Raw genomic sequence first — 60,948 nt, 5'->3', positions numbered from 1 at the left:
GTTGGACTAGATTATCACAAAAATCCTTTCCCAAACAGAGAGTCATGATTTTACCATAGTACATGCTCCATAGTAAAAGGGTAGGCATGAAGATTCCCCCCTCATAAGTCTGGTTCATGGTTTTCTCCTTGGAGATGACAGTGTTTGGGAACAGAGATTTTTTATGCTATGTGTCATGTTCTAGGTTTTTTAGTACCTCTATGTTTTGGCAGAAGAAAATTATGTTCTCCTTTATGCCAAGCACAATGCTTTGCACACTTACGTTCATCATTTTATTAATCCTCACAACCGTATGACATAGGATTCTTTTTTTTTTAAGATTTTTTATTTATCCTTTCATAGAGACAGAGAGAGAGAGGCAGAGACACAGGCAGAGGGAGAAGCAGGCTCTATATAGGGAGCCGGATGTGGGACTCGATCCTGGGTCTCCAGGATCACACCCCGGGCTGCAGGGGCTGCTAAACCACGGCACCACCAGGGCTGCCCATGACGTAGGATTCTTAACTCTATTTTGCAGATGATACAACTGGGGCTAATAGAAAATATGTAACTTGTTTTAAGTCACTTAGCTATTAAATGGAGAAGACAGTGTTAACACTCAAATCTGCTTCTTCCTAGCAATAGCCAGGGAATAGGGGACTATTCATATCTTAGAAAAGGCAGGGTTTGGGGGCAGTTCTTGAGGAATAGAGTGTTTGACCTAAAAAAAAAAAAAAGCCAGCAAAAAACAACAACCAACAAGCAAAACTGTGGGTATAAACAGTGAAGTTCTCTTCCCACCCCAGGGTACTCACTTTCGCCCTTGTCCAGAAGCCAGTGTTCTTATAGCACCATCTGCTGGGTCTTAGGAAAATTCTACAGAAAGTGTTTTCCTCCTTGCCCTTTCTTTCCTTCCTTCACACCCCCCATGCAGTTCCTGGCAATTCTTCATAGCTTAGTCCTTATGAATGAGGAACTTACATAAAAACCAGGGACATAACAAACAGAGAATGTTGATGCTCATGACTTTGGGTTACGAGGAGTCAAAAGAAGTTAGCTAAAACCAGTCAACAGGCATTTCCCCTCCATATTCTTCTTTCTAGGTACAAGGGTCATTTTTCTCTTATCTCAAAAAATCAAAAATAAATGTGATATAATTTTATAGCTTAGTAGCTACTCCCTAGGGAGTGGGGGAGAAATGGTGATATATCTTTTAGCTTCAGCTCCAGGCCCTGGTACACACTCTGTTTGAGTATTGGTTTTCCTCTTCAGCTATTTCTCTCTCTCCTGTTGGTATTTTTCCTTTGCTCCTCAAAGTTCTAAAAAATGATCTAGATGCTGGGAATCCAGAGCTCGTTCTTACTTGTATTGTCTTATTTATTATTTCAATATCTTTCTCTAGTGTGTGTTCATCTTAACTTACTGTCTGATGCTCATACTGGTAGGACTATTTATAGTCTGTATCTTTTGTTGCTACCAACCTGAGGCTTTCTGCATGCAGGCCTAGTCCATCGTAGCAGGCAGTTGGAGGAGAGTGATGGAAGTGCTCCTCAGGGGACCCTCCAAATCTTATATGGGTGATGAAGAACACCTGTTAGCATGGGCGATCTTGGAGTGACAGCTGAGCCTCAGATATGGGAAAGGAAGAGCTAAGACTTAGAGCCCTTGGTTGTTGGAAGTCAGATCTAGAGCCTTTGCCTGTGTGTGTGCGCATACACACGAGACAGACAGAGACAGAGAGAGACAGAGACAGATACAGAGAAACAGAGAGAGAGACAGAGGGAGGATACTTTTTAAAAAAAGTTTTTGTTTAGATTTTAGTCAATATACAGTGTAACATTAGTTTCAGGTGTACAATGTAGTGACTCAGCACTTCCATACATAATAACCCAGTGCTCATCATGAAAAATGCACTCCTTAACCCTCACTACCGATTTCAACCATACCCCCCACCCACTTCCCTTCTGGTGACCATCAGTGTGTTCTCTATAGTTAAGTCTGTTTCTTGGTTTCTCTCTCTCTCTTTTTCCAAGAGGGATGGATACTTTAGTGTGAATATGATGAGTATGAAACAGATCAGGCCCCATTTCCTCTCTGACTTTCCTCCAGCTCTCTCTCTCCTCATGGAATCTTCTGAAGCCATACTGCTTTCTTGCTATTCTCCAAAACCTCCAGGCATACTCTTTACTTAGGACTGTTTCCAGGAAAGCTTTCCTCCCAAATATTCACTTGGTTTTATCTTTCATGCCCTACAAGTGCTTGCTCAAGTATCACTTTCTCAATAAGGCCTACCCTTCATTTGGCACATACTTCTAACATATTGCATAATTGGCTTGTTTATTATGCAGGGTTTTGAGCAGGGGAGAGACACGACATGATTCACTACCATGGTGATGCTTGACCTTAGGTAGATGAGGTGAACAAGAAAGATCAGTCAGGTGAGAGGCAAGGAAATGGGCATAATCAAGGCTCTGGCTTGGGTGTCCATGTATATGGTGGTGTACACACTAGGAAAACCAATAAAGGAGAAAGAGAGGGCTTGAGATGAGGGCACCGATGATGAGTTGTCATCTAATTTATTCCCATCGTCTAACTCTTTCTATCCCTTCATACTCTTAACTCCTTAAAGAGCAGTGAGCACTCCCCGTCTCTCATCTTGCATTTACTCTTGAACACTTTGCAATCTGATTTTCATACCCTCTTTCAGACTTTTTTGAGGGCTCCTCTTCCTTGGGTAGTGCTTAAATGTTTTTGTTCTCCAGAACCATGTAAGTTTTCTGCATGTTTAAGATCAATTTCCAGTCTTACCATTTATAAATTTTGGTAATGGAGCAGAAAAGAGGCAAGACATATTGTTCATGATTTTTTACTGGCAATTTTTATGCATCTGCCTAGTCGGAAACCAGAGACTTGGAAGCTTTTGGTCTATAAACTCAAATGATTGCTGTCACAGTGATGTGATTATTCTGTAATACCTAATACATCTCCTTAAATAGTCATGTGTAATATTAAAATTTGCAGAAACATTAGAACTTGAACTTTTATCTTTAACATTCTAACGAATCCCACATAACAAGATTTTTATAATATTATTAAAAATTAACATATGCTAACTTAGGAGGACAAATATATCTTCTTTAAAAGAAGATTGGCACTAAGTAGAAGGATTAAAGTAGATTTACATTTTTTCTTTTTTTAAAATTTAAATTCAATTAGCCAACACATAATACATCATTAGTTTTAGAAGTAGCTTTCAATAATTCATCAGTTGCACATAATACTCAGTTCTCATCCCATCATATACCCATTTACATTTTTAAGAAAAGGGGAGAGACGTAACTGTCCTCAAAAAGAAGTTTTTAGGGGCAGTCTAGCTCAGCGGTTTATTTACTTATTTATTTTTTAAAGATTTTTTATTTATTTATTCATGAGAGAGACACAGAGAGAGAGAGAGAGACAGAGACACAGGCAGAGGGAGAAACAGGCTCCACGCAGAGAGCCTGATGTGGGACTCGACCCAGGGTCTCCAGGATCACGCCTTGGGCTGCAGGCGGCGCTAAACCGCTGAGCCACCGGGGCTGCCCGGCTGGCTGGATCCTGGAGGCCCGGGATCGAGTCCCATGTCAGGCCCCCTGCATGGAGCCTGCTTCTCCCTCTGCCTGTGTCTCTGCCTCTCTCCCTCTGTGTCTTTCATGAATAAATAAATAAGATCTTTAAAAAAAAAAAAAAGAAGTTTTTATGGGCCGCCCTGGTGGCTCAGCGGTTTAGTGCCTCCTTCAGCCCAGGGCGTGATCCTGGAGACCAGGAATCGAGTCCCAAGTCAGGCTCCCTGCATGAGGCCTGCTTCTTCCTCTGCCTGTGTCTCTCCCTCTATCTCTCTCTCTGTGTCTCTCGTGAATAAATAAATAAAATCTTAAAAAAAAAAGTTTTTACAATAAATCTTGTGCTTTATATTTTTCTTCTCATGTCTTCATTTAGGTCCAATTCGGGGTCTTAAGATAATGATCCCTTTGTTCATAGATGTATTTATAGAGTTGAATGCTGGTATAAAAAATAAAAAAAACTATTGTTTTTTGCTTGCTTCCATTGCTACCAATTGTCTCAGAGCTGCCATCTTGATAAATATCCTCATTCTGTCTGTACCTTCCACTGTCCCTCAGCTGACTATGGCCAGATTCTTGTCTACACACCTTCCACTAAGTCCCTTGGTTTTGATACTAAATGAATAGTAATAGTTGTCTTCTCCTATTCTTTTTGGGGCTTTTGCTGTCACCAGATTGGTAAGAACTGGACATGTGATCTCCACTTTTGTGAACTTTATTGCCTTTTGTTCATACCAAGATCACCTGGAGATTAGGTATTATCATTTTGCTTTCTTTTTTTTAATTTTTAAAAAGATTTTATTTATATATTCATGAAAGACAGAGAAAGAGAGAGGCAGAGATGCAGGCAGAGGGAGAAGCAGACTCCATGCAGGGAGCCCAATGTGGGACTTAATCCTGGGACTCAGGGATCATGCCATGAGCTGAGGGCAGACGATCAACTGCTGAGCCACCCAGCATCCCTATTATCTTGCATTCTATTTTTTAAAAATATTTTTATTGGAGTTCAATTTGCCAACATATAGCATAACATTCAGTGCTCTTCCCGTCAAGTGCCCACCTCAGTGTCCATCACTCAGTCACCCCCACCCCCCATCCACCTCCGCTTCCACCACCCCTAGTTCATTTCCCAGAGTTAGGAGTCTTTCATGTTCTGTCTCCCTTTCTGATATTTCCCACTCATTTTCTCTCCTTTCCCCTTTATTCCCTTTCACTATTTCTTATATCCCCAAATGAATAGGACCATATAATGTCTGTCCTCCTCCGATGACTTACTTCACTCAGCATAATATCCTCCAGTTCCATCCACGTCGAAGCAAATGGTGGGTATTTGTCATTTCTTTTTTTTAATTTATTTTTTATTGGTGTTCAATTTACTAACATACAGAATAACACCCAGTGCCCGTCACCCATTCACTCCCACCCCCCGCCCTCCTCCCCTTCTACCACCCGTAGTTCGTTTCCCAGAGTTAGCAGTCTTTACGTTCTGTCTCCCTTTCTGATATTTCCCACACATTTCTTCTCCCTTCCCTTATATTCCCTTTCACTATTATTTATATTCCCAAATGAATGAGAACATATAATGTTTGTCCTTCTCCGACTGACTTACTTCACTCAGCATAATACCCTCCAGTTCCATCCACGTTGAAGCAAATGGTGGGTATTTGTCATTTCTAATAGCTGAGTAATATTCCATTGTATACATAAACCACATCTTCTTTATCCATTCATCTTTCGTTGGACACCGAGGCTCCTTCCACAGTTTGGCTATCGTGGCCATTGCTGCTATGAACATCGGGGTGCAGGTGTCCCGGCGTTTCATTGCATTTGTATCTTTGGGGTAAATCCCCAACAGTGCAATTGCTGGGTCGTAGGGCAGGTATATTTTTAACTGTTTGAGGAACCTCCACACAGTTTTCCAGAGTGGCTGCACCAGTTCACATTCCCACCAACAGTGTAAGAGGGTTCCCTTTTCTCCGCATCCTCTCCAACATTTGTTGTTTCCTGCCTTGTTAATTTTCCCCATTCTCACTGGTGTGAGGTGGTATCTCATTGTAGTTTTGATTTGTATTTCCCTGATGGCAAGTGATGCAGAGCATTTTCTCATATGCATGTTGGCCATGTCTATGTCTTCCTCTGTGAGATTTCTGTTCATGTCTTTTGCCCATTTCATGATTGGATTGTTTGTTTCTTTGGTGTTGAGTTTAATAAGTTCTTTATAGATCTTGGAAACTAGCCCTTTATCTGATATGTCATTTGCAAATATCTTCTCCCATTCTGTAGGTTGTCTTTGAGTTTTGTTGACTGTATCCTTTGCTGTGCAAAAGCTTCTTATCTTGATGAAGTCCCAATAGTTCATTTTTGCTTTTGTTTCTTTTGCCTTCGTGGATGTATCTTGCAAGAAGTTACTATGGCCGAGTTCAAAAAGGTGTTGCCTGTGTTCTTCTCTAGGATTTTGATGGAATCTTGTCTCACATTTAGATCTTTCATCCATTTTGAGTTTATCTTTGTGTATGGTGAAAGAGAGTGGTCTAGTTTCATTCTTTTGCATGTGGATGTCCAATTTTCCCAGCACCATTTATTGAAGAGACTGTCTTTCTTCCAATGGATAGTCTTTCCTCCTTTATCGAATATTAGTTGCCCATAAAGTTCAGGGTCCACTTCTGGATTCTCTATTCTGTTCCACTGATCTGTGTGTCTGTTTTTGTGCCAGTACCACACTGTCTTGATGACCACAGCTTTGTAGTACAACCTGAAATCTGGCATTGTGATGCCCCCAGCTATGGTTTTCTTTTTTAAAATTCCCCTGGCTATTCGGGGTCTTTTCTGATTCCACACAAATCTTAAAATAATTTGTTCTAACTCTCTGAAGAAAGTCCATGGTATTTTGATAGGGATTGCATTAAACGTGTGTATTGCCCTGGGTAACATTGACATTTTCACAATATTAATTCTGCCAATCCATGAGCATGGAATATTTTTCCATCTCTTTGTGTCTTCCTCCATTTCTTTCAGAAGTGTTCTATAGTTTTGAGGGTATAGATCCTTTACATCTTTGGTTAGGTTTATTCCTAGGTATCTTATGCTTTTGAGTGCAATTGTAAATGGGATTGACTCCTTAATTTCTCTTTCTTCAGTCTCATTGTTAGTGTATAGAAATGCCACTGACTTCTGGGCATTGATTTTGTATCCTGCCACACTACCGAATTGCTGTATGAGTTCTAGCAATCTTGCCCAAGACACAAGAGTCCAGGGCCAGATGGCTTCCCAGGGGAATTTTATCAAACGTTTAAAGAAGAAATCATACCTATTCTCCTAAAGCTGTTTGGAAAGATAGAAAGAGATGGAGTACTTCCAAATTCGTTCTATGAAGCCAGCATCACCTTAATTCCAAAGCCAGACAAAGACCCCACCAAAAAGGAGAATTACAGACCAATATCCCTGATGAACATGGATGCAAAAATTCTCAACAAGATACTGGCCAATAGGATCCAACAATACATTAAGAAAATTATTCACCATGACCAAGTAGGATTTATCCTTGGGACACAAGGCTGGTTCAACACCCGTAAAACAATCAATGTGATTCATCATATCAGCAAGAGAAAAACCAAGAACCATATGATCCTCTCATTGGATGCAGAGAAAGCATTTGACAAAATACAGCATCCATTCCTGATCAAAACTCTTCAGAGTGTAGGGATAGAGGGAACATTCCTCGACATCTTAAAAGCCATCTATGAAAAGCCCACAGCAAATATCATTCTCAATGGGGAAGCACTAGGAGCCTTTCCCCTAAGATCAGGAACAAGACAGGGATGTCCACTCTCACCACTGCTGTTCAACATAGTACTGGAAGTCCTAGCCTCAGCAATCAGACAACAAAAAGACATTAAAGGCATTCAAATTGGCAAAGAAGAAGTCAAACTCTCCCTCTTTGCCGATGACATGATACTCTACATAGAAAACCCAAAAGTCTCCACCCCAAGTATTTGTCATTTCTAATGGCTGAGTAATATTCCATCGTATACATAGACCACATCTTCTTTTCCATTCATCTTTCAATGGACACCAAGGATCCTTCCACAGTTTGGCTATTGTGGACATTGCTGCTAGAAACATTGGGGTGCAGGTGTCCCGGCATTTCACTGCATCTGTATCCTTGGGGTAAATCCCCAGCAATGCAATTGCTGGGTCATAGGGCAGGTCTATTTTTAACTCTTTGAGGAACCTCCACTCAGTTTTCCAGAGTGGCTGCACCAGTTCACATTCCTACCAACAGTGCAAGAGGGTTCCCTTTCTCCACATCCTCTCCCACATTTGTAGTTTCCTGCCTTGTTAATTTTCCCCATTCTCACTGGTGTGAGGTGGTATCTCATTGTGGTTTTGATTTGTATTTCCCTGATGGCAAGTGATGCGGAGCATTTTCTCATGTGCATGTTGGCCATGTCTATGTCTTCCTCTGTGAGATTTCTGTTCATGTCTTTTGCCCATTTCATGATTGGATTGTTTGTTTCTTTGGTGTTGAGTTTAATAAGTTCTTTATAGATCTTGGAAACTAGCCCTTTATCTGATATGTCATTTGCAAATATCTTCTCCCATTCTGTAGGTTGTCTTTTAGTTTTGTTGACTGTATCCTTTGCTATGCAAAAGCTTCTTATCTTGATGAAGTCCCAATAGTTCATTTTTGCTTTTGTTTCTTTTGCCTTCATGGATGTATCTTGCAAGAAGTTACTGTGGCTGAGTTCAAAAGGGTGTTGCCTGTGTTCTCCTCTAGGATTTTGATGGAATCTTGTCTCACATTTAGATCTTTCATCCATTTTGAGTTATCTTTGTGTATGGTGAAAGAGAGTGGTCTAGTTTCATTCTTCTGCATGCGGATGTCCAATTTTCCCAGCACCATTTATTGAAGAGACTGTCTTTCTTCCAGTGGATAGTCTTTCCTCCTTTATCGAATATTAGTTGCCCATAAAGTTCAGGGTCCACTTCTGGGTTCTCTATTCTGTTCCATTGATCTATGTGTCTGTTTTTGTGCCAGTACCACACTGTCTTGATGACCACAGCTATGTAGTACAACCTGAAATCTGGCATTGTGATGCCCCCAGCTATGGGCATCTGGTCCAGTGTATCATTTAACACTCTCGTTTCTTTGGAGATGTTGTGCTTAGAAGACCTATTGAGTGTAGAAAGTGCTAGATTGAAGTCACCAAGTATAAGTGTATTATTATCTAAGTATTTCTTTACTTTGGTTATTAATTGATTTAAATATTTGGCAGCTCCCACATTCGGGGCATATATATTGAGGATTGTTAAGTCCTCTTGTTGGATAGATTCTTTAAGTATGATATAGTGTCCCTCTTCATCTCTCACTAGAGTCTTCAGTGTAAATTTTAGTTTATGTGATATAAGGATGGCTACCCCTGCTTTCTTTTGAGGACCGTTTGAATGGTAAATGGTTCTCCAGCCTTTAATTTTCAGGTTGTAGGTGTCCTTCTGTCTAAAATGAGTCTTTGGAGATGTTGTGTTTAGAAGACCTATCGAGTGTAGAAAGCACTAGATTGAAGTCACCAAGTATAAATGTATTATTATCTAAGTATGTCTTAACTTTGGTTATTAATTGAATGATATATTTGGTAGCTCCCACATTCAGGGCATTTATATTGAGGATTGTTAAGTCCTCTTGTTGGATAGATCCTTTAAGTATGATATAGTGTCCCCCTCTTCATCTCTCAGTACAGTCTTCGGGGGTAAATTTTAGTTTATCTGATATAAGTATGGCTACCCCTGCTTTCTTTTTTCTTTCTTTTTTTTTTAATTTTTATTTATTTATGATAGTCACAGAGAGAGAGAGAGAGGCGCAGAGACACAGGCAGAGGGAGAAGCAGGCTCCATGCACTGGGAGCCCGATGTGGGATTCGATCCTGGGTCTCCAGGATCGTGCCCTGGGCCAAAGGCAGGCGCCAAACCGCTGCGCCACCCAGGGATTCCCCCTGCTTTCTTTTGAGGACCATTTGAATGGTAAATGGTTCCCCAACCTTTTATTTTCAAGCTATAGGTGTCCTTCTGTCTAAAATGAGTCTTATAGACCATATAATGTTTGTCCTTCTCCGATTGAATTATTTCACTCAGCATAATACCCTCCAGTTCCGAGAGTGCATTTTCTTTATTGTTTTTCCTTTGTCAGGATATTTCAGCACAAATTCTCTGCTTTCATTAATCTTCATTGTAAAATAACTCCTAGTGCCTTTGGAAGAAGAGCCAGTGGTTAGTAGTTTCTGTTTACTAATCTTGGTTTGACTTGGCTAATAGACACTTGGGTTTAATGTTTGTCCTATTCATGTGAGCAAAGCCTTTTTTCATCCTAAAGGTGACTATGTGGGACAATGATTATGTTATTTAAATTCTTTCTTCTTTGGACTCCTCATTACTTTTGCATGGTGTACAATTAACATTTGGTCATATAGTTTTCCAGTGACAAAAAGATGTAATTTTGGCTATTGGGGGTAAGTCTTCCGGAGTCTATGAGAAATAAACACAAAAGGACAAACTATGGTATGTGCTTAATTGTTTATTTTGAAGCTTTATGCAATTCAGTTTTTTGATTTAATGAATCCACAATAATATAGAGTCCCATTAAAGAATAGTAGAGGAATATGGATCGACCCCTGATATTAACATCGCAGCTTTGGCCTCTAGAATGACAATGTTATATTTTTGACAAAGATTAATATACTAATCTACAAAGATTCTAAAATGTAACCTCTCAAAAGACAAATCCAAGCTTGAAAACTAACAACACCAAACACTGTGTTTTCTAAAACTACTGACACTGATTTTGCACATTCACCATCCTAACTGAAGATTTAAATATGAGAAATATGAAACTATCACCAAGGAAAGAAAGAGTGTAACTTACTTAAAATAAATGAGATAAATTCTTTGGAAGTATATTTGGAAATTACTTGATTTAAAGTTATGTGTGGGTTCATATTCCTACAATTTGGATTATTTTCTTATCAGATTATCATCATCATAATTAAAAATTTGTGACTGAAAAAATCCCAAACATTGAGAATTGTCATGTGAAAGGCAATATATTCCTGGGTGCATCTTACTCTGTTATATTGGATACCACAGAATCTTCTCAATATTCACAGAAGTCCTTGAATTCCACATGGCTGGAATCATGACTTCTACTACCATTCTGAGACTGAACAAACACTGAATCAGACGGCCCAGGATTTTCTCTCTGATCCTGAAGATACCCTGGATGTCTAGAGGTATCTAGAGAGTGCCCATGACCAGATCCCTGTCTTCTCCCAATACCAGTGTCTGACTGTCCGTGACCAGACTGAGACTGTCCATGATTGGTTCTGTGCCTCTGTTGAGACTCAGAGTGTCTAGCGCTGTCTCCTGCATGGCCACGGGCAGATCCCTGTTGGTTTCCTGAGCCAGATCCATACTGTCTCTCGGAGTCTTCTGTGAGTCCTTCACTGTCACTGTCCTGACTAATGCTGGACCCCCGGTTGCTGACTGGCCTGAATTCAGATGACGATTGTCCCTGCCTGGCCTGCGATGGCCTGGAGCCCTGTGCCCGAGTGGACGATTGCTGGTGGCGAGATCCTGACTCAGAATGTCCCAAATCGGCTGCCTGACCCTCATGGGAGCCTGAGTGCCTAGAGCTGTCATGGGCCTGGTCATGGCGGGGTCCTTGTCTCCCCCTGGTACTGGATTGGGACTGTCCGTGGGCAGAATCAAAGTGTTCTTGGGAGGCTACCTGGTAGAAATAAGATGCTGAGTGCTCAGAACTGCCGTGTGCACTACTGCCACGTTGTCTCCTCTGACTGGACCTGGACCGTTCCTGGACTGACCCTGACTGAGTCTCTGAGTCTAGTGATTGTCCTTCACTGTCGCTGGCCTGACTGACACTGGATTCCCGGTGTTTGCTGTTACCAGATCCATGTCCAGTTCGTGAGTGTCTGGAACTGTCCTGTGACTGCTGATGGTGGCGCCCTTGTCTGTCTATGGTGCTGAGATCTGAGTCTCCATGGGCAGAGTCAGGCTGCCCACGGGTGGCCTGCTGTCCTTGATATGACCCTGTGTGTCTGGCTCTGTCTCCTGACTGCTCGTGGCGGCTTCCTTGTCTTTCCCTAGTGCTGGATCCCGAGTCTCGGTGGGCAGAGTCAGGCTGCCCACGGGTGGCCTGCTGTGCTTGATGTGACCCTGCGTGTCTGGCTCTGTCTCCTGACTGCTCGTGGCGGCTTCCTTGTCTTTCCCTAGTGCTGGATCCCGAGTCTCGGTGGGCAGAGTCAGGATTCCCATGGGTGGCCTGCTGTCCTTGATGTGACCCTGCGTGTTTGGCTCTGTCTCCTGACTGCTCGTGGCGGCTTCCTTGTCTTTCCCTAGTGCTGGATCCCGAGTCTCGGTGGGCAGAGTCAGGATGCCCACGGGTGGCCTGCTGTCCTTGATGTGACCCTGCGTGTCTGGCTCTGTCTCCTGACTGCTCGTGGCGGCTTCCTTGTCTTTCCCTAGTGCTGGATCCCGAGTCTCGGTGGGCAGAGTCAGGATGCCCACGGGTGGCCTGCTGTCCTTGATGTGACCCTGCGTGTCTGGCTCTGTCTCCTGACTGCTCGTGGCGGCTTCCTTGTCTTTCCCTAGTGCTGGATCCCGAGTCTTGGTGGGCAGAGTCAGGATGCCCACGGGTGGCCTGCTGTCCTTGGCGTGACCCTGTGTGTCTGGCTCTGTCTCCTGACTGCTCGTGGCGGCTTCCTTGTCTTTCCCTAGTGCTGGATCCCGAGTCTCGGTGGGCAGAGTCAGGATGCCCACGGGTGGCCTGCTGTCCTTGATGTGACCCTGCGTGTCTGGCTCTGTCTCCTGACTGCTCGTGGCGGCTTCCTTGTCTTTCCCTAGTGCTGGATCCCGAGTCTCGGTGGGCAGAGTCAGGATTCCCACGGGTGGCCTGCTGTCCTTGATGTGACCCTGCGTGTCTGGCTCTGTCTCCTGACTGCTCGTGGCGGCTTCCTTGTCTTTCCCTAGTGCTGGATCCCGAGTCTCGGTGGGCAGAGTCAGGATGCCCACGGGTGGCCTGCTGTCCTTGATGTGACCCTGCGTGTCTGGCTCTGTCTCCTGACTGCTCGTGGTGGCTTCCTTGTCTTTCCCTAGTGCTGGATCCCGAGTCTCGGTGGGCAGGGTCAGAGTGCCTGTGAGTGCCTGTCTGCCCTTGACGTGACCCCAACTGTGTGGATCTGTCAGTTGACTGACCATGGGTAGACCCACGTTGGTTTCTTGCCCCGGACCCAGAATCTCCACGGGTCGTTAAGAATTCTCTACCTGAATCTTCTGAATGTCCTTCACTCAGGCTGGATTCCTGATGTCTGCTTGTCCTGGGTCCAGAGGACAATGGTCCGTGTTCAGAGCCTGAGCGTCCGGATCTGTCTGTTGACTGCTCATGCTGGGTTTCTCGTCTTCCTCCTGTGCTCGATCTTGACCGGCCATGGACGGAGTCAGCGTGTCCCCGGGAGGGTGACCCTGCACGATGGGACCCTGGAAGTCTAGAGGTATCTAGAGAGTGCCCATGACTAGATCCTTGTCTTCTCCCAGTACCAGTGTCTGACTGTCCGTGACCAGACTGAGACTGTCCATGATTGGTTCTGTGCCTCTGTTGAGACTCAGAGTGTCTAGCACTGTCTCCTGCATGGCCACGGGCAGATCCCTGTTGGTTTCCTGAGCCAGATCCATACTGTCTCTCGGAGTCTTCTGTGAGTCCTTCACTGTCACTGTCCTGACTAATGCTGGACCCCCGGTTGCTGACTGGCCTGAATTCAGATGACGATTGTCCCTGCCTGGCCTGCGATGGCCTGGAGCCCTGTGCCCGAGTGGACGATTGCTGGTGGCGAGATCCTGACTCAGAATGTCCCAAATCGGCTGCCTGACCCTCATGGGAGCCTGAGTGCCTAGAGCTGTCATGGGCCTGGTCATGGCGGGGTCCTTGTCTCCCCCTGGTACTGGATTGGGACTGTCCGTGGGCAGAATCAAAGTGTTCTTGGGGGGCTACCTGGTAGAAATAAGATGCTGAGTGCTCAGAACTGCCGTGTGCACTACTGCCACGTTGTCTCCTCTGACTGGACCTGGACCGTTCCTGGACTGACCCTGACTGAGTCTCTGAGTCTAGTGATTGTCCTTCACTGTCGCTGGCCTGACTGACACTGGATTCCCGGTGTTTGCTGTTACCAGATCCATGTCCAGTTCGCGAGTGTCTGGAGGTGTCCTGTGACTGCTGATGGTGGCGCCCTTGTCTGTCTACGGTGCTGAGATCTGAGTCTCCATGGGCAGAGTCAGGCTGCCCACGGGTGGCCTGCTGTCCTTGATGTGACCCTGTGTGTCTGGCTCTGTCTCCTGACTGCTCGTGGCGGCTTCCTTGTCTTTCCCTAGTGCTGGATCCCGAGTCTCGGTGGGCAGAGTCAGGATGCCCACGGGTGGCCTGCTGTCCTTGATGTGACCCTGCGTGTCTGGCTCTGTCTCCTGACTGCTCGTGGCGGCTTCCTTGTCTTTCCCTAGTGCTGGATCCCGAGTCTTGGTGGGCAGAGTCAGGATGCCCACGGGTGGCCTGCTGTCCTTGATGTGACCCTGCGTGTCTGGCTCTGTCTCCTGACTGCTCGTGGCGGCTTCCTTGTCTTTCCCTAGTGCTGGATCCCGAGTCTCGGTGGGCAGAGTCAGGATGCCCACGGGTGGCCTGCTGTCCTTGATGTGACCCTGCGTGTCTGGCTCTGTCTCCTGACTGCTCGTGGCGGCTTCCTTGTCTTTCCCTAGTGCTGGATCCCGAGTCTCGGTGGGCAGGGTCAGAGTGCCTGTGAGTGCCTGTCTGCCCTTGACGTGACCCCAACTGTGTGGATCTGTCAGTTGACTGACCATGGGTAGACCCACGTTGGTTTCTTGCCCCGGACCCAGAATCTCCACGGGTCGTTGAGAATTCTCTACCTGAATCTTCTGAATGTCCTTCACTCAGGCTGGATTCCTGATGTCTGCTTGTCCTGGGTCCAGAGGACAATGGTCCGTGTTCAGAGCCTGAGCGTCCGGATCTGTCTGTTGACTGCTCATGCTGGGTTTCTCGTCTTCCTCCTGTGCTCGATCTTGACCGGCCATGGACGGAGTCAGCGTGTCCCCGGGAGGGTGACCCTGCACGATGGGACCCTGGAAGTCTAGAGGTATCTAGAGAGTGCCCATGACTAGATCCTTGTCTTCTCCCAGTACCAGTGTCTGACTGTCCGTGACCAGACTGAGACTGTCCATGATTGGTTCTGTGCCTCTGTTGAGACTCAGCGTGTCTAGCGCTGTCTCCTGCATGGCCACGGGCAGATCCCTGTTGGTTTCCTGAGCCAGATCCATACTGTCTCTCGGAGTCTTCTGTGAGTCCTTCACTGTCACTGTCCTGACTAATGCTGGACCCCCGGTTGCTGACTGGCCTGAATTCAGATGACGATTGTCCCTGCCTGGCCTGCGATGGCCTGGAGCCCTGTGCCCGAGTGGACGATTGCTGGTGGCGAGATCCTGACTCAGAATGTCCCAAATCGGCTGCCTGACCCTCATGGGAGCCTGAGTGCCTAGAGCTGTCATGGGCCTGGTCATGGCGGGGTCCTTGTCTCCCCCTGGTACTGGATTGGGACTGTCCGTGGGCAGAATCAAAGTGTTCTTGGGGGGCTACCTGGTAGAAATAAGATGCTGAGTGCTCAGAACTGCCGTGTGCACTACTGCCACGTTGTCTCCTCTGACTGGACCTGGACCGTTCCTGGACTGACCCTGACTGAGTCTCTGAGTCTAGTGATTGTCCTTCACTGTCACTGGCCTGACTGACACTGGATTCCCGGTGTTTGCTGTTACCGGATCCATGTCCAGTTCGCGAGTGTCTGGAGCTGTCCTGTGACTGCTGATGGTGGCGCCCTTGTCTGTCTACGGTGCTGAGATCTGAGTCTCCATGGGCAGAGTCAGGCTGCCCACGGGTGGCCTGCTGTCCTTGGCGTGACCCTGCGTGTCTGGCCCTGTCTCCTGACTGCTCGTGGCGGCTTCCTTGTCTTTCCCTAGTGCTGGATCCCGAGTCTCGGTGGGCAGAGTCAGGATGCCCACGGGTGGCCTGCTGTCCTTGGCGTGACCCTGCGTGTCTGGCTCTGTCTCCTGACTGCTCGTGGCGGCTTCCTTGTCTTTCCCTAGTGCTGGATCCCGAGTCCTGGTGGGCAGAGTCAGGATGCCCACGGGTGGCCTGCTGTCCTTGGCGTGACCCTGTGTGTCTGGCTCTGTCTCCTGACTGCTCGTGGCGGCTTCCTTGTCTTTCCCTAGTGCTGGATCCCGAGTCTCGGTGGGCAGGGTCAGAGTGCCTGTGAGTGCCTGTCTGCCCTTGACGTGACCCCAACTGTGTGGATCTGTCAGTTGACTGACCATGGGTAGACCCACGTTGGTTTCTTGCCCCGGACCCAGAATCTCCACGGGTCGTTAAGAATTCTCTACCTGAATCTTCTGAATGTCCTTCACTCAGGCTGGATTCCTGATGTCTGCTTGTCCTGGGTCCAGAGGACAATGGTCCGTGTTCAGAGCCTGAGCGTCCGGATCTGTCTGTTGACTGCTCATGCTGGGTTTCTCGTCTTCCTCCTGTGCTCGATCTTGACCGGCCATGGACGGAGTCAGCGTGTCCCCGGGAGGGTGACCCTGCACGATGGGACCCTGGAAGTCTAGAGGTATCTAGAGAGTGCCCATGACTAGATCCCTGTCTTCTCCCAGTACCAGTGTCTGACTGTCCGTGACCAGACTGAGACTGTCCATGATTGGTTCTGTGCCTCTGTTGAGACTCAGAGTGTCTAGCGCTGTCTCCTGCATGGCCACGGGCAGATCCCTGTTGGTTTCCTGAGCCAGATCCATACTGTCTCTCGGAGTCTTCTGTGAGTCCTTCACTGTCACTGTCCTGACTAATGCTGGACCCCCGGTTGCTGACTGGCCTGAATTCAGATGACGATTGTCCCTGCCTGGCCTGCGATGGCCTGGAGCCCTGTGCCCGAGTGGACGATTGCTGGTGGCGAGATCCTGACTCAGAATGTCCCAAATCGGCTGCCTGACCCTCATGGGAGCCTGAGTGCCTAGAGCTGTCATGGGCCTGGTCATGGCGGGGTCCTTGTCTCCCCCTGGTACTGGATTGGGACTGTCCGTGGGCAGAATCAAAGTGTTCTTGGGGGGCTACCTGGTAGAAATAAGATGCTGAGTGCTCAGAACTGCCGTGTGCACTACTGCCACGTTGTCTCCTCTGACTGGACCTGGACCGTTCCTGGACTGACCCTGACTGAGTCTCTGAGTCTAGTGATTGTCCTTCACTGTCGCTGGCCTGACTGACACTGGATTCCCGGTGTTTGCTGTTACCAGATCCATGTCCAGTTCGCGAGTGTCTGGAGCTGTCCTGTGACTGCTGATGGTGGTGCCCTTGTCTGTCTATGGTGCTGAGATCTGAGTCTCCATGGGCAGAGTCAGGATTCCCACGGGTGGCCTGCTGTCCTTGGCGTGACCCTGTGTGTCTGGCTCTGTCTCCTGACTGCTCGTGGCGGCTTCCTTGTCTTTCCCTAGTGCTGGATCCCGAGTCTCGGTGGGCAGAGTCAGGATTCCCACGGGTGGCCTGCTGTCCTTGATGTGACCCTGCGTGTCTGGCTCTGTCTCCTGACTGCTCGTGGCGGCTTCCTTGTCTTTCCCTAGTGCTGGGTCCCGAGTCTCGGTGGGCAGAGTCAGGATGCCCACGGGTGGCCTGCTGTCCTTGATGTGACCCTGTGTGTCTGGCTCTGTCTCCTGACTGCTCGTGGCGGCTTCCTTGTCTTTCCCTAGTGCTGGATCCCGAGTCTCGGTGGGCAGAGTCAGGATGCCCACGGGTGGCCTGCTGTCCTTGATGTGACCCTGTGTGTCTGGCTCTGTCTCCTGACTGCTCGTGGCGGCTTCCTTGTCTTTCCCTAGTGCTGGATCCCGAGTCTCGGTGGGCAGAGTCAGGATGCCCACGGGTGGCCTGCTGTACTTGGCGTGACCCTGCGTGTCTGGCTCTGTCTCCTGACTGCTCGTGGCGGCTTCCTTGTCTTTCCCTAGTGCTGGATCCCGAGTCTCGGTGGGCAGGGTCAGAGTGCCTGTGAGTGCCTGTCTGCCCTTGTCGTGACCCCAACTGTGTGGATCTGTCAGTTGACTGACCATGGGTAGACCCACGTTGGTTTCTTGCCCCGGACCTAGAATCTCCACGGGTCGTTAAGAATTCTCTACCTGAATCTTCTGAATGTCCTTCACTCAGGCTGGATTCCTGATGTCTGCTTGTCCTGGGTCCAGAGGACAATGGTCCGTGTTCAGAGCCTGAGCGTCCGGATCTGTCTGTTGACTGCTCATGCTGGGTTTCTCGTCTTCCTCCTGTGCTCGATCTTGACCGGCCATGGACGGAGTCAGCGTGTCCCCGGGAGGGTGACCCTGCACGATGGGACCCTGGAAGTCTAGAGGTATCTAGAGAGTGCCCATGACTAGATCCTTGTCTTCTCCCAGTACCAGTGTCTGACTGTCCGTGACCAGACTGAGACTGTCCATGATTGGTTCTGTGCCTCTGTTGAGACTCAGAGTGTCTAGCGCTGTCTCCTGCATGGCCACGGGCAGATCCCTGTTGGTTTCCTGAGCCAGATCCATACTGTCTCTCGGAGTCTTCTGTGAGTCCTTCACTGTCACTGTCCTGACTAATGCTGGACCCCCGGTTGCTGACTGGCCTGAATTCAGATGACGATTGTCCCTGCCTGGCCTGCGATGGCCTGGAGCCCTGTGCCCGAGTGGACGATTGCTGGTGGCGAGATCCTGACTCAGAATGTCCCAAATCGGCTGCCTGACCCTCATAGGAGCCTGAGTGCCTAGAGCTGTCTTGGGCCTGGTCATGGCGGGGTCCTTGTCTCCCCCTGGTACTGGATTGGGACTGTCCGTGGGCAGAATCAAAGTGTTCTTGGGGGGCTACCTGGTAGAAATAAGATGCTGAGTGCTCAGAACTGCCGTGTGCACTACTGCCACGTTGTCTCCTCTGACTGGACCTGGACCGTTCCCGGACTGACCCTGACTGAGTCTCTGAGTCTAGTGATTGTCCTTCACTGTCGCTGGCCTGACTGACACTGGATTCCCGGTGTTTGCTGTTACCAGATCCATGTCCAGTTCGCGAGTGTCTGGAGCTGTCCTGTGACTGCTGATGGTGGCGCCCTTGTCTGTCTACGGTGCTGAGATCTGAGTCTCCATGGGCAGAGTCAGGCTGCCCACGGGTGGCCTGCTGTCCTTGATGTGACCCTGTGTGTCTGGCTCTGTCTCCTGACTGCTCGTGGCGGCTTCCTTGTCTTTCCCTAGTGCTGGATCCCGAGTCTCGGTGGGCAGAGTCAGGCTGCCCACGGGTGGCCTGCTGTCCTTGGCGTAACCCTGCGTGTCTTGTTCTGTCTCCTGACTGCTCGTGGCGGCTTCCTTGTCTTTCCCTAGTGCTGGATCCCGAGTCTCGGTGGGCAGAGTCAGGATGCCCACGGGTGGCCTGCTGTCCTTGGCGTGACCCTGTGTGTCTGGCTCTGTCTCCTGACTGCTCGTGGCCGCTTCCTTGTCTTTCCCTAGTGCTGGATCCTGAGTCTCGGTGGGCAGGGTCAGAGTGCCTGTGAGTGCCTGTCTGCCCTTGACGTGACCCCAACTGTGTGGATCTGTCAGTTGACTGACCATGGGTAGACCCACGTTGGTTTCTTGCCCCGGACCCAGAATCTCCACGGGTCGTTAAGAATTCTCTACCTGAATCTTCTGAATGTCCTTCACTCAGGCTGGATTCCTGATGTCTGCTTGTCCTGGGTCCAGAGGACAATGGTCCGTGTTCAGAGCCTGAGCGTCCGGATCTGTCTGTTGACTGCTCATGCTGGGTTTCTCGTCTTCCTCCTGTGCTCGATCTTGACCGGCCATGGACGGAGTCAGCGTGTCCCCGGGAGGGTGACCCTGCACGATGGGACCCTGGAAGTCTAGAGGTATCTAGAGAGTGCCCATGACTAGATCCTTGTCTTCTCCCAGTACCAGTGTCTGACTGTCCGTGACCAGACTGAGACTGTCCATGATTGGTTCTGTGCCTCTGTTGAGACTCAGAGTGTCTAGCGCTGTCTCCTGCATGGCCACGGGCAGATCCCTGTTGGTTTCCTGAGCCAGATCCATACTGTCTCTCGGAGTCCTCTGTGAGTCCTTCACTGTCACTGTCCTGACTAATGCTGGACCCCCGGTTGCTGACTGGCCTGAATTCAGATGACGATTGTCCCTGCCTGGCCTGCGATGGCCTGGAGCCCTGTGCCCGAGTGGACGATTGCTGGTGGCGAGATCCAGACTCAGAATGTCCAAAATCGGCTGCCTGACCCTCATGGGAGCCTGAGTGCCTAGAGCTGTCATGGGCCTGGTCATGGCGGGGTCCTTGTCTCCCCCTGGTACTGGATTGGGACTGTCTGTGGGCAGAATCAAAGTGTTCTTGGGGGGCTACCTGGTAGAAATAAGATGCTGAGTGCTCAGAACTGCCGTGTGCACTACTGCCACGTTGTCTCCTCTGACTGGACCTGGACCGTTCCCGGACTGACCCTGACTGAGTCTCTGAGTCTAGTGATTGTCCTTCACTGTCGCTGGCCTGACTGACACTGGATTCCCGGTGTTTGCTGTTACCAGATCCATGTCCAGTTCGCGAGTGTCTGGAGCTGTCCTGTGACTGCTGATGGTGGCGACCTTGTCTCTCTGTAGTGGTGGATACTGAATCTCGTTCTGTGGATTTGGACTGCCTTTTTTTGTTTGTTTTCTTGTGATGTAACCGCGGTTGTCTGGATCTGTCAGCCACCTCATCCTGTGTAGGCCTCTGCTCTTTTCCTGATGTTTTTCCAGACTTTCTGTGATGTTTTGAGAAATCTGTGTTTGAATCTATCAGATGTCCTTCATTGTCACTGGTGTGTTCTGTACTGGATCCCCTTTGTGTCCCTGCCCTTAACCCAGAATATTGTTTTCTATGTCCAGTTTCTGAATGTGTGGATCCATCTCCTGATTGCGTCTGCTTGTTTTCTTGTCTTCCTCTTCTGCTTGATTTTGAATGCCTGTGAAATGAGTCAGTATTTTCCCAAGAAGAATTCTCTCTATGAGGAGACCCTGATTGTCTATATGTGTGTGTAGAGTTTCCTTGAGTTGATCCGTGTCTTCTTCTTGTACCAGAGTCTGACTGTCTATGGGTAGACTCTGAGTGTCCATGATTTTTTCTCTGCCCTCCATGAGACTCAGAGTGTCTAGAGTTGTTTCTTGCATGGCCATGTGCAGATTCTCCTTGGTTTCCTGGGCCAGATCCATATTGTCTCTCAGAGTCTTCTGTGTGTCCTTCGCTGTCACTGTCCTGATTTATACTGGATTCCCAGTTTTTCACTGACCTAAATTCAGATGATGATTTTCCTTGTCTCGATTGTGTTTGTCTGGATCTGTTTGTTTGAGTGGATGGTTGATAGTGGTGAGATCCTGAGTCAGAGTGCCCAAAATTGGCTCCCTTAGTGTCATGGGAGCCTTCATGTCTAGAGCTGTCTGGTGTCTGTTCATGTTCCTTTCCTCTTCTTCCTTTTAGGCTCTTGGATATTGTCTTCTTACCTTTTCTTTCATTTCTTCCTGCTTGATTGGAACTTTGAATTCTTTCTTCTTTTTCTTCTTCTACTTCGTCTTCCTCTCTGTCGTCTTCTTCATCTTGTGTGTGGTATGCATATTTTTTTTGGTTTTGCTCTGATGCTTGGGGGTTCTGTCTCCTGGTCAAATCATAATATGCTTGAGCCAACTTGAATACCATCAGAAAAAACTCTGAGAAGTCTATTTTCTTGTCATGGTCTAAATCAAGTATATGCATGAAGATGTCAGCAGTGTCTGGGTCATCTGGATTCTGTACATGTGAAAGATGGAAGGAGGTTACAGGAGAATGACAATTGGTCACTTGAATAATTTACACTATTTTGGCAAACATGAATTTTGGTAAGTAAATGTTGGACACTATGTGTTTTTTTCTGTAATAATATTCTACTTATGGTGAGTTAGGATGGAACTCTATGTATTTTACTAAAAGTCTATATATAAATGCTGGTTTGTTAAAACTAAAATATTTGGTTGGTCATCTGCTTTGTTTTCTTTATACGTCATGATGTTATGAAGTCCATGAGTTCGTTGTCTCTTAAATATACTTGTAAACATTCTTGATGTTAAGAAACAGAATATGAAGATATTCTTCAATATATGAAGAATACTTATTTGGTGTTAATTATCTTATCATTAAATATTTATATTTATTTCACAGAAAATGTGTGTTTGTGTGTTGTGCATTATGCACATGTGTGCATGTATATTAAAGATATTAAGAGAGGTAAACAAATTCTATTTGTTTTGAAATAAGATTAGGTCTTTTTCTATTCTAGAAGAAATAATTCATAAAATTCCAGAAGAAATTCCAAAATTTCTTCTAGAAGAAATAATTCATAAAATTTCACAGTTATTATTTGTCATATTGTTGCAGAACAAGCGTGATGTACCCATTCGTTCCAGCAGATATCCCTTACCTTCAGGATTGGCCGAAACTCCATTTCCAGGAGCTCCTTCAGTTCTTCTCTGCTTAGTGTATCAGTTTCCTTATCTGTTGTTGAGTAGTCATGGAATAGGTCAATAATGGCAATGATATTTTCCAGGAGAGTAGACATCTTTTTGGAAGTTAAGGTGAACCTGGAAAGAAGAAATAAAAATGTACTTCTTGTATATCTTTCCTTTTTATAGGTCTTATTAATTATTATAATGAACTTCCACATTTAATAAAAAGATTTATTTATTTTAGAGATAGAAGGGGAGAGAGGGAGCGAGAGGTAGGGAGGGGTAGAGGGATAGAGAGAGTCTTACACATATTCTGCACTGAGCATGGAGCCAGACACTGGGCTCAATCTCATGACCATGAGATCATGAACTGAGCCAAAATCAAGAGATGGATGCTTAACTGACTGTGCCACCCAAGTTCCCCAATTCCATATTTTTAAGCCCATATATTCCTCTATGTAATCTATCTTTACAAATAGAAGAGTGCCCAGAAAAGCTCTCTACTATCTAAATAGTGAAAATCAACACAGGGTTCAACTGAATTATTAAACTACAAATTCTTGGACTTAAACCCATTCATAGCAGTATTTATGGTCTTACAGACTCAGTGAGCTATTGGTAATGCCATCACTCTTATTGATCTGACCATGACCCATAGCAAGATTTTATTTTTTAGTTTAATTAAAAAAATTTTAAACTTGATTATGGTTAACACACAATATTATAGTAGTTTCAGGTGTATGGCATAGTGACTCAGCCTCTCTATGTGTTATGCATAGCAGGATTCTAGAGAGGCCCGCTGGTTAGAAGCAGGAAAACTTATTCATATAAATTTGCTGAAAAAGAATTCTCCAGAAGCTGATTTACTAAATGATCAGTATGTTCAGAGATAATTTTCGGAAAGCTAATTTGCCAAATGGCTGAGACAGTCAATGAATGTTCATACAATTTTTTTTGACATTTCATGAAGTATGCAGTATTTTTAATTGGGTAGGGTGGCTTTAATAGCTTTTCAATATTATAAAAATTTTTCCATTGACTGGCCTTCATTTTGCCACGTAAGGAATGCATTTAAGGAATGTTCAATTTATCTAATTGGTGAAAAAAGAAATTACTCAACATGTTAATAATTTTAAATAAGCATTTATTTTATAAAAGCATTATAATGATTACTTTAGACTTTAGGAGTTACAAAACCAGGCAAAAGTAAAATGACATAGGAAATAATAATGTGAAAGACATGACTGTTATAGAGCTAAATGCATGTATGAGCCTTGGATTGTTTTATCAGAGGAGATAGGTATTAATTTATTATTAAGATTGTTAAACCTATATTTTGATGAATTTTTGGTAACCACTAAGAGAATAGAATTTATAACTTCTAAACCATTGAAAGGAAAAGAGGAATTTAAAAAATGCAATCAATACAGTAGAAGCCAGAAAAGAAGAAACATAGAAAAGGCAGAAAGTATAAAATACAAGAGTAGGATTACATATAATTTTATCATGAATTACAATATATGTGTGCATTGATCAGACTGGCTGGCTAAAAGGTTGTAAAGATTGAATTAAGAAATATAGTTGTACGCTTTTTATAAAAATCATACCTAAGATTTCAGATTTTTTTTTTTTTTGGCACAGTGGAGGCACTGTCATTTACAGTGATATTCCAGACCTTGGACTTATCCGTAATTGCACTGTCCCCACAATCTCAGTCTCAGGGATTCCACTCTCTGACTTTCTCTTATACCCTGATCTCCGTTTTTAAAAAATATTTTATTTAAATTCAATTTGCCAACATATAGTATAACACCCAGTGCTCATCCCATAAAGTGCCCTCCTCAGTGCCCATCACCCAGCTACCCAATCCCCCACCCGCCTCCCCTTCCACAAATCCTTTGTTTCCCAGAGTTAGGAGTCTTTCATCGTTTGTCTCCCTCTCTAATTTTTCCCTACTCAGTTTCCCTCCTTTCCCTTATAGTCCCTTTCATTATTTCTTATATTCTATATATGAGTGAAACCATATGATTGTCCTTCTCCAATTGACTTATTTCACTCAGCATGATGCCCTCCAGTTCCATCCACATTGAAGTAAATGTATACTCTGATTTCAGTTATTCTTTGGCCTCCCTGTCTATTTCTGCATTGTGTACTTATTTCTCTTTTTATTTTAATTTGTTTCGATTTATTTTGGTTGGACACTTGGTTAATCTCCATCATTGCTCCTGGAATGTACCTTGTCCGCCTCTTTCTTGTGTCAATGATACAAGAGTGCTCCAAGGTATCACTGATACCTTGCCCCACTCTTTCTTGTATCTAACAGTGACTTCCTTTCCTTTATCTCAGAATATGTCCTTGATTTTTATTTTTGAGAACTTGGAAGCCAATGAAAAGAGTTTCTTCATTTTCCCAGTATCTGATCTCTCAGCCTAGTGCATTTGTATCCATATACCTTCACCCTCATTGCCGTTGTGTGGATATGCATACAGTCTGTGCTCCTGTCCTCTGGTTCAGCCCTGGAAACAGTCATTCTTGCCTATTCAAACACTTTGCTTTTGCTTTTGCAGCTGTCTTCCTTCTCTACTGGATATATTTGTGTATTCATACTGATGTGCTTCCTTTTCAATGTTTCCCCCCCACCCCGCCCTACATCTACCTTTAGGTACTGATTTATCTTTTCTCTTTAATGGCAGTACTCCTTCAAAAGCTATGCCTATACTTTTTTATTCACTTCCTATTTTCTTTTACTCAGATTGTCTTTCTCTCTAAAAAAAATCCACAAAACCTCACATGAAGATACAAAATGTCCTTCACTTTGGCAAATTCAACTATCCATTTGCATTCCACAGATTGCTTGTCATATCAGCAGCATTTGAGCAGCTGATTGTCCTTCAGAGGCCTCATACTTGTTGCTTTCTTTCCCAAGCTTACTGCCCACTTTCTCCTAGTCTCCTCTTCTAATCCATAATGTTGCTGTGCTCTGAAATTCACTCATAGCTTCTTTTTTTCTATTTATACTCCGTTGGGGGGTGGGGTCTCATCTAGCCCTATAACTTTAAATCCTAAATATAGACAGATAATTCTCAAGTTTATATGTCAAGCCACAGACTCTTCCCTAGGCTTCAGATGTGTATGTTTAAATGCCTACACAGTATTTCTTCTTGGCTAATAGAGATCTCAAACCTAGTTGTTCAAAACAGAGTTCTTGATTTCCAGCTACTTTAAAATGTGGAGGGCCAAGACTAGCCAAGACAGTCTTGAAGAAGACAAAGATACTAGTTATAAAAATGTATTATAAAGGAAGACAACATGGCATCGGTGCATGGCTAAACAGATGGATCAGTGAAAGGTAATAGTTCAAAATCAGACCTGTATCATTATGCATATTTGATTTATGATGAGGATGTGATGCAGGTCAGTAGGAAAAGAGTAGTCTTTGAATAAATGGTGTTAGGTTAAATAATAAAACAAATTAGTTCCTAGGTAGATTTTACATGTAAAAGGTAAAAGAAAATAACATACAAGAATATCTTCAAGACCTTGAGGGTAGAGAAATACTTTTAAAATAGAATTCAAAAAGTGTTAACCATAAAGAAAAATATTGATAAATTGGACTGCATTCAAAGTAGGAATGGCTGTTCATTCAAAGACCCTGTTAAAGGCGAGAAGGGAAAAACACAGAGTGGGAGGATATGTATAATACATTTGACTAATTAAGGGATTATTGTGATTATAAAAATAACTCCTATAAATCAGTACAAAATATACAGATAACCCAATAGAAAAATGGATAGATAACACAGGAATTTTACAGAAAAGGGTACCCCAGTGGCTAATAAACATACCAAGAGCTCTCAATTTTATTAATCATCAGGGAAATGTAAATTAAAATTACAGTGTGAGACCAAATTACACCCATAAAAATTACTAAAAAGACAAAAAGGAAAAAGAAACTTTACAATACTAAATATTGGTGAGAATGTGGAGAAACTGAGTCTGTCATGTGCTGCTAGAAGGAGCATAAACTGTCAGTACTTTCAAAATTTGTTTAGCAGTATCTAAGACTCAGAAATTAACTCCTTAGGAATATTTTCAGTAGAAATATATGTAATAAAAAATATGTACCAAAAATCTTGTACAAAAATGTTCATAGCCCCACCCCATTATTTATAATACCTTCTCAAATAGAAACAACCCAAATATCTACTAACAGAAAAAATGGATAATTAAGTTGTGGTTTTTTCATATAATAGTCAAGGGTAGAGTGGAGAAAAGCTTAGACTAGAATGTTAGTGGTAGACAGGGAGACAGATGGATTAGGCATATCTTAGAGGCAGAGTTGATGGGAAGGGTGATGGATCAGTGTGGGGTAGGGATCGTGGATAACCTCTAGATTTTGGCATGAGTAAAGAATTACTTCTTACCATTCTTACTCCAATGATCTCTCACCTAAACTGCAGTGCCCCCTGCTGTCACTCTTGCCTTCCTATTATTTTATTTTTCCACAAAGCAGCCCAGAATGATTAAAAAAAACACACACATTAGATTATCTCATTCTTGCTGCTGAATACTCTTCAGTGACATCTCATGTACTTAAAATAATATACACACTCTACTATGCCTCTTTTTACATAGTCAACTCCATCTAGCTCTCTGATGTCACCATACACTACTGTCCCTTTTGTTAAATATGCTCGAGGCACATAGCTTCTTTTTATTCTTCTAAACAACTTGAAATGTTTGGAATTTTGCTCTTTGCCTTCACTGGTTCTTTTTGTCATTAAGATCTCAGCTCAAAAGATAATTCCCCAGAGAGATCTTCCCTAGGCCATCCAATCTAAAGTTCTATCCTGTTATTACTTTGCTACATCACTCTCTTATTTCTTTATTGTTCTTAGCACTATTTGAAATTCTTGTTCATTTATTGCTTACTGGATGTCTCCCCCCCTAGTAAATACAAGCTCCTAACAGTAGGGAGTTTATGTTGTCACTGTTCTATAATCAGCCACGAACAACACTTGGCAAATAGAAGGCAACTAGTATATATCTGTTGAGCGAATGAGGAAATGGAAAATCCAACAATGTAAAGAGAGTGTTGAGTAGCTTCACAGAAAATACATTTATGTTCTCATTTTCCTTGTATATCAAAATAAGTTTTTAGTAACAGTTCCACTAAAAGTGAAGAACCCCGAACATCTAGAACATTTTGCTTTGGAGTATATATACCTTCCAGATTTCTACCTTTCTTACCCCCAAGCAGGCAAAGTTAGATGTATTCCCTCTTACTTACTTCTTTCACCAGAAGAGCAAGTAGAACGTAGCCTGAAGGAGCTTGCTGGGTGCTAAAGTCTGAAATAGTAGCCTTTTTATAGTAAGTCCATCTAGGGAGGAGCCATCCTCTGTAGGATGGTCTGATTCATTTCTAACCAAACCCAGATCCACCCGTATCTCCACCTCTATTTCTCTAACAATGTGTTTACTTCCCAACTTCCTCACGTACTCATCTGTACTTGTTTTCCCAAGTTCCAAATTCAGGTTTACACAAACCCAACATATTGAAGATTTTATGGAAAATTTTCTTATAGGTTCTTTGTGTATTGCATCCACACTGTCTACCTTTTTTAATAACCACCACTTTGACTTGGTAGGTTCTTGATAAATATCTATGGATAAATATATGTTCTTATCTTTGTCTTTAGAGGGGAGGAATATACATTTATGAGAACTTCAAATTCAGTTTGTGGTAGGAAAACATCACAAGGGCCCACCTTGATGTCCCTTTTTATCTATGAATTCTCTGGATACTGGGGGAGCTTGCTGTGAAATGAATATTCGTCTTCCAGAAATTATGAGGAAATGAGAGGAAATAGGCAAATTTAATTTAATTTTTCAAAAGAAATAAAGAAAACGAGGTCTTGAGTTAGAAGCAGTGATCAGCAGAAGCTAGCATGACCCTATCAGGCAAGAACCATTGGTCTAACTTTACATTGTTTTCAAGGTTATTACCTTGGGGTATCAAGAGATACACTCTCCAACTACTCTTTCTATAGGCTGAACTGTGGGTTTTCTAATTTATTCTCATAAATATACAAGAGACTCCTATCTGTAGTTCATCTCTTGCTTTCCAGACTTTTACGTTGAACAGACTACATCTCCATTTGGATGTCCCCTAGTTAGCCTCTGCCAGTACATTCAAAACTGAAGTGGGTGGGGGATGGGGTAACTGGGTGATGGGCATCATGGAGGGTGCTTGATGAAATGAGCATTGGAGTTAAATGCAACTGATGAATCACTAAACTCTACCTCTGAAACAAAAAAACTAAAAACACCCCCCCCTGCCCCTCCAAATCTGAGCTCAGTATATTGGCCTATACCAAAGTGTAGTATCCTCCAGAAGTCTACATCCTGGTTAATGACATCCCATCCACTGAGTGTCTCAAACTATATTAAGTCACTTTTCACTTCTCACTCTCCTTTACCCTTCATTTGCATGCCAGTTCTCTCTAGACTTAATTTTGCATGTGTAGATCTGTTCTCTGTTTATAGAGCTGCAGTTTTGTTCTGGACCTTATCATCTTTCAGTTGGATATTTGTAAAGTGTCATAGACAGCCCCTCTGCTTTAGGCTGCCTGATTCATCTTCTAATCTTATGTCATTCCCTCCTCTTGCCTGTAGAATTCCAGAGTTTTTCTACTTGACCTAGAGGCCCCTTCACAATAGGCATAAATCTGTATCTTTCCAGCTGCCTGTCTTACTGTTTGTATTCTATGGAAAAGGTACTCTGGACTGATCAACATTGCTTGGATGATCCCCTAGTGGTCCACCACTGTTTAAAAGCTCTACCGCTATCCTTACTACATGCAGAGTCCCTTAATCTTTGCTTCTCAGCCTTCAAGATCCTCCAGGACCATTTCTTCCTTCGTAAATCCTTACCTGGCATATTCAGATAGATCAGTGTCCCATGCATTCTGTATTTATCTTTCTTATGGCATTGGTAATATTTTATTATAATTATTTACTTATGTGTCTGCACCTCTCCCCATCTCTACCCCATTTTGTATTTCTTCTCTCACCATAGTATTTTTTTAAAAATATTTTATTTATTTATTCACGAGAGATGCAGAAAGAGGCAGAGATGTGTCTCTGCCAGTCAGAGGGAGAAGCAGGCTCCCCCAGGGAGCCCAATGTAAGACTCAATCCGAGAACCCCAGGATCATGACTGGAGCTGAAGGCAGGCGCTCAACCACTGAGCCACGCAGATGCTCCTGAGTGGGTCTGAATAATCTTTTGTGTACTATAAGAATTTCTGGGGCATGATAAAATAAGAAATGCAAGGTGGTGGCCAATTTTGTTTGGAGCCAATGAGACAGAAATGTGTCTGAGTTTTGAAAACTTTGTTTAATGCCTTTATTTCTAACCTTAGTAGACCTCAGTTCTTTCTTTTGTGGAACATTAGTTAATGTCCACAAAATACAGATACTCATTTTCCCCCATCTCTTTTTGGGGTGAACTGTCTTTTCGTGCCAGTAGTTATTGTGTCTTTTTCTGTCACCATGCTGTAATAATAAAAGTAATCTATATTGCATGCTCATTTTGTGCTGAGGATATGCTGAGATTTTGCACGTATCATTTCTAATTATCAGAACAACCCTGTGAGGTCATTATTATTATACCTATTTTTTGAGATGAGGAAACTGATAGTGATAGGGTGCATATAGTTATCCGGTGTGTAAGTTACAGAACCAAGAGTCAATCCCAGGTCATTCTGACTCCAACTCCCACATTATTTCCACTACCTCATGCAGCCGTGGGTGTGGAATTTTCTCCTTTTTTGTTAGGCTTATTTACTTTTTTAGTGTTTTAAGCATCAGTTTCTTTGAAAGTGCCCAAGTCCTGGGAGAACTTACTTGTGGAGTCCATTGCAGGGGGAGCAGAAAGACTGCTGTGACATGTGTATAAGGTGGAGTCTAGAGAGTGGCAAGGATGGGGCAAGTTGGGATCTGAGATTTTGGTGACAGAGACCCAGATCTTGCAGATTCATATCAATATGGAGGGCAGTCTAGTGGTCTGCCCCAGGACTGTTTTCTTGACCATGGTTATGATCGTTATATTTTCATCAATTGCTTAGATGAAAATGTAGGCAGCTGGCAAACAATTTTGGGGTAGACTGAGGCCCAAGAAGATGTTAGCATGTCACACCACAGCTCAGATCTAATAGAAATGAACTCTGCTGCAATAAAAGTAAAATTCTGACTATGGATTTAAATTAAACTTCACAAAGATGGAATAGGAGTCATAAGTAAAAGTGGGGTACTGTGACAGGGAAGTGTGATATTGTAGTCAGAAACGTAATGCTATTTTAGGCTGCATTAAAAGAAGCACATTAGTTGAAACAGAGTAAGTGGTTGTGGTCTTCACTCAGCACTTTCCAGATTGTTGCTGTAGCTTTTTGTTCAGTTCTGATGATCACTTTTCAGTAGGGATGTGGACAATTTGTTATGTGTTCTGAGTAAAGTAAACAGGATGATTGGTCAGGTAGGTGGTAAAGGGAACTAAGTGAGAAGCAGATAGGAGATGAGTGTCTGTCTTCAGTTATAAGGGTGGCGTTAATAGAATTAGGATTATACGTGGGTTGTATAAAAAAGTCAGATAAATGGGTAGAAACTGTAGAGAAGCATATTTTGGCTTTATATAGGAAAGAACTTTTTAATTGAATTGTCTAAACAAGGGGAGAAATCTTTAGAGATACTGAGTTCCTTATCATTGCCTAGAGAATTTTGAATTATCCAAGAAGTTGGCAGTTAAGTAGTCTAGCCTCCTCATACTGTAGTTGACTAGAAGGGCCAATGTTGGAAAGTCAGGACCCAGGCCTCTAATTCAAGACTTTTCACTCTAAATCCTCTTTTAACCTCAGGTTACATCAGTTACAGGAGATGAGCATGAGACCAGGGGTATCTTGGATGGGGGTTAAGTAGAGGAATATTGGGTGAATGTCTGATAAATTCCTCTTTCAACCTAAGAGCTATGATTTTATTTATTTATTTATTTATTTATTTATTTATTTATTTTTATTTTATTTTTTTTATTGGAGTTCAATTTGCCAACATATACCATAACATCCAGTGAAGAGCTATGATTTTATTATTCAAGTAGGTTTCTTTGCCTGACTTGATCCAGATGACTATTTGATCAGTGAAGTTTAATAGCTGTAGGGATAACAGAATTATCAATTACACTTTATAGTGTGAACAGGAAGATAGCACTTGGCTTTCCATATCCTCCTTTCTTCCAACATAGCTGATCCGTCTTGCATATTAGCTTTTTACTTTTGGAATCCCAAAGAATCCCCCCCCCCAAGCATTCAAAATCACTGACCATGAAACAGTGAACTCTGAGATGTGGGGCATCATCTCTATCTTCACAGAGAATTTATAATTTGTTTCATTGTTATCAGATGATGAAATGGTTTCAGAGGCATTTTAGGTACTCACAGTTACATATTGTGGCTGGCAGAATATGTTAAGGGGTGAAGAAAACTCCCCCAAAGTCAGGAGTTATTGACAAATCACAAATTACAGGATTTCAATGACAATCTTTCAATTGGTTGTCCCTCCCTTTTCCTATCCAAAAAGCATTGTGTTGCCATATGGCCTCTGGGCTGCTGATGTGGGTCAGATTGTCACAATTCAAGGGAACAGCCCTTTGAGATGGGTGACAAGCTGTGGGAGTGAAGGGGAGTTGGAATTTGTGGTTAGATGATTTCCTGCAGGAGCTGTAGTCATCTCCTGGGAGGTGCTGTTTGGGAACTTTTCCATGTTGAATATCGTCTTGGATTCCTTGGCATGGTAGTTGCTGTGTTCCTGTTTAGCCATACACTATGGGTCAGAATCTGGCAAGACTACCTCTATGTGTAGCTTGTATTTGCGAGGACAATGGAGAAGGAAAGAAAGGTTGATACCAAAGGAAAATTTCAAGTTGCCTTCATTGACCTCAGAGTCTGCTTTCTTTAGCTTCTTCTGTGGTGTGTGTGTGTGTGTGTGTGTGTGAGAGAGAGAGAGAGAGTGAGACATAGAGATAGAGAGATGGAGAGACAGATGGAGAGAGGGAGGGAATGGATATTGGAGTGGGGGGAATGAAAATGAGAAAGAGCTTTTTCCAGACACAAGCAAGCCATTTAAAAAAATTTAATTCCAGGATAGTTAATATATAGTGTTCTATTCATTTCAGGTATACAATGTAGCGATTCAACAGTTCTATACATTACTTAGTACTTATCAAGTTAAGTGTACTCTTTTTTTAAAAAAGTTTTATTTATTTATTCACGAGAGACACACAGAGAGAGGCAGAGACAAACGCAGAGGGAGAAGCAGGCTCCCTATAGGGACCCTGATGTGGGACTTGATCCCAGGACCCCGGGATCACGACCTCAGCCAAAGACATATGCTCAACCCCTGAGCTACACAGGTGCACCTTAAGTATATGTACTCTTAATATAAGCAAGTCTTTTTATGCTGGTCTGAATTGCCTCACAGCTTTTTGACATAGTCATGCCCAGGCACTCACGGACAGTTTTCTGAGGTATGGAGAAGACATAGTGTGTGTGTGTGTGCACGTGCACGTGTGCACACGTATAACACCTGGTATTCCAGCTACTGAAGATGCAGAAATCACACACACACACACACACAGTATGTGTGAAAGACAGTCACAGAGTAAGCAATGATTAAGGACAGGTCTTTTGAATAGTGGGGAAATCTTTGGAATGGTCATATCAGCAATGACTAGGATCAGCTGTAAAGGATGGGCCATCACCTTTTCTCATCCCATAGAAACAATAAGTTGTGGTGACAGAGTGATATAGCACTAGAAAATGGGAGAAAAAAGACCTAGGAGCAAGCCAGGATGGAGATGTTATAGTCTTTCTGACCAGACTTTACCAGTCATTTGTTCACATAGGGTCTAATATAGGCCAGTAATTTCAAGTGAATGCGGAAGATCAGGAGGGCTAGAATTTTATTTATTTTTTTTTAAATTTTTATTTATTTATGATAGTCTCAGAGAGAGAGAGAGAGAGGCAGAGACACAGGCAAAGGGAGAAGCAGGCTCCATGCACTGGGAGCCCGATGTGGGATTCGATCCTGGGTCTCCAGAATCGTGCCCTGGGCCAAAGGCAGGCGCCAAACCGCTGCGCCACCCAGGGATCCCGGGCTAGAATTTTTAATAAGCACTTATTCCCCTTCTTACCTGCTCCCTTTACATGTAAGAATAGACAGACAAATGGGTAGACTAGAGTGTATTCTGGAAGGAAAACTTTTGCAGGTGTCAGGGAAGTTCAGATTAAGTATTCGAGATCATTCATTCCTTCAACAAATATTCATTACTAGCTGACTACTCCCCAGTCACCACACTTGTCACCAGCCTGTATCAGTAAAATCAGGCTCCCTGTCCTCAAGGAGTTCATAACCTAATGAAGAAAGCAGACAATATGACATGTGTTATAATATAGATATTTATAAATTACTATAGAAAGATGAGGAAGCAACTCATTCTCCTCTATTTTTAAAATTTCCCCTCAACCTTATTGAGGAATAATTGACAAATATAGGTGATAGTTATATATATATTGAAGTTATATAATGTGATGATTTGATAAACAGAACAGTTACCAAGATCAAGATAAATAACACGTCTATCACCTCATGTATTTTCTCCTATTTACTTATAACCTATTCCCAGTGACCTTCAAGTATATGATGCTATATTATTAATTATAGTCACCATGTTGTACATTAGATACTCAGAACTTATTCTTTTTATAACTAAAAATTTGTGCCTTTTGACCTACATCTCTCCATTCCCTGCCACCCCTCTCCCCCAGTTCCTGGCAACCACCATTCTGTCCTCTGTTTTTATGAAATTGACTTTTTGAAAGATTCTATATGTAAGTGATACTATACAGTATGTGTCTTTCTCTGTCTTGATTTTGTTACTTCGCATAATATTCTCCAGGTTCACCTATTTTGTTGCAAATGGAAGGAGTTCCTTTTTTTAATGGCTGAATAATATTATATCATAAGTTTATGCCACATTTTCTTTATCCATCCATCTGCTGAAGGACATTTAGGTTGTTTCCATATCTTGTATATTATGAATAATACTTCAATGAACATGAGAGTACAGATATTTCTTGGAGATACTAATTTCATTTCCTAGGAATTGCGTGGGGTTGCTTGATCATCTGGTAGTTTTATCTTTAATTTTTTGAGGAATTGCCATAATGTTTTCCATAGTGGCTGTGCCAATTTACATTTCATACCTATATAAAAATTCTCTTTTTCTACATCCTCAGTAACATTTGTTATCTTGTCTTTTTGATAATAGCTATTCTAAAAGGTGTGAAGAGATAGCTTGTTGTGGTTTTGATTTGCATTTCCTGATGATTAGTGATGTTGAAACTTTTCATGTACCTGTTGACCATCTGTATGTCTTCTTCAGATCCTTTGCCAATTTTTAAATTGGATTATTTGCTTTTATTTTTGCTTTTAACTTTTATGAACTCTTTATTGTTTTAATATTAACTCCTTATTAGATATATGGTTTGCAAACATTTTCTCCCATTCTATAGTTTGCCTTTCAGTTTATTACTTGTTTCTTTTGCTGTGCAGAAGCTCTTTAGTTTGATTTAGTCCTGCTTGTTTATTTTAGCTCATTCCCTTTTAGAAGATCCAGAGGAGGTGATATTTGAACTGATCTTTAAAGAGTGAACTTTTGGATCGTAGAGGAGAAAACAGAGGAAGGTGGACATGGAAGACTATATGGAAAGGCCTCAAAAGCCATGCTAAATGATGTGGATGTTATCTTATTTATACTGGAAAGTAACTACAAATTTTTTAAGTAGAAAAATGAGTGACAGGACCAGATTTTTATTTAGCAAAAATAACTCTACTGAGAATATAAATGGTGAATAGAGTAGTACTGCAAGGATGCAGGCAACTTGAGAAAAGGAGGGAGAAAATGAGGTTTCAGACCAAAGTATTGGCAGTGGTATTGAAGGGGAGAGATATTCAGAAGTGGAGCTTGACAATGCATTGGACAATGGAGACTGAGAGAGGGTACAGAAAAAGGATCAATAAGTCAGAGTCTTGGGCAGCAGCTGGTGGAATCAGACCGGTTAGGAAGAGGCAATCTCAATAGAGTAGGGTCTGACAGGTGGACAGAACTCAATGATTAAGAAACCAGGAACAGGAGATTTAGATGGACAAGGGATGGGTAGTTGGTACCAACAACAGGACCCTAAAGTTCAACTTTCAGGATTTTAATTTTGGAGTAGAGAAGACAAAAAAATAAGGAAGAGTTTCTATTATGAGACACTCAAGGACAAAGAACCAGACAGGGATCTTGTTATATAACTGAGAGGCATCAAAGACAAGTTATCAGCACAGGTGATCTAATGTTGATACTGAGGTCTGGGAAACTTCCATCCTTAAATTCCTTCTGCAGAAGGTCAGTACTTAGACGGGTGATGGGGAATCTGTACTTCTAGTAGTTGAAGACCTCCCATTTGCTCTGTACCCACTTTTTATCAACTTAGACTTTAGTGCCCCCACCCTTTGCAAGTCTCCTGGTTATTTATCCACAATTTCCTACCTATCCCTTGTAATTAGGCAGATGATTGATTGATAATCCCTATAAGTATTGGTGTAGCTAGCTCCAGACTGACTACACAATACATACACCAAGGCATAGCCAGGGAAATATCCAGGATGGTGTATGTGGCTTAGCTGCAGGACCAACAGGGCTGCATAATCAAATCATTTGGGAACTGATGGGTTCAGAAGTGAACATCAGAACCAGTCTGGAGTTATACTGGCATATTATTTACAATTTCTGCTTATAGCGAAAGTTAGAAACAGTCATGCAGGTCTCTAAAGTATCTTAAGAGTCATTGAAACCCAAGCCTCCAAAGTCTTTAAAGTATGACTATGAAACTAGTGATACTCTTCTTTTTAACGTCCTAGATTTTCATCAGTGGTGATCTTGTTGAAGTAGAAGTAAACTCTTGCCTCACCAACACTTCTTCTTTATCAGCATTGCCTTAGTATTACCAGGTTTTCTCAGTCTTTTAGAGGATTCATTTCAGGGATTTATCTTTTTCAGGATATCCAGGTAACTTAGGACAAAGTCTCCTGGGCAATTTCAGATAGCTTTTTGTAGGATCCCACCTAGTTTATTATCAAATCAGCATATCAGTCTGATACCCATATATTTTGTCTGCAGTTTTTTTCAGGATGACTTTTTTTTTTGCTGTCCTATGGAATTCCTTGAGAAATTGAGGTAGTTTTTGTTTTCAATTTTTGTTTAATAACTTTAATCCATATTTCCCTGATTGTACTTCTTATTTATTATTTATTAATTTTTTATTTAAATTCTAGTTGGTTAACATATAATGTAGTATTGGTTTCAGGAGTAGAATTTAGTGATTCATCACTTACATACAATACCCAGTGCTCATCACAAGTGCCCTCCTTAATACCCATCACCCATCTAGCCTATCACCCACCTGCTTCCCTACATCAACTCTGTTTGTTCTCTATCATTAAGAGTCTCTTATAGTTTGTTTCCCCCTGATTCTACCTCTTTAACTTATTCTATAATTTTTCTTTCTTTAAAAAATGTTTATTTATTTATTTGAAAGAGAGAGAGAGAGAGAGAGAGAGAGAAGGAGAGAGAGAGGAGAGAGAGACAGATGAGTAGAAAAGGACAAATAGACTGCATGCTGAGTGTGGAACCCAATGTAGGACTTGATTTCATGACCTTGAGATCATGACCTGAGCTGAAATAAAAAATCAGGTTCTCAAGGGCGCCTGGGTGGCTCAGTGCTTGTGCATCTGCCTTCAGCTCAGGGTGTGATCTTGGGGTCCTGGGATTGAGTCCTGCATCTTGGGATTCTGCCTATGTCTTTGTCTCTCTCTCTCTGTGTTTCTCATCAATAATTAAATAAAATCTTTAAAACAAAAGTTGATTCTCAACCAACTGAGTTACCCAGGCACCCCCATTCTATCTCTTTTCTAATTAGAACATCAATTACTCTTGCAAAGTGTACTCTGGCAGCAATTAATATATATTTATGTTTAGAACAATTCACAGAAAACTGTTTGCAGTTCTTTTTTACAGATTTAATAATTCAGCCAATTGTTTTATTTTCCCCATGAAATTCCAAAGTATAAGAATTTTTTAGGTGAGGTATATGAAATGATTGGATTCAAATAACACTGTGGTCACAGTATCAGAGCCCCAGTTAATGCCAAGATCACAAAATCCATGGTATAGTGTTGAGAGCACAGTGTTGCAACAGAACAGACTTGCCTCTGATTGTTGGCTCCTCCAGTTATCTGGTCTGTGACTGAGCAAATTTCTTAACCTCCCTGAGCCTGTTTCCTCATCTTTAAAGTAAGGATGATAATGCATACCTTGCATGGTTGTCAAGGTTATTAAATGAATTCTATACAATGGTCTGGCACTATGCCTGAAATTATAGCAGGTGTTCAATAAATGGTAATTACTAATATTATGTGATTATGAAATCTTATGGAATTAGAACCCAATGCATTCTTTTTTAAAGGCATTCTTATTTTAATTTAATTTTTGCATGTGTACGGTTTCCATCAATAGAGAAGAGCAGAAAATATATATCTTTTTTCTTTTCAAGGACTTCTTCCAAAGTTGACCCCCCTTTCCCTGAGATTATGGAAGTTACTGAAGGTTCTTTAGGGAGGAATATGACCTGTTGTGTTCCTTTACTAACTCTAGGAGATTGAGGAGAAGATTTTCATCTATTTTAGGAAAAGAGTAGCTTTAGACAAATAGTGAATAATAAATGTAAATACCAAAAAGTTGCTGAAAATTACTCCAGATGCTTTTTGTATACATTCTACCTTCTACAACAGTCCTTGATTTTCATGTGGGTGTTTACCCACTGCCCACTTTTACTCCATGTGGTTGTGGTGGAGTGGAGGGCCTGCTTTTGACTTGAAGGGTGAAGAATACTACTTGGCTATTACTAGGCGGTAGTGAGTGGGCATATAACCTGAGTTGACTAAGGCAGAGTAGATTTCAGGACACTTGTGGGAACTGCCATGAAGGAGAAATCATTCCATACTCCCCCACCCTTGAGATTTGAGCCCAGAAATGTGTAGGTTGAGCTGCTGCAGCCATCTTTTGAGTGTATGCCAACAGTCTGCCTGAAAATGGAGTCAGCCGAGAGAAAAGCAAAGCTGAGAGACTGAGGGACTCATTCAACCCTGATGATACCCTTTGAGCCTCTGACTGAGTATTGCCTGCAAGTTCCATCCAGAACTTTTTGAATTATGTGAACCAATACATTCGCCTTTTCATTTATCAAAGTTTGAGTTGAATTTTTCTATTACTTCAAATGAAAGTGGAACTAACTGATAGAATTGCTAATTGCTTTTTACTGTGTTCCACATTTATAGTAATTGTTAAAAAACACCAAGATAACCAGGGTATGTCAAGGAAAGGGTAGTAATAGAGAGAGGGGAGAAGGGGAATGAACAAACCTTCCCCAAAATTCTTTCATGGCTCCCCTTTTCCTACAAATACTGAACCAATATCAATCACATTATGCTTTATTTTTTGATAAATTCATCTGGGAGCAAGAAAAATGGTCTGTCTGGGGATGTTGGAGGCCTGTTTCTAAGACCTTCTGCCAAAATAGGACTGTGAGTCTATGGCTGTGACTGTGAGTCAAGTATGAGAACTACCTGGATGTCTAAGCATGGTTCTTGCTTTAGAAAATTATTTAACTGCCCCTTTGTCTAACTTTCCTTTTATCTTCTCAAGCCAGAGATCCAGAACTGATTTGTTCTTAGGTCTTCTATTCTCTCCCAGCACCCAGGACACCAACGCCTATTTTAAAATTCTAGTTGTAGAGATTTGAGTAGACCATATTACTCACTTCATTGCATATTTTATTATTAGTCTATGCAGATTCTTTTTTGGAGTGGCTATTTGATTAACTATTTACATTCTTCACACTCATTCCTTTATACCTTTTCCACCAGACAATTGTTCTAATTGTAATATAGCTTGAAATCTGGAATTGTGATGCCTCCAATCTTGTTTTTCTTTTTCAACATTACTTTGGCTACTGAGGGTCTTTTGTACTCAACCCTAATGAGTTTACCGTGTATCTCTTAATTTGTATGGGTTCCTTAGAATATGCATAATCAAGAAATCTAGGAATAAACCTAACTAAAGAGGTAAAGGATCTATACTCTTAAACCTCTTGAATACATATGGAAAAAAATCAAAGAGAACACACACACACAAACAAAATTCCATGCTCATGGATAGGAAGAACAAACATTGTTAAAATTCTTATACTACCCAAAGAATCTACACATTTGATAGAATCCCTGACAATATCAGTGAGGGTGACAAAACATGAGAGATACTTAACTCTGGGAAACGAACAAGGGGTAGTGGAAAGGGAGGTGGGTGGGGGGCTGGGGTGACTGTGTGATGGGCACTGAGGGGGGCACTTGGCGGGATGAGCACTGGGTGTTATGCTATATGTTGGCAAATTGAACTCCAATAAAAAAATCAAAAAACAAAACAAAACAAAAAACAAAAATACCACCAGCATTTTTCACAGAGCTAGAACAATCAATCCTAAAATTTTTGTGGGGTCACAAAAGACCCTCAGTAGCCAAAGTAATGTTGAAAAAGAAAAACAAGATTGGAGGCATCACAATTCCAGATTTCAAGCTATATTACAAAGTTGTACAGGCATAGAAACAGACACATAGATCAATGGAACAGAATAGAAAATCCAGAAATGGACCTCCAACCTTATGGTCAATTTATCTTTGACAAACCAGGAAATACTATCCAATGGAGAAAACATAGTCTCTTCAAAAAATGAGGGAAAACTGGACAGCAATGTACAGAAGAATGAAACGGTGTCACTTTCTTACAGCATGAACTCAAAATGAATGAAAGACCTCAGTGTGAGACAAGAATCCATCAAAACCCTGGAGGAGAATACAGGAAGCAACCTCTTTGACCTTGGCCACAGCAACTTATTATATTAGACACATTGCCAGAGGCAAGGTACACAAGAGCAAAAATGAACTATTGGGACCTCATCAAGATAAACAGATTCTGCACAGCGAAGGAAACAATTAACAAAATTAAAAGGCAGCCTACAGAATGGGAGAAGGTTTTTGCAAATGACATATCTGATAAAAGGTTAGTATCCAAAATCTAGAAAGAATTTATCAAACTCAACACCCAGAAAACAAATAATCTAGTTAAAAGATGGGCAGAAGACATGAATAGACACTTTTCAAAAGAAGACATCCAGATGGCCTACAGACACATGAAAAGATGCTGAACACCACTCACCATCAGGACAATACAAATCAAAACTGCAATGAGATATTACCTCACACCTGTCAGGATGGCTAAAATTAACAACACAGGAAATAACATGTATTGGTGAGTATGCAGAGAAATGGGAACCCTCTTGTACTGTTGGTGGGAATGCAAATTGGTGCAGCCACTCTGAAGAACAGTTTGGAGATTCTTCAAAAAGTTAAAAATAGGCCTATCCTTATAACCCAGGAATAGCACAACTAGGTATTTACCCAAAACATACAAAAATACAGATTTGATAGCAAGACTTACCAAAAAGAAATGAGAAACGACTCAAATAAATAAAATTATGAATGAAAGAGGAGAGATCACAACCAACACAAAAGAAATACAAACAATTATAAGAAAATATTATGAGCAATTTTATGTCAACAAACTGACAATCTGGAATAAATTGATAAATTCCTGGAGACATAAACTACCAAAACTGAAACAGGAAAAATATAAAACTGAATAGGTTCATAACCAGCAAAGAAATCAAATCAGCAATCAAAACTCTTCCAACAAACAAGAGTACAGGCCCAGATGGCCTCCCAAAAGAATTCTACCAAACATTTAAAGAATTAGTATCTATTCTTCTGAAACTGTTTCAAAACATAGAAATGGAAGGAAAGTTTCTAAATTCCTTCTATGAGGCCAGCATTACCTTGATCCCCAAACCAAAAAATCCATCAAAAAGGGGAATTACAGACCAATATCCCTGATGAACATGGATGCCAAAATTCTCACCTGGATACTAGCAAATAGGATCCAACAGTACATTAAAAGGATTATTTACCATGACCAAGGGGCACTTATTCTTGGGCTACAAGGGTGTTTCAACATCCATAAATCAATCAAAGTGATACATCATATTAATAAAAGAAAGGACAAGAATCATATGATTTGCTTAATTGATGCAGAAAAGGCATTGAGAAAAAAAAAGAGCATCCTTTCTTGATTAAAACTCTCCACCATGTAGGGACAGAGGGAATATACCTCAATATCATAAAAGCCGTATGCAAAAACCCACAGCAAATATCATCCTCAACAGGGAAAAACTGAGAGCTTTCCCTGTAAGTTCAGGAACACAACAGGGAAGTCTCTCACCACTGTTGTTCAACATAATACTGGAAGTCCTAGCCTCAGCAATCAGACAACAAAAAGGAATAAAAGGCATCCAAAACAGCAAAGAAGTCAAACTTTCACTCTTCACAGATCACATGATACCCCATGTGGAAAACTCAAAAGACTCCACCCAGAAACTCCTAGAATTTCTAGGAGGAATTCTTCACACAGGAATTTAGCAAAGTGGCAGGATATAAAATCAACAGAACATGAAGACACCTAACTCTGGTAAATGAACTAGAGGTGGTGGAAGGGGAGGAGGGCGGGGGGTGGGGGTGACTGGGTGACGGGCACTGAGGGGGGCACTTGACGGGATGAGCACTGGGTGTTATTCTGTATGTTGGCAAATTGAACATCAATAAAAAATAAATTTATTATTTAAAAAATGCACAGAAGTGGGTTGCACTTCTATATACTAACAGTGAGGCAGAAGAAAAAAAAAATCAAAGAATCAATCCTATTTACCATTGCACCAAAATGCATAAGATCCCTAGGAATAAACCTAACCAAAATGGTAAAGGATCTGTATTCTGAAAACTATAGAACACTTAAGAAAGAAATGGAGGAAGACACAAATGGAAAAACATTCCATGATCATGGGTTGGAAGAACAAATATTGTTAAAATGCTTATGCTACTCAAAGCAATTTGCACATCCAATGCAATCCCTATCAATATACCATGGACGTTTTTCACAGAGTTGGAACAAATAATTCTAAGATTTGTTTGGAACTAGAAAAGATCCTAAATAGCCAAAGTAATGTTGAAAAAGAAAACCAAACCGGGGGCACCATAGTTCCAGAATTCAAGCTGTATTACAAAGCTGCAGTCATCAAGACAGTATGGTACTGTCACAAAAACAAACACAGAGATCAGTGGAATAGATTACAGAATCCAAAATGGACCTCATCACTATGGTCAACTAATCGACAAAGCAGGAAAGGGTATCCAATGGAAAAAAGACCGTCTCTTCAACAAATGGTATGGGGATGATTGGGCAGCCACATGCAGAAGAATGAAACTGGAACACTTTCTTACACAATACACAAAAATAAACTCAAAATGGATGAAAGGTTTAAATGTGAAAAAGGAATCCATCAAAATACTAGAGTAGAACACAGGCAGCAAACTCTTTGACATCAGTCCCAGCAACTTTTTACTAGACAGGTCTCCAAAGGCAGGAGAAACAAAAGCAAAATGAACTACTGGGACTTCATCAAGGTAAGAACTTTTGCGCAGCATAGGAAACAGTTAGAAAAACTAAAAGGCAGCCTACAGAATGGGAGAAGATACTTGCAAATGTCTTAAAATATACTTGCAAATGTCTTAAAATATAAAAATAAAATATCCAAAATCTATAAGGAACATATAAAACTCAACACCCCCAAAATAAATAATCCAGTCAAGAAATGAACAGGAGATATGAATAGACATTTCTCCAAAGACATAAAAGTGGTGAACAGACACATGAAAAAATGTTCAACGTCACTAGCCATCAGGGAAATACAAATCAAAACCACAATGAGTTACCACCTCACACCTGTCAATGGCTAAGATTAGTAACTCAGGAAACAACAGGAGTTGATAAGGTTGCAGATAAAGGGGAGCTCTTACACTGCTAGTGGGAACACAAGCTGGTATAGGCACTCTTGAAAACAGTCTGGAGGTTCCTCAAAGAGTTAAAAGATACAGCATAATACCCTCCAGTGAAATAAGTCAATCGGAGAAGGACAAACATTATATGGTCTCATTCATTTGGGGAATATAAATAATAGTGAAAGGGAATAGAGGGGAAGGGAAAAGAAATGGGTAGCAAATATTAGAAAGGGAGACAGAACATGGAAGACTCCTAACTCTGGGAAACGAACTAAGGGTGATGGAAGGGGAGGGGGGCCGGGGGTGGGGGTGACTGGGTGGGGGGCACTGAGGGGGCCACTTGACGGAATGAGCACTGGGTGTTATTCCGTATGTTGGCAAATTGAACACCAATAAAAAATTGTTAAAAGATAAAAGTTAAAAGATACAAAAGATCCAAATGTAGTCATCTAAAGGGGCATCTGCCCCCTAATGTTTATAGCAGCAATGTCCACAATAGCCAACACACACACGCACACACACACACACACACACACACTGGAATATTACTCAGCATCAAAAAGAATGAAATTTTGCCATTTGCAATGACATGGGTGGAGCTAGAGAGTATAAAGCTAAGCAAAATAAGTCAGAGAAAGACAATTAATTACCATATGATTTTACTCATATATAGAATTTAAGAAACAAAACAAATGAGCAAATGGGGAAAAAAGGAAGAGTTAAGAGCCAGACTCTTAACCATAGAGAACAAACTGATGATTACCAGAGAGGAGGTAGATAGGGGATGGGTGAAATAGGTGTTGGAGATTAAGGACGGCACTTGTAATGAGCATTGGGTGTTGATTGGAAGTATTACATCACTATATTGTACACCTGACATTAATGTTACACTGTATGTTAACTAGCTGGAATTTATATAAAAAACTTTAAAATATACCTTTTGTAATTGCTTACTGCTGGTGAGATAGACTGAGGTGGACTTTTAATTTTTTATGTTGACCTTGCTGATAAACTGACTGAACTATCTTATTAATTTTAATAATTTGATGATTCTATTTTGTTTTGTTTTTAAGCTAGAGGATCATATCATTTGCAAATTATGATAGTCTTTTCTCTTTTTTCTCCCCCAATCAATATACTTCTTATTTCTTTTTCTTCTTCTTTTGATAGCCACACATGGTTTTATTATACAAATTCTTTTTTTAAGGAGTTTATTTATTTTTTCATGAGACACACAGGGAGAGGCAGAAACACAGGCAGAGGTAGAAGCAGGCTCCCTGTAGGGGAACCTGATGCGGGACTTGATCCCAGTATCCCAGGACCATGACCTGAACTGAAGGCAGACACTCAACTGCTGAGCCACCTAGGCGCCTCTTATTTTACAAACTCTTATAATTTGTGTAATATTTAAAAGAATTTAGTGAACAAATGAAGCATAATAATTATTAAGATAAAGAGGCAATTTAAAACTATGAAAACCTTAATCATTTGGAGGTAGGAAATTATAATCGACATGTGACAAAATTCAGTTTAATAAATCAGTAATGGTCGGGATCCCTGGGTGGCGCAGCGGTTTGGCGCCTGCCTTTGGCCCAGGGCGCGATCCTGGAGACCCGGGATCGAATCCCACATCGGGCTCCCGGTGCATGGAGCCTGCTTCTCCCTCTGCCTGTGTCTCTGCCTCTCTCTCTCTCTGTGACTATCATAAATAAATAAATTTTCTCATATGCATGTTGGCCATGTCTATGTCTTCCTCTGTGAGATTTCTGTTCATGTCTTTTGCCCATTTCATGATTGGATTGTTTGTTTCTTTGGTGTTGAGTTTAATAAGTTCTTTATAGATCTTGGAAACTAGCCCTTTATCTGATATGTAATTTGCAAATATCTTCTCCCATTCTGTAGGTTGTCTTTGAGTTTTGTTGACTGTATCCTTTGCTGTGCAAAAGCTTCTTACCTTGATGAAGTCCCAATAGTTCATTTTTGCTTTTGTTTCTTTTGCCTTCGTGGATGTATCTTGCAAGAAGTTACTATGGCCGAGTTCAAAAGAGAACTCAAACTCTCCCTCTTCGCCGATGACATGATACTCTACATAGAAAACCCAAAAGTCTCCACCTCAAGATTGCTAGAACTCATACAGCAATTCGGTAGCGTGGCAGGATACAAAATCAATGCCCAGAAGTCAGTGGCATTTCTATACACTAACAATGAGACTGAAGAAAGAGAAATTAAGGAGTCAATCCCATTTACAATTGCACCCAAAAGCATAAGATACCTAGGAATAAACCTCACCAAAGATGTAAAGGATCTATACCTTAAAAACTATAGAACACTTCTGAAAGAAATTGAGGAGGACACAAAGAGATGGAAAAATATTCCATGCTCATGGATTGGCAGAATTAATATTGTGAAAATGTCAATGTTACCCAGGGCAATATACACGTTTAATGCAATCCCTATCAAAATACCATGGACTTTCTTCAGAGAGTTAGAACAAATTATTTTAAGATTTGTGTGGAATCAGAAAAGACCCCGAATAGCCAGGGGAATTTTAAAAAAGAAAACCATATCTGGGGGCATCACAATGCCAGATTTCAGGTTGTACTACAAAGCTGTGGTCATCAAGACAGTGTGGTACTGGCACAAAAACAGACACATAGATCAATGGAACAGAATAGAGAATCCAGAAGTGGACCCTGAACTTTATGGGCAACTAATATTCGATAAAGGAGGAAAGACTATCCATTGGAAGAAAGACAGTCTCTTCAATAAATGGTGCTGGGAAAATTGGACATCCACATGCAGAAGAATGAAACTAGACCACTCTCTTTCACCATACACAAAGATAAACTCAAAATGGATGAAAGATCTAAATGTGAGACAAGATTCCATCAAAATCCTAGAGAAGAACACAGGCAAAACCCTTTTTGCTTTTTCTATTTGTAGAATTGCAGCATTTCTTTTTTCAGATTGCTGATTGATTTTGCAGATGTCCCCATAATTTGATGATTATCCGGCTGAATTCCAGGGACCAGATGAACTTAAGGTCCTCTACTCCTCTGCCATCTTAATTTCTTCTGCAGTGGTATTTTCACTTTTATTTTCCATGTATTTAAAAAAAATAATTTCCTGGTTGACCTATTCATTCTTTAGTAGCTTGTTCTTTAACCTCCATATATTTGTGGTCCTTCCAAATTTCTTCTTTGGTTGACTTCCAGTTTCATAGTGTTGTGGTCTGAAAATATGGATGGTATGATTTCAATGTTTTGTCTTGATTGAGACCTGATTTGTGACCCAGTATGTGATCTATTCTGGATAATGTTCCATGTGCACTTGAAAAGAATGTGTATTCTTCTGCTTTAGGATGAAATTCTCTGAATATATCTATGAAGTCCATCTGGTCCAGTGTGTCATTCAAAGTCCTTATTTCCTTGTCGATCTTCTGCTTAGATGATCTGTGGGAAATGACAGTCTATTATTTAGATGGTGCTGGAAAAATTGGACAGCCATATGCAAAAGAATGAAACTGGATCACTAGTCTATAGCATACACAAAAATTAAATCTAAATGGATGAAAGACTTGAACATAAGACCTGAAACCATAAAACTTTGAGAAGGAAACCTAGGCAGTAAGCTCTTTGATATGGGTTTTGGTGAGGATGTTTTGAATCTTACAGTGAAAGTAAAAGCAACAAAGGTAAAAATAAACAGATGGGACTACATCAAACTAAAACCTGCACAACAAAAGAAACCATCAACAGAATGAAAAGGCGAGCAATTGAATGGAAGGGAATATTTGCAAATCATATGTTTGATAAGGGTTGATAGCCAAAATATGTAAATAACTCATACAACTCAATAGCAAAATAACAACGGATTAAAAAATGGGTAGAAGATCTGAATAGCCATTTTCCCAAAGACATACAAGTAGACAACAGACATATAAGAAGACGCTCTACATCAGTAATGATCAGACAATGAGATTTTCCACTCACACCTGTTAGAATGAATATTATAAAAAAAAACACAAGAAATAACAAGTATTGGCAAGGATATGGAGATGAAACCCTTGTGCATTGTTGATGGAAATGTAAATTGATGCAGCCACTATGGAAAAAAGTATGGAGGTTTCTCAAAAAATTAAAAGTAGAACTATTGTATTATCTAGCAATTTCACTTTTGGGTATTTATGCAAAATGAATACATAAGCTTAAAAAGATATATGCACCCCTATGTTCATTGCAGCATTATTCACAATAGTCAAGATAAGGAAACAATCTAATGTTCACTGGACTAATGAATAAATAAATGTGGTGGTTATACACAATGAGATATCATTCAACCATAAAAAAGAATGAGGGGAGCTAAGATGGCAGTATAGTGGAGGACGCTAGGCTTGCCTTGTCCCTCAAACACAACTATAACTATCAAATCATTTTGAATACCTAAGAAATCAACCTGAGGACTAAAGGAACAAACTGCACAACCAGAGGGAGAGAAGAGGCCACATTCCTACCTGAGGAAGGTAGGAAATGGTTTGGGGGAGAAATGGATCACAAGTGCTACAGAGGGGAGGAAGCCCTGGTCATGGAAAAAAGGGAGAGAGGATGAGGAGCACACAGGGGAATGCACAAGGAGAACACTTCCCTAAAGCCATTGGCTGGGAAAATGAGAAGGGCTGATTTTCATGAGTTTTGCAACCAGCAGGGCTTAAAGACTGGCATTTTAGAGGTCTGCAATCTTCACTGGGATAGAGCCCTAATGGCCATGCACTGTTCCTGAAGAGAAGGTAGGCAAGCATCCCAGAGGCAGACATCATGATCTGAGGAATACCTAAGGTGCACAGGGAGAGACTGTTGAGTCTTCTTGGAGCACATCTGTGAGAAGGGATGTTCACAGAGTTGTCTCTCAGGGGACAAAAGAGTAGGCAGGTGCCATTTCTCTCCCCTGCCCCCAGAAGCTCAGAGACACCTGCTGAGGGAGGATAAATTGGACACTGGCTATTTAGCTTGTTTTTCTCCAAATCCCATGTTTCTGCACTCTGGCACAACTGCCCTTGTCAAACCTGCATTAGTCTCAGTGTAGTGAGACACTCCCCCAGGAAAAGGTTCAGCGCAGGTCCCTGCCATGCCAGGTAACTAAAGTTTGGAGTTTTAAAAGTCAGCAGGGCTTGGCTGGGATAAAGCCTGAAGTGCACTGTGTAGTTCCAGGCAGGCCAGGAAACCAAAGGAGACAGTGTGAAAACAGCAATCTGAAAACTGCCCGGGGCATATGCAGGGGAAATTATTCACTCTTCTGGGAATGCTTCCCTGAGAGCAACAAGCACTGACTCCCCTCTTGGGGGACAGAGTAACTTGCTGGCATCCTTTCCCTTCTCCACCCCTCAAGACAAACCAACCCAATACAGCAATTGCACTGGCTACCTAACCTGCTTACACTGAGTCCCATCTCCCAGTACTTTGCTAATACTGCTTTTCTTGGGCAAGAATGTCTAAGGACCAGTGAAGCAGGCCATTTCCCACAAAATCAGTAGAAACCTCTGCACTCACCATATCTACTGACCATAGAGTCTTGTAAGCCTTCAGTTCTAATAGAAGTAGCTTCAAGTCTTGTTTAACAAGCAGACCAGCACACACCTGGTCAAAACTCAAATCAATGGGACACCTGGGTGGCTCAACGGTTTAGCGCCTGCCCTCAGCCCAGGCCATGTTCCTGGAGTCCTGGGATCAAGTCCCACATTGGGCTCCCTGCATGGAGCCTGCTTCTCCCTCTCTCTGTGTCTCTCATGAATAAATAAATAAAATTAAAAAAAACTCAAACCAAACTTCAATAATAAAACAAAACAAAACAACAACAATTAAAACCCCTCACAACACCTTGGCCAAGGTCCAAACAGTGCCCACTGTAGGCAAGGAGAACCTGTGCAGACAACTCATCTGAGGGACAGAACAGTCAAAACACAGCAGAGTACATGTAGCACACACCAATGATACTCCTTGAAGTGCTAGGCTCTGGACACTACATGACCTCTTCTTCATAAAGCCATTACTTTCAAGAGTAGGAAACATAACAGGCTTTTCTAACGCAGAAAAGAAGACAAAGACCTAGACAAAAAGCCAAGATGGGGGAATTCACTCCAAAAGAAGAACAAGAAGAGGTCACTGTAAGAGATCTAATCAGAACAGATATAAGTAATATGCTTGATGGAGAATATAAAGCAATAATCGTAAGGATACTCTCTGGGCTTCGGAAGAGCATGGAAGGCAGCAGGGAGACTTTTACTGCAAAGATAAAAGAGCTAAAAAAATGAGGCAGAAATGGAAAATGTGTGACTGACATTTGAAACTAAGTAATGACCAGAAGAATGGAAGAAGCAGAGAAATGAATAAGTGATATAGAAGATAGAATTATGGAAAATGGTGAAGCTGAACAAAGATAAAATTATGGATCACAACAATACATGTAGGAAACTCAGTAACTCCATCAAATATAATAACATTCTTATCATAAGAGTCCTAGAAAAATCAGAATAAGAAAAGGGGGTAGAAGGTTTATTTAAGGAAATAATGATAGCTGAAAACTTCCCTAATCTGGGGAAGGAAATAGATATCCAAGTCCAGGAAGCACAGAGAATGCCATCAAAATCAACAAAACAGGTCAACACCAAGACATACTGTAGTAAAATTTGCAAATTATAGTGATAAAGAAAAAAATCCTAAAAACAGCAAGAAAAAAATCCTAAAACCATAAAGACAAAAGAAGGCCCTAACTTAAAAGGGAAGACCATAAAGCCAGCTACAGATCTCTCCACAGAAACTTGGTAAGCCAGAAAAGAGTAGCATGACATATTAAATGTGCTAAGTGGGAAAATTCTGCAGCCAAGAATACTTTATTTAGCAAGGCTATCATTCAAAATAGAGGAGAGAGAAAGTTTCTCAAGCAAAAATTAAAGGAGTTCATTACCACTAAACTGGCCCCCAAGAAATAGTAAAAGAGATTCTTTGAGTGGGAAGGAAAGACCAAAAGTTACAAAGATAGAAAATAACAGAGAAATATCTCTAGAAACAATGACAAAAAAGTAACGAAATGGCACTAAATTCATATCTATCAATAATCACTCTAAATGTAAATGGACTAAAAGCTCCAATCAAAAGACACAGGGTGTCAGAATGGATTAAAAAAAGAGACCCATCTATATGTTGCTTACGAGAGACTCATTTTAGACTCCTGAAGATTAAATGTGAGGGGATGGAGAAGCATTTATCAAGCTAATGGATATCAAAAGAAATCTGGAGTAGCCATACTCATATCAGACAAGCTAAATTTATTTATTTATTTATTTATTTATTTATTTATTTATTTATTTATTTATAAATTTATTTTTTATTGGTGTTCAGTTTGCCAACATATAGAATAACACCCAGTGCTCATCCCATCAAGTGCCCCCCTCAGTGCTCGTCACCCAGTCACCCCCACCCCCGCCCACCTCCCCTTCCACCACCCCTAGTTTGTTTCCCAGAACTAGGAGTCTCTCATGTTCTGTCTCCCTTTCTGATATTTCCAACTCATTTTTTCTCCTTTCCCCTTTATTACCTTTCACTATTTTTTTCCTCTTTAAAGATTTTATTTATTTATTAATGAGAGACATGGAGAGAGAGAAGCAGAGACATAGGCAGAGAGAGAAGCAGGCTTCTCATAAGGAGCCCAATGCAGGACTTGATCCCAGGACCCTGGGTCACTCCCTGAGCCAAAGGCAGATAGATGCTCAACCACTGAGCCACCCAGGTGCCTCTCAAAACCAGTTTCTGACTACAGTTCAATAATAGCTGAGAAAAGCAATTAATTGCTTTAAGGTATAAAACATTTACTTTTAGGCAACATTATATATCAAAAGCAAAAATTAATAAAGAAAAAAATAATAAGGCAAGGTATAATCATTAGAAAATTGCAACATGCACAAAAATATTTAAAATTGTTTCCTTTTTAAGAGAGAAAGGGGGGGGGAGGAGCAAGATGGCTGAAGAGTAGGGTCTCCAAATCACCTGTCTCCACCAAACTACCTAGAAAACCTTCAAATTATCCTGAAAATCTATGAATTCGGCCTGAGATTTAAAGAGTGACCAGCTGGAATGCTACAGTGAGAAGAGTTCGCGCTTCTATCAAGGTAGGAAGACGGGGAAAAAGAAGTAAAGAAACAAAGGCCTCCAAGGGGGAGGGGCCCCGCGAGGAGCCGGGCTGAGGCCGGGGCGAGTGTCCCCAGGACAGGAGAGCCCCGTCCCGGAGGAGCAGGAGCTGCACCGACCTTCCCGGCGGAAAGGGGCTCGCAGGGAGGTGGAGCAGGACCCAGGAGGGCGGGGATGCCCTCAGGCTCCCGGGGACAGTAACAGCAACTGCGCGCCCAGGAGATGCGCCGAGCTCCCTAAGGGCTGCAGCGCGCACGGGGGACCCGGAGCAGCTCGGGGGGCTCGGGCGGCGGCTCCGCGGAGGGGGCTGCGCGGCCCCGGGAGCAGCTCGGAGGGGCTCGGGCGGAGGAAGAGGCTCCGTGCGGAGGGGCTGCGCGGTTCCAGGAGCAGCTCGGAGGGGCTCGGGCGGCGGCTCCGCGGAGGGGGCTGCGCGGCCCGGGAGCGCGAATCCAACAGCGCAGGCTCCGGAGCACAGGGCGCCGGGACACAGCCTGGGATCCGGCCTCCCCCGGGACAGGCAGAGGCCGGGAGGGCCCAGGACAGCCAGGACGCTCCTGCCCCAGCTGAGCAGATCAGCGGCCCCGCCCCGGAGCCTCCAGGCCCTGCAGACGGAGTTCCTGCCGGAGCTGAATCCAGGGCTCCAGAGCTGCCCCGCCACTGGGGCTGTTCCTCATGCGGCCTCACGGGGTAAACAACCCCCACCGAGCCCTGCACCAGGCAGGGGCACAGCAGCTCCCCCAACTGCTAACACCTGAAAATCAGCACAACAGGCCCCTCCCCCAGAACACCAGCTAGACGGACAACTTCCAGGAGAAGCCAAGGGACTTAAAGTACACAGAATCAGAAGATACTCCCCTGTGGTTCTTTTTTTGTTTGTTTGTTTTTGTTTTTGTTTTTGTTTTGTTTTGCTTTTTGATTTGTTTCCTTCCCCCACCCCCTTTTTTTCTCCTTTCTTTTTCTTTCTCTTTTTCTTCTTTTTTTTTTCGTTTTTTTTTCTTTTTCTTCCCTTTTTTTTTTCTCTTTCTCTTTTCTTTCCTTCTTTCTCTCCTCTCTTTTTCTCTTTTTCCCAATACAACTTGCTTTTGGCCACTCTGCACTGAGCAAAATGACTAGAAGGAAAACCTCACCTCAAAAGAAAGAATCAGAAACAGTCCTCTCTCCCACAGAGTTACAAAATCTGGATTACAATTCAATGTCAGAAAGCCAATTCAGAAGCACTATTATACAGCTACTGGTGGCTCTAGAAAAAAGTATAAAGGACTCAAGAGACTTCATGACTGCAGAATTTAGAGCTAATCAGGCAGAAATTAAAAATCAATTGAATGAGATGCAATCCAAACTAGAAGTCCTAACGACGAGGGTTAACGAGGTGGAAGAACGAGTGAGTGACCTAGAAGACAAGTTGATAGCAAAGAGGGAAACTGAGGAAAAAAGAGACAAACAATTAAAAGACCATGAAGATAGATTAAGGGAAATAAACGACAGCCTGAGGAAGAAAAACCTACGTTTAATTGGGGTTCCCGAGGGCGCCGAAAGGGACAGAGGGCCAGAATATGTATTTGAACAAATTCTAGCTGAAAACTTTCCTAATCTGGGAAGGGAAACAGGCATTCAGATCCAGGAAATAGAGAGATCCCCCCCTAAAATCAATAAAAACCGTTCAACACCTCGACATTTAATTGTGAAGCTTGCAAATTCCAAAGATAAAGAGAAGATCCTTAAAGCAGCAAGAGACAAGAAATCCCTGACTTTTATGGGGAGGAGTATTAGGGTAACAGCAGACCTCTCCACAGAGACCTGGCAGGCCAGAAAGGGCTGGCAGGATATATTCAGGGTCCTAAATGAGAAGAACATGCAACCAAGAATACTTTATCCAGCAAGGCTCTCATTCAAAATGGAAGGAGAGATAAAGAGCTTCCAAGACAGGCAGGAAGTGAAAGAATATGTGACCTCCAAACCAGCTCTGCAAGAAATTTTAAGGGGGACTCTTAAAATTCCCCTTTAAGAAGAAGTTCAGTGGAACAGTCCACAAAAACAAAGACTGAATAGATATCATGATGACACTAAACTCATATCTCTCAATAGTAACTCTGAATGTGAACGGGCTTAATGACCCCATCAAAAGGTGCAGGGTTTCAGACTGGATAAAAAAGCAGGACCCATCTATTTGCTGTCTACAAGAGACTCATTTTAGACAGAAGGACACCTACAGCCTGAAAATAAAAGGTTGGAGAACCATTTACCATTCGAATGGTCCTCAAAAGAAAGCAGGGGTAGCCATCCTTATATCAGATAAACTAAAATTTACCCCAAAGACTGTAGTGAGAGATGAAGAGGGACACTATATCATGCTTAAAGGATCTATTCAACAAGAGGACTTAACAATCCTCAATATATATGCTCCGAATGTGGGAGCTGCCAAATATATAAATCAATTATTAACCAAAGTGAAGAAATACTTAGATAATAATACACTTATACTTGGTGACTTCAATCTAGCTCTTTCTATACTCGATAGGTCTTCTAAGCAAAACATCTCCAAAGAAACGAGAGCTTTAAATGATACACTGGACCAGATGGATTTCACAGATATCTACAGAACTTTACATCCAAACTCAACTGAATACACATTCTTCTCAAGCGCACATGGAACTTTCACCAGAATAGACCACATATTGGGTCACAAATCGGGTCTGAACCGATACCAAAAGATTGGGATTGTCCCCTGCATATTCTCGGACCATAATGCCTTGAAATTAGAACTAAATCACAACAAGAAGTTTGGAAGGACCTCAAACACGTGGAGGTTAAGGACCATCCTGCTAAAAGATAAAAGGGTCAACCAGGAAATTAAGGAAGAATTAAAAAGATTCATGGAAACTAATGAGAATGAAGATACAACCGTTCAAAATCTTTGGGATGCAGCAAAAGCAGTCCTAAGGGGGAAATACATCGCAATACAAGCATCCATTCAAAAACTGGAAAGAACTCAAATACAAAAGCTAACCTTACACATAAAGGAGCTAGAGAAAAAACAGCAAATAGATCCTACACCCAAGAGAAGAAGGGAGTTAATAAAGATTCGAGCAGAACTCAACGAAATCGAGACCAGAAGAACTGTGGAACAGATCAACAGAACCAGGAGTTGGTTCTTTGAAAGAATTAATAAGATAGATAAACCATTAGCCAGCCTTATTAAAAAGAAGAGAGAGAAGACTCAAATTAATAAAATCATGAATGAGAAAGGAGAGATCACTACCAACACCAAGGAAATACAAACGATTTTAAAAACATATTATGAACAGCTATACGCCAATAAATTAGGCAATCTAGAAGAAATGGACGCATTCCTGGAAAGCCACAAACTACCAAAACTGGAACAGGAAGAAATAGAAAACCTAAACAGGCCAATAACCAGGGAGGAAATTGAAGCAGTCATCAAAAACCTCCCAAGACACAAGAGTCCAGGGCCAGATGGCTTCCCAGGAGAATTTTATCAAACGTTTAAAGAAGAAATCATACCTATTCTCCTAAAGCTGTTTGGAAAGATAGAAAGAGATGGAGTACTTCCAAATTCGTTCTATGAAGCCAGCATCACCTTAATTCCAAAGCCAGACAAAGACCCCGCCAAAAAGGAGAATTACAGACCAATATCCCTGATGAACATGGATGCAAAAATTCTCAACAAGATACTGGCCAATAGGATCCAACAGTACATTAAGAAAATTATTCACCATGACCAAGTAGGATTTATCCCTGGGACACAAGGCTGGTTCAACACCCGTAAAACAATCAATGTGATTCATCATATCAGCAAGAGAAAAACAAAGAACCATATGATCCTCTCATTGGATGCAGAGAAAGCATTTGACAAAATACAGCATCCATTCCTGATCAAAACTCTTCAGAGTGTAGGGATAGAGGGAACATTCCTCGACATCTTAAAAGCCATCTATGAAAAGCCCACAGCAAATATCATTCTCAATGGGGAAGCACTGGGAGCCTTTCCCCTAAGATCAGGAACAAGACAGGGATGTCCACTCTCACCACTGCTATTCAACATAGTACTGGAAGTCCTAGCCTCAGCAATCAGACAACAAAAAGACATTAAAGGCATTCAAATTGGCAAAGAAGAAGTCAAACTCTCCCTCTTCGCCGATGACATGATACTCTACATAGAAAACCCAAAAGTCTCCACCCCAAGATTGCTAGAACTCATACAGCAATTCGGTAGCGTGGCAGGATACAAAATCAATGCCCAGAAGTCAGTGGCATTTCTATACACTAACAATGAGACTGAAGAAAGAGAAATTAAGGAGTCAATCCCATTTACAATTGCACCCAAAAGCATAAGATACCTAGGAATAAACCTCACCAAAGATGTAAAGGATCTATACCCTCAAAACTATAGAACACTTCTGAAAGAAATTGAGGAAGACACAAAGAGATGGAAAAATATTCCATGCTCATGGATTGGCAGAATTAATATTGTGAAAATGTCAATGTTACCCAGGGCAATATACACGTTTAATGCAATCCCTATCAAAATACCATGGACTTTCTTCAGAGAGTTAGAACAAATTATTTTAAGATTTGTGTGGAATCAGAAAAGACCCCGAATAGCCAGGGGAATTTTAAAAAAGAAAACCATAGCTGGGGGCATCACAATGCCAGATTTCAGGTTGTACTACAAAGCTGTGGTCATCAAGACAGTGTGGTACTGGCACAAAAACAGACACATAGATCAGTGGAACAGAATAGAGAATCCAGAAGTGGACCCTGAACTTTATGGGCAACTAATATTCGATAAAGGAGGAAAGACTATCCACTGGAAGAAAGACAGTCTCTTCAATAAATGGTGCTGGGAAAATTGGACATCCACATGCAGAAGAATGAAACTAGACCACTCTCTTTCACCATACACAAAGATAAACTCAAAATGGATGAAAGATCTAAATGTGAGACAAGATTCCATCAAAATCCATGAGAAGAACACAGGCAACACCCTTTTTGAACTCGGCCATAGTAACTTCTTGCAAGATACATCCACAAAGGCAAAAGAAACAAAAGCAAAAATGAACTATTGGGACTTCATCAAGATAAGAAGCTTTTGCACAGCAAAGGATACAGTCAACAAAACTCAAAGACAACCTACAGAATGGGAGAAGATATTTGCAAATGACATATCAGATAAAGGGCTAGTTTCCAAGATCTATAAAGAACTTATTAAACTCAACACCAAAGAAACAAACAATCCAATCATGAAATGGGCAAAAGACATGAACAGAAATCTCACAGAGGAAGACATAGACATGGCCAACATGCATATGAGAAAATGCTCTGCATCACTTGCCATCAGGGAAATACAAATCAAAACTACAATGAGATACCACCTCACACCAGTGAGAATGGGGAAAATTAACAAGGCAGGAAACAACAAATGTTGGAGAGGATGCGGAGAAAAGGGAACCCTCTTACACTGTTGGTGGGAATGTGAACTGGTGCAGCCACTCTGGAAAACTGTGTGGAGGTTCCTCAAACAGTTAAAAATATACCTGCCCTACAACCCAGCAATTGCACTGTTGGGGATTTACCCCAAAGATACAAATGCAATGAAACGCCGGGACACCTGCACCCCGATGTTTATAGCAGCAATGGCCACTATAGCCAAACTGTGGAAGGAGCCTCGGTGTCCAACGAAAGATGAATGGATAAAGAAGATGTGGTTTATGTATACAATGGAATATTACTCAGCTATTAGAAATGACAAATACCCACCATTTGCTTCAACGTGGATGGAACTGGAGGGTATTATGCTGAGTGAAGTAAGTCAGTCGGAGAAGGACAAACATTATATGTTCTCATTCATTTGGGGAATATAAATAGTAGTGAAAGGGAAAATAAGGGAAGGGAGAAGAAATGTGTGGGAAATATCAGAAAGGGAGACAGAACGTAAAGACTGCTAACTCTGGGAAACGAACTAGGGGTGGTAGAAGGGGAGGAGGGCGGGGGGTGGGAGTGAATGGGTGATGGGTACTGGGTGTTATTCTGTATGTTAGTAAATTGAACACCAATAAAAAAAAAATAAGAGAGAAAGGGGGAGAGAGAGGGTGAGAAAGGGAGGAGCAGAGGGAAAGAGAGAGGGACAATCTCAAGCAGACTCCCTGCTGAGCACAGAGCCCCACATGGGGCTCAATTAAACAACACTGAGATCATGACCTGAGCTGAAATCAAGAGTTGGATGCTTAACCCACTGAGCCAGTCACTCAGGTGCCCCTGAGATTGTTTTCTTTAAATAAGTAATAACATGATATTTCTGTGAAATAGTATTCAAACACTATATGTGAGATATACAAAGAGAAACGTAAAACAAAAACAGACATTAACTTTGATCAGATAAATACTGACTAGAATTAAAGAAAAAATATATTTTAAAAATTATCTTTTTAAACTTAAATTTGTTAATTAACATACAATGCAATATTGGTTTCTGGAGTAGAATTCAGTGATTCGACATTTGCATACAACACCCATTGCTCATTGCAAGTGCCATCTTTATACCTATCACCCATCTAGTCCATCCCTCATCCACCTCCCTCAAGTAACCCTTAGTTTGTTCTCTATCATTAAGAGGCTTTTATTTTTTTAATTATTTTTTAAAATAAATTTATTTTTTATTGGTGTTCAATTTGTCAACATATAGAATAACACCCAGTGCTCATCCCATCAAGTGCCCACCTCAGTGCCCAGGGGATCACCTAGTTACCCCCACCCCCCGCCCACCTCCCCTTCCACCACTCCAAGCCCGCTTCCCAGATTCCCAGAGTTAGGAGTCGTCCATGCTCCGCCTCCCTTTCTGATTATTTCCTACTCATTTTTTCTCCTTTCCCCTTTATTCCCTTTCACTATTTTTTATATTCCCCAAATGAATGAGACCATATAATGTTTGTCCTTCTCCAATTGACTTATTTCACTCAGCATAATACCCTCCAGTTCCATCCACGTCGAAGCAAACGGTGGGTATTTGTCGTTTCTAAATTTTTTTAAAATTTTTATTTATTTATGATAGTCACAGAGAGAGAGAGAGAAAGAGAGGCAGAGACACAGGCAGAGGGAGAAGCAGGCTCCATGCACTGGGAGCCCAACGTGGGACTCAATCCCCGTCTCCAGGATCGCGCCCTGGGCCAAAGGCAGGCGCCAAACTGCTGCGCCACCCAGGAATCCCCATATTTGTCGTTTCTAATGGCTGAGTAATATTCCATTGTATACATACACCACATCTTCTTTATCCATTCATCTTTTGATGGACAATGAGGCTCCTTCCACAGTTTGACTATTGTGGACATTGCTGCTATAAACATCAGGGTGCAGGTGTCCCAGAGTTTCACTGCATCTGTATCTTTGGGGTAAATCCCCAGCAGTGCAATTGCTGGGTCATAGGGCAGGTCTATTTTTAACTCTTTGAGGAACCTCCACACAGTTTTCCAGAGTGGCTGTTCACATTCCCACCAACAGTGCAAAAGGGTTCCCCTTTCTCCACATCCTCTCCAACATTTGTGGTTTCCTGCCTTGTTGATTTTCCCCATTCTCACTGGTGTGAGGTGGTATCTCATTGTGGTTTTGATTTGTATTTCCCTGATGGCCAGTGATGCGGAGCATTTTCTCATGTGCATGTTGGCCATGCCTATGTCTTCCTCTGTGAGGTTTCTGTTCATGTCTTTTGCCCATTTCATGATTGGATTGTTTGTTTCTTTGCTGTTGAGTTTAATAAGTGCTGTAGAGATCTTGGATACTAGCCCTTTATCTGATATGTCATTTGCAAATATCTTTTCCCATTCTGTAGGTTGTCTTTTAGTTTTGTTGACTGTCTCTTTTGCTGTGAAAAAGCTTCTTATCTTGATGAAGTCCCAATAGTTCATTTTTGCTTTTGTTTCTCTTGCCTTCATAGATGTATCTTGCAAGAAGTTACTGTGGCCAAGTTCGAGAAGGGTGTTGCCTGTGTTCTCTTCTAGGATTTTGATGGAATCCTGTTTCACATTTAGATCTTTCATCCATTTGAGTTTATCTTTGTGTATGGTAAAAGAGAGTGGTCTAGTTTCATTCTTCTGCATGTGGATGTCCAATTTTCCCAGCACCATTTATTGAAGAGACTGTCTTTCTTCCAGTGGATAGTCTTTCCTCCTTTGTCAAATATTAGTTGACCATAAAGTTGAGGGTCCACTTCTAGATTCTCTATTCTGTTCCATTGATCTATGTGTCTGTTTTTGTGCCAGTACCACACTGTCTTGATGACCACAGCTTTGTAGTACAACCTGAAATCTGGCACTGTGATGCTATGGTTTCCTTTTTAAATATTCCCCTGGCTATTTGGGGTCTTTTCTGATTCTACACAAATCTTAAAATAATTTGTTCCAACTCTCGGAAGAAAGTCCATGGTATTTTGATAGGGATTGCATTAAACGTATAAATTGCCCTGGGTAATATTGACATTTTCACAATATTAATTCTGCCAATCCATGAGCATGGAATATTTTTCCATCTCTTTGTGTCTTCCTCCATTTCTTTCAGAAGTGTTCTGTAGTTTTTAGGGTATAGATCCTTTACCTCTTTGGTTAGATTTATTCCTAGGTATCTTATGTTTTTGGGTGCAATTGTAAATGGGATTGACTCCTTAATTTCTCTTTCTTCAGTCTCATTGTTAGTGTATAGAAATGCCACTGACTTCTGGGCATTGATTTTGTATCCTGCCACACTGCCAAATTGCTGTATGAGTTCTAGAAATCCTAGACAAGCGACAAGCTAGATTTTAAACCAAAGCCTCTAACAAGAGATGAAGAAGGGCACTATATCATAATACAGGGGTCCATCCAACAAGAAGATCTAACAATTGTAAATATTTATGATCCCAAATAAGGAGCACCCACATATATAAAAGAATAACAAACATAAAGGAATTCATTGATAATTATAGAATAATAGTAGGGGACCCCACATATGGACCAATCCGCTAAGCAGAAAATCAACAAAGAAATAATGGCTTTGAATGAAACACTGGACCAGATGGATTTAACAGCTATATTCAGAACATTTCATCCCAAAGCAAGAGAATACACATTCTTTTCTAGTGCATATGGGACATTCTCCAGAATAGATCACATACTGGGTCACAAATCAGACCTTATCAAGAACAAAAAGATTGAGATCATGCCATGCATACTCTCTGACTGCTATACTGTGGAACTTGAAGTCAACCAAAAGAAAAAAATTTAAAAGACCACAAATACCATGGAAATTAAAAAACATCCTACCAAGGAATGAATGGGTCAACCAGAAAGTTAAGGAAGAAATTTTAAAATACATGGAAACAAATGAAAATGAAAATAGAATGCTCCAAAACCTTTGGGATTG

The 60,948-nt window shown here is 42.0% G+C and overlaps 1 protein-coding gene across 1 annotated transcript; it reads right to left on the bottom strand.

Moving 5' to 3' along the window:
• Positions 1 to 10,133: 10,133 nt before the first annotated feature.
• On the bottom strand, positions 10,134 to 27,540 carry FLG (filaggrin). The gene is made up of 3 exons (XM_077844328.1): positions 27,493 to 27,540; positions 22,178 to 22,337; positions 10,134 to 21,510 (listed from the first exon to the last, which is right to left on the bottom strand). Exons 2-3 carry the CDS (start codon positions 22,313 to 22,315, stop codon positions 10,726 to 10,728), a joined length of 10,923 nt encoding a protein of 3,640 aa, XP_077700454.1. The 5' UTR covers positions 22,316 to 22,337; positions 27,493 to 27,540; the 3' UTR covers positions 10,134 to 10,725.
• Between the last annotated feature and the right edge of the window lie 33,408 nt (positions 27,541 to 60,948).

This window comes from Canis aureus, chromosome 12, assembly GCF_053574225.1.
Source record: "Canis aureus isolate CA01 chromosome 12, VMU_Caureus_v.1.0, whole genome shotgun sequence".
Taxonomy (NCBI): Eukaryota; Metazoa; Chordata; class Mammalia; order Carnivora; family Canidae; genus Canis; species Canis aureus.
The sequence above is the reverse complement of the archived record's forward strand: the minus strand, read 5'-3'. Positions and strand labels throughout refer to the sequence as shown.

Excerpts from the sequence above, each read along its gene's own strand:
- FLG (XM_077844328.1), bottom strand. The coding sequence starts at position 22,315 with ATGTCTACTCTCCTGGAAAATATCATTGCCATTATTGACCTATTCCAT. Across the intron at positions 21,511-22,177 it reads AGTTTCGGCCAATCCTGAAG|AATCCAGATGACCCAGACAC; the intron begins GTAAGGGATATC and ends TCACATGTACAG.